The sequence below is a fragment of the Engystomops pustulosus genome, chromosome 3, assembly GCF_040894005.1.
Source record: "Engystomops pustulosus chromosome 3, aEngPut4.maternal, whole genome shotgun sequence".
Taxonomy (NCBI): Eukaryota; Metazoa; Chordata; class Amphibia; order Anura; family Leptodactylidae; genus Engystomops; species Engystomops pustulosus.
In genome coordinates this window covers 175,672,767-175,744,855 of record NC_092413.1, presented here as the reverse complement: position 1 = coordinate 175,744,855, position 72,089 = coordinate 175,672,767, and the positions used below count along the sequence as shown (strand labels likewise).

The following is a 72,089-nucleotide window of genomic DNA, read 5'->3' as shown; positions in this document are numbered from 1 at the left end:
GAGGGGTACCTGATCTTCTACTTCCTGTTTTAGAGTTCCCTGCCTCACTTTGATATGGTCTATTCTGCTGCTTTCTGGAGGCAGTGCCAGCTCTACTGCCATGCGAGGAATCACTATCTAATAAATTACATTCAGACAAAGAAGGTTCTCAGATACCCAGACAGGTATGCACAGGCTCTTAACTAGGGCTTCCCCAAGGTAGTGTTGGGCGCAAATTTTCCAGTATATTACATAACAACCCCTCATACAGCTTTGTATCCAAGGGTACAATATTTGTAAAAATACATTTTTGAATTGTCCCATGTACGATCAAACCCTGCAGAAAAAGCTTTCTCATAGTAAAAATCAATGTAAAAAAACTGGCTATGCTGAGGAATGATGGAAGAATATTTTTTATATTTTTAATTTGCTTTTTGACTGGGAAAGTTTATTAGTACTATTGATTTCCTGATATATTGTCACTGGAGTTTCTTTTTTATATATTTGCTTGCTCCAGGTGAGCACAGAGAATAAGACAGTAAAATGTTAACATATTGACTATGAAGGTCAGTAAAACCTTTACAACATGACCGTTTTTATGACTGGTGATATAAGGAGCTACTAAAATTAACTGGTGCCTAATACATTTCGATTTTAACCCTTTGAGACATTGATCTTAGCACTTATCTCAGGTTTCCATTGCAAGGGACACCAAGGTGATGAATAATTAATGTGTGGCCAGAATACAGGATAATATACAACGTTGGTTAAGCATTAACACTCCTACTAAAGAGCTGAACAATGATAAAGTGAATTCATGGGATTTGTTTGTTGTCCCTGTCGCCAGATAAAATCGGGATATTAACACCCCGCGTGGCGTGACTGCACTAAAAACTGTTGCTTCCCATTACTTTTGTGTTTTCATGCAGCAGGTATGAAATTTATTTTCTATATAAATTTCTCTCATTACCAACAATCTCCATTAGGGTCTAGTAGAGCATGAAATAGTCTTCGCAAGATCTAGAAATGTTCAATGTTAAAAGGCTCGGAAAACATTATTTGGGTTTCCAGCTTTTGAAATTATAGACGAAACGAAGCAGTAGATCACAGCCCGGAGAACGCAGTCTATAAACGGTTCCGGAGCTGAGCATTGCTCATCTGTGGCTGTTATTAAGCGCAATGTGCTATGCTCTTTGCCTAATGTATTCTTAAGACTGTACCGTGCTCATTGCACTGTAGAAAACTGCCCAGCGATGCTGAAGAACTGGAAGACAAAACCTGAAGTTTTTTTTAGCTAGCCTATTACATTTGTTTATGTGCTTGTTTTGTAGATCTGAGCTTGATGGAGTGCTTTTGCTTTGCAATGATATAGCTGACCTAATTTTGCTAACCCAGAACCTATTCCTGTTCATCAGCCATTTTTAAATAGTCCCTAAGGGAGCACTTGCTAATAGATTCAAAAAAGGCAATGTTGAGTAAACTCGATGCTGACAATAGCATAATGTACTGTTAGAGAGCATTTCAGTCTCTGTGAATCGTGGCTCAGCTGTCAATCTAAATGTCTTCCGACAAACCCACTGGAAGCCATGTAAGCAGAGTTGTTTGTCTCAGTGTTGGATGAATATAATGCGTGCAAACTCAGCAAGGCAAATCAGGTAGAATAATCAATGGGAAGTCAAAAAAGAAATATACATTCTTCTTTTTCTTCTTAGTATTTTTAGTTGGGAGCAAATTAAATTTGATACAATTATTGAATATCGGCCAAACTACTATTATATTAGTAAACTAGTAGGTTGGACGTGTTTTTAATGCATATATAATCCAAACAATGGTTTTAGTTCTTAGATAACTAAAATAAAAGGGATCACTTTTTGCTAATTGACTTCAGTTAATTAAAAATACTCAGTGTGGCACAAGGAGCCATTTTCTATTCCAGTAGCTGGTTGAGATCAAACATTTCATATGTTAATGTAACAAAAGAATTGTTAATAGTTTTTGTTGGGAATTATTCTGACTGCCGTTTTGGGCTAGGGAAGGAATTTGCCCCTACTTTGAGGCCAATTGGTAACAGCCTTGTAGGAGGTTTTTGCCTTGTTCTGGAAGACTCTAGGATTTTAAAGTGAGGTATTTACTCCATGTTATGTACATACTTCAAAAAAAGTGGATTTATTCAAACATTTTTATTAAGATTTTTTTTTGCACTGTATACATATAATATATACATGTACTGTATACTATATTTCTTCTTGTTTTTACATCCCTCCACACCTTAATAAAAATGTGAATCCCGGGCAACCACTTAAGCCCTTTATAGACAGTCAATGGATAATCTAATCTTTTTACAGAGCAAGTGAAATATTCTCTTGCTAAGGAAAGAGTTAATAATTAGCATCCTTATCTGTTGGAAGTGGATGAACATCAGAAGGCTTTCGGATACACTACTCACTGCAGGAGAAAGAAGTGCAGAAAAAGGCACTGTGAAGCTCAGTTTGTATATTACAAAGTTTGCTATTATCGCCTGCTCTATTCATTTATGAAATAAAACATTTGTTTCAAAGGTTTAGTTTATCTTTATACTTACATACACACAAATATTTATTTGTATATATATATTTACACATAAATGTATATTTAATTCCAAACATTTCTTAGTAAGATTAGGTAACAATAGAACTAAAAACATCTCCATTGTCAATTCTTTAAAGCACAAATCCTCAGGCCGGAGGCTAATCAATAAACAATACACGAGGCTGTCATCTTCTTGGCAGTGCCAGCATCACCTGACCTCCTCGTCCTTCACATCTACCTTCTGTCTTCCCTTTTGTAAATGACCGACCTTTTTTCATGGATTGTCAAGTTGGAGAAAGAGCCTGATATTTCCAACAACAACTGAATCGCCTTTATCGGCTGTTTTAACGTTATAATAAACCCATTTTATCACTTACTTTTGTTTCTGGTGTTTTCTATCAATAGGAATTAGAATTCCCCTCGGCTGAACTTTAAACATTACCTCGAAAAGTGCGTTTTTATGTTCTCATCTGAATTCAAACGGTGCCCTAGTTTCATTTATTTGGGCTGCCAATATTTGAGATTAGACTTCAAAGCTCTAACTCTGTTTTGTTAAGCAGTAAAAGAAAATCACACCAACAGCCCTCAGAATTGACTCAGCTTCCTACCCACTCATTCATTTTGTTTTGCCAATCAGACCGCCCTATTCTTTACTGGAGGAAGTTTTCTTGTGTTTTGGTTTTGGTCACCTGCCAGTATAAACCAGTACCAGGGCTTTCCCACTGTGCAGCAACATCCATCCATCAAAGCTTCAGATGTTTAATTTTACATTGGGCTCCCATTAAATATTCTGTTTTAGCACCAGACAATTGCTTGGCACGTTCTCTGTGATAAACAGGTTTCAGCATCGGGTATATTTACCAAGCTGTCAGCTTTCTGGATTCCCTTTAAGAAAATTGATATATTATTTTGTAAGGATCATTTAGGCAACATCATCATTATAGCAAAATACATAATACAATAGCTGGAGGCCTCTGGGAGCAATGTAACAAAATAAATGTGAATGTGATTGTCTATTGGCCACGAAAAGTGTGCATGAATTGTGTGTGTGGTTGTAGAATAGTCCCTGCTATGCTAGAAATCTGGATTTTGTTGACTATAAGCTGTAGATCCATCACATTCTTCTGAATTGCTTTCATCAATTATTGAGGGCCGCAGAATTTTCTACCTACGATATAAAGCTATTGTTTACATATTTACATTTACTTTCCTTTATATATTTTTCAAACTTCTTGGAATGCAATAAATCACAAATAAAATCTAACTCTGGAAACTGTTACCTTATGTTCATACTGTATGTGGAGAGATGGTTTTCATTATATAGTAGGTGGGATATTTTCTCTATCACAACCATAGGTCAATGTACATAAAAAATGAAAAGAATTTGACTTTTTCTTTTCATGTAGAATTTGGATTTATGGAAAACAGCTTTTTCCTTTTGTGCAGGTGCTACCCAAAAAATCATTTGCAGTTTATATACTGCACAATAATTTAGGGGTAAGTCTTCCAGGGTAAGTACAATTTCATTACATTACCTCCAAAAGTGTCATCTGAATGGAAAGTGCTAGTCACAGCAGCTTGTATTCTGTAAACAGCTTTCTCATAGGGGAGAAACTCATTTTCATGAAGCTCCTTCTGTGGAGGAGAAAAAGTATGTAAATTTTAATTAAAAAAAAGAATCTAAATCTTTTGAAGAATCTAAAATATAGAACATATTCTGGTTTGTTTATACCATTTTTTATACTTAAAGTGAACCTGTCAACAGGTAACAGGTTACAATAGCCTATGCTATGCTAATTTTAAAAACATCTTTGACATTATTCTGAATATGCCACTACTTTATAAAACTTTATTTCACAATACCTGGCTCCCTGCCCACAGCTTGGGATACATCCCCAGGAGGGGGAAGCTGCAACCTGTGTGGGCCTGTACCGGTCGCCCCTTCCCTACTCATGCAGCTCCCTTACCCCTCCCCACTTCCTGTCATGTGAATTGAGAAGCAGGGGAGAGAGGGGTATGGTGTGGGGTACAGCAAGAAAAGACTGAGACATAGGCACACACAGACTGGAGCACCTCCCCAGGAACTCACCACATGCTGCTGGTAGGGAGCCAGGTAGTCTAATATATTAAGCTAAGTGTATATATGTGTGTGTATGTATGTCCGCTAGGGGAATCTGCACCTTTGTGTTTATAATCACCAAATTTTGCACAGCCACTCCCTGTGACTCAGGGAACATCATAGATTTTGCTTCAAAATTTCCCCCTGTGCCTGCTGCTACTGTGGCAGTTAGAAGCTCAGCCATAATTGGTTGCTATTTTGCCACAGGACAGTAATATGAGCTCTGAGTTTTGATTGGACAGCTTCTGTGTTAGGTAAAATGGATAGGGATTGAGAGAGTGAAAGAGTTAGTGACAGAGAGACAGGCAGGGAGAGTGAGAGATAGGCAGAGAAAGTGAGAGACAGGCAGAGAGAGGGAGTGAGTGACAGAGAGAAAGGCAGAAAGATGAGATATAGAGAGAGAGAGAGACAGGCAGAGTGAGTAAAGGACAGAGAGACAGGCCAGAAGAGTGAGAAAAAGGCAGGGAAAGTGAGTGGAAGCAAAAGTGACAGGAAGGGAGAATGAGTAAGGGACATGCAGGGTGAGTGAGTGACAGAGAGACAGTCAGGGAGAATGAGAGACAGAGAGACAATGAGGGAGAACTAGTGAGAGAGAGTCAGGGAGAGTGACAGAGAGACAGTCAGGGAGAGAAAGAGACAGAGAGAGGCAGGGGAGTGAGAGACAGAAAAACAGGTAGGGTGCGTGTGAGACAGTCAGGGAGAGAAAGTGACAGAGAGACAGGCAGGAAGAGTGAGTGACTGAGAGACAGGCAGGGAGAGTGAGTGAAATACAGAAAGACAGGCAGTAAGAGTAAGTGAGAGACAGGGAGGGAGATTGAGTAAGAGACAGGTAAGGAGAGTGAGGGAGTGACAGTAAGGGAGAGTAAGTGAGTGTCAGAGAGACAGTCAGGGAGAGTGAGAGATGGAGAGACAGGTAGGGAGAGTGAATGAGATATATCTACAATAAAATAAAACACAGAATATTAAGGACTGGTACTGAACTCTATTGTCAAACTTTGGACTGCTACTGAACTCTATTGTAATGCACTTTTATTTGGTTTATCAGAATACATTTTTTGCCTATAGGGATATCTATTCGTATATTTTCAATGTATTTAGAATGTTCTGACTAGTTATAGCAGCTCCAAACCCCTCCTTGATGAGTAAGCCATCACAGGGCAAGTGAACTGGGGTCCTGCATCATAGCAAAAGTTGAAGGGGATATCCACAAACACAACACTGTCTCTTATCGCATCAGTAAGACATTCCTGACCATAAAATGGCCGCAGATCTTATCTATCTGTACATGAACAATCTCCCTGCCAGGACCTAAATCATATATTCATGAATAATACCCTAAGGTCTTAGCAGGGTGATTGTTCAGAAAAGATCACATGACCCTCCAATTGCGGCCATTTTATGGACAGAAATGTCTGGCTGATGAGGTAAAAGACAGGAGGCTTCACTTTATATATGAAGAAAGCAATGCTAAATATTTATTAGAGGTATATTGGTAAACTATTGCCCCCACACAAATTACAAAAAACATGAGGTTAAGTGGCCAACCCCTTTAATAGCAGCTGTCATTTTGATGATAGATTTACATACTTTTGGTCTCCACAGAATGAGCTTCATGAGTCACCTGGAATAGCAGGAGCCCCTGTGAGAAGTGTTACAGAATACAAGCTGCTGGATATAGCACTGTCTATTCTGATGATGCTTTCTTGGAGGTAATGTCACCACTGCTATCCTGCTCCTTTATTGAAATCACTCCATCTTATAAATGGAGCACTTCCAATGGAAACATATACTAGCTAATGACTAATAACGCAATTCCATATAAATGCTAAAGTGGTTCAAAAGCAGATCTTCCCCTTCACATATTCATTAAGACTATTGCATTTATTCAATTTATTATAGCCCCTTAGTACCCTTTTAAATGACATAATGAGCAACTAAAAAATGTTCTTTGCAATTAGCTTGTAATTACTTTCTTAATATACACAATAATTGTCCTATAAATTGGTTTGGGCTGCGGCCAGGCACATAAATAAAAACATGCATTTTCAGCCATAGATGTTGAATGAGAAAATTCCAGCCCTTAAGGTCAATGTTAAATGATTCGAAGGGATATTAATAACATTACATCTACATAGCATATCCAGTCCCTCCAGACAAGAACATAAAGTAAAAAGTTCAGTCTCCCCTGCTCTGTTGTGGAGTAAATAACGTTACCTTCATGCTCTATTAAACTGATGAGGTTCCATCCCACATACTTAGAATAATTAGCTCATAGGACTTGATAAGACACCCTCTTGCAATATAAAACCAAAATGCAGGATAAGGCATGTAAATGAATTATTGAGAGGTTTCTCAATCCACTTGGTTTTAGCAATTAAAAATACAGCACAATAAAATCCCCAATTCCCTGCTAGTTCATCAGTTTATCCACTGCCGTGTATAATTGTATAACCATTATTTTCATACTATACTTCTCATCCATCGTGCTCGCATTGCAGTGATGCTACTCTACATACGGATCATCATAACCAACCAAAGATTCTTACTTGAAGATCTCTGCTCTTAAAGGGGTTGGCCACAAAAAATCTGAAAGTTTACCAGATAAGAACAATCCTCTAATAGGGACATTCATATTGTACTTACCCTAGTAGGCTACCACCTTCTGTCCGGAGAAGACACAGGTCACATGACCCCCAGGCCGCTGCTTTGGGGACTTCCTGTATCCCCTTTATCATGAAGTATTTCTAGTGGGTCAAAGAATTGTGTACTCGTTACTGTATAGACCCCAATATGTGAGCACCACTCCCCCATGTACCTGCTTTGTGGTCAACCCCTTTAAGATTTAACTGATAAGTCAGTTATGGCAACTGTTATGGGCACAGAGGATGCATGTAGCTACAAATATCATAGTGCTCATGTCATGCAGTCCTCCAAAGAGTTGCTCTTTGACTAATAGATGGGGACTATATCAGGCCAGACACACGGAGAAGGGTAATGCTGTGTTTTAAGCTTCAGGGTTCCGATGAAACCAATGATACCTGGCTGTAATGCATTTCTACTCAGCTGAAAAACTATGTGCCTGGACAGAATAGAACTGGTCTCTTTGCATGAAAAAGAGAGGGATTATGGGCCACCATGTAATATGCTCTGCACCCCTTTAAGTTGAGCATGTGGAAAAGGGTTATCAAGCCATGACGACCCCTTTAAGGATGTGTTTACATTTGTAATCTTTTAGATAATTTAGCTGTAGTGATGTTTTATAGCACCGGACAGCTGCTACACTGCTGTTCAAACATTGTATTTTATGGCTCCATTGAAATTATAATAGAGCCTGTTTATGGTGTATAGGGTTTACTGCATATGCCTAATTTCCTGTGGACACTGGTTTTATCTCACATTTCTGTCATGTTCCATTGAATGATGTCTGTAAAGTATTTTTCATGTATCAGGCTGCATAGTATGGTGACAATTAGACTATTGCAAGTTAAGCTTTTTCTCCTCCAAAGAGAAATAAACTAGTGTACTACTTAATTTTAAAATCCGAAACTAGATCTCAACCCGTAATCACTGCTGTCAGCGATTGTGGGTGTTAACTGCCTAAATCCTCTTGGCAAAGTCTCCAACAGCATTTAAACTACAGCGGGCAGAGCTGAGTTCCACCATTATGGGAGGGTCATCGGGAGCGACAATCCTCCCCAAAAAGGTGGTGACCCGCTCTGCTGCACAGTTACAGTCATTTAAGGGACACCTGTCATCAGGTCTCTGTCACTTTTTCTGTCACCACTACCTGTTGGAGCAGCTCACAAGGATCCAATCATAGCCTTTATCTAGTCAATTCATACATTGATCACAGCTAAATCATCTTTTCTTTAATATGTAAATGAGGCTGGTCACATGGTCAGAGGCAGTGATGTCACCCCTGTCCCCCCTCCCCTCTCCTCCCCTTGTTCATGTGTGTAATGTATAGTAAAGCATTGCTAGTGTATCTGCTGAAATGCTGCATCCTCCCATACACATGTGTGAGACACAGACATCAGCTACACAAGTACCTGACATGTTCTGCTATGCACATGTGTGGGACACAGACATAAGCTACACAAGTACCTGAAATGTTCTCCTATACACATGTGTGAGACACAGACATAATCTACACAAGTACCTGACATGTTCTGCTATACACATGTGTGATACACAGACATAAGCTACACAAGTACCTGACATGTTCTGCTATACACATGGGTGATACACAGACATAAGGTACACAAGTACCTGACATGTTCTGCTATACACATGTGTGATACACAGACATAAGCTACACAAGTACCTGACATGTTCTGCTATAACATAGCGGCCTCAAGCTGTTGTATCTCTCCTATACACACACAGGCTGCAAGGGGCGCCAGCACCAGGAAGAACATGGAGGAGCCATTACACCCTTATACCTCACATCATTATACAGGCTGTCAGTCATGTGTATAGGAGTATCTCATACACACAGGCTGCAAGGGGCGCCAGCACCAGGAAGCACATAGAGGAGACATTACACCATTATACATCACATCATTATACAGGCTGTCAGTCATGTGTATAGGAGTATCTGATATACACACAGGCTGCAGGGGGTGCCAGCACCAGGAAGCACATGGAGGAGCCATTACACCATTATACCTCACATCATTATACAGGCTGTCAGTCATGTGTATAGGAGTATCTCATACACACAGGCTGCAGGGGGTGCCAGCACCAGGAAGCACATGGAGGAGCCATTACACCATTATACCCCATACCATTATACAGGCTGTCAGTCATGTGTATAGGAGTATCTGATATACACACAGGCTGCAGGTGGCGCCAGCACCAGGAAGCACATGGAGGAGCATTACACCATTATACATCACATCATTATACAGGCTGTCAGTCATGTGTATAGGATTATCTCATACACACAGGCTGCAGGGGGCACCAGCACCAGGAAGCACATGGAGGAGCCATTACACCATTATACCTCACACCAGTATACAGGCTGTCAGTCATGTGTATAGGATTATCTCATACACACAGGCTGCAGGCGGCGCCAGCACCAGGAAGCACATGGAGGAGCCATTACACCATTATACCCCATACCATTATACAGGCTGTCAGTCATGTGTATAGGAGTATCTGATATACACACAGGCTGCAGGTGGCGCCAGCACCAGGAAGCACATGGAGGAGCATTACACCATTATACATCACATCATTATACAGGCTGTCAGTCATGTGTATAGGATTATCTCATACACAAAGGCTGCAGGGGGCACCAGCACCAGGAAGCACATAGAGGAGCCATTACACCATTATACCTTACACCATTATACAGGCTGTCAGTCATGTGTATAGGATTATCTCATACACACAGGCTGCAGGCGGCGCCAGCACCAGGAAGCACATGGAGGAGCCATTACACCATTACAGCTCACATCATTATACAGGCTGTCAGTCATGTGTATAGGAGTATCTTATATATACACACAGGCTTCAGGGGGTGCCAGCACCAGGAAGCACATGCAGGAGCCATTACACCATTATACCTCACATCATTACACAGGCTGTCAGTCATGTGTATAGGAGTATCTCATACACACACAGGCTGCAGGGGGTGCCAGCACCAGGAAGCACACGGAGGAGCCATTACACCATTATACCCCATACAATTATACAGGCTGTCAGTCATGTGTATAGGAGTATCTGATATACACACAGGCTGCAGGCGGTGCCAGCACCAGGAAGCACATGGAGGAGCCAATACACCATTACAGCTCACATCATTATACAGGATGTCAGTCATGTGTATAGGAGTATCTCATACACACACAATGAAGGGATAGAGGTAATGCTTTGTAATGGCAGTTTATGAAAATATATTTAGTTTCGGGGGTTATTTTGCCTGACTGGTTCTCTTAAAATGCTTATTGCGATTATTGCGATTCATTCTGATGCTCAAATTGCATTAACATGGAATTTTGTGATCATCTACTTGAAGGGTTTTTTCATTCTCAGTAACTTCAAAAATTTCAAGGAAGATTTTAACACCAACTGGATATAGTATGCCAAAAAGAAATTAGGTCCAGCACTCGGGATTCAATTTCTGAAATGCATCGATCAGTTTATTGGGAGAGTTTTTATTAATAAATATTGGTAAAATGTTGCATTGAATCCCGAGTGCAGGACCTACTCTCTAACTGGATATAGGTAGCTCTTCACATTCTAAAAAAATCCTGTTCTCCATAGGGAAGATAAGGGGCTCCGCAATAAATATACATAATTTTCTCTCACTCTACAAAGACAAAACCTTACCTTACAGCCTTATCCTTGTCACTATTGTTTAGTGTTATTTCTCTCTCCAGGATTTATTACCCCCATTAAAATAATAAAAATGCATAAAATAGTAGAAAATGTGCCTCAAGTCCTCTACAGAAACAATAGTAACCTTTTCAGAAGTAGAAAGTACTAATTAGGAAGTACAATCCCAGGGAAATGAGGCGCACAGACCCATTACATGCTGAAGCGTCCCCACTCCCAGCACTCTATATAAATAGTGTATGATTGTTATTAATGTGTTCAGACAGATTCCCCTCAAGTATGTGAAACCATAAGCTTATTAATATGCTAAAATCTCTTCATTTTATTAAATACTTCCTGAAGTACAGTCTCGGCTCTCTCGATGAACTTGTTATCCTGGAGCCATTTTTTTTATAATGTTTCTAGGAAATTCTGTGCTAGGTTGAGTTTTTCTAATTAGTTTTAGGCATTGACTTAAAGAGCCCCTTAGGTATAGAGTCTTTACAGATAATCATGGCGGCAGGCTAGCCTTGGGGGGTTGCCTACAAGATTTTTATGGAGATATCAGCTAATTTCGGTGACTTGCAGGAGGCTGTAACTAGTCAGGTACATGCCAATTAACCCCTATGCAATGAAACCACTCTCTTCAGCAAAGGATAATGAAATGAGAGGTGCATGGATTGTTCACATCAATATATTACAGACTCTATGCTGAGATTACAATAAAAATGTACAGTGTGCTTCAGGTTTAAAATTTTTGAACTTTCTATAAAGAAGCCTCTAGAGAGAAATGGAAATATATTTCAGGCAGTGTGCACATTATAGAGTGCTAATGATGTGGACAATGCAGGAGATTTATAGGAGTGACGCACATTAGATCAGAGCAGAGTATGACTAGATCATTATCACTGTGTAAATCTGGAGCAGTTTAAGACTGTTGAGTTGTACTTCGAACCAACAATTATTTCGTTTAGTTACTGCCCAAATTTTGATGCACCTACTTGACCTTGTGCCACAAGGCCATTCCCACTTATTGTAGTAGTCGGAAAAGTGATCTTCAAAATCTCTATGTTTTACGGTTAAAGTCTCATTGCAACAAGGACTATCCTGAACCTGAAGGTGGTTACATGCTCAGTGAGTGAAGTATAGTTGTGCTCCTCTATGAGCCATTAATATAATTGGGGCTGTGGCTGTTGTCATATCCATATTGTATTTTTTCTAGTGAGCTTCTGCCTGCGGATCAACAGTATTAGAGATTTCTTTAAAATACAGACATTAACCTCTTTAGGACCACTCCATTTTCCTTTTTTTAACGCTTCCATTTTTAAATCCCTGTCTTTAAAAATCCATAACTTTTTTCTGTTTACGGAGCTGTAGGAGGGCTTGTTTTCTGTGTAAAATATTGTACTTACTAATGATAGCATTATTATATTCCATGCCTTGCACTGAAAAGCAGGGAAAAAAATTCAAATGCATTGAAATTGTAGGGAAAAAAAACGCATTTGTGCCATATTCTTGTGGACACGGTCTTTTCGGGTTGCACTGTACAATCACTAGGATACCTAGATATTTATACAGGTTTTACTAGGCTTTAATAGATTTTAAAAATGAAAACCTTTTGTGGCAAAAAAAATGTCTTCATTTTGTCTTATTCGGACGCTAATAACGTTTTCATACTTTGTCATACAGACCTTTATAATGTGTATTTTTTTTTTGCAGTACATGATGTCGTTCACATATTACCATTTTGGGGACTGTATGACCTTTTGATCACTTTTTTAAAAATTTTTTGCTGTTGCAAAATGGCAAAAAAGTGGAGTTTTGGACATTTGAGCACTATTTTTACAGACTTTGCCGTAATCTAATCTGTTCTGTGTGCTACAATCAGTTTTTTTCCTTTGATTTTCTCATATATTCCAAATTTTCTTAAATTCACTTGTACTGATTTATGAAACATATATTGAAAAGTTAATGAAAATTAAAATATAATTTCTAGATTTAAAGCTAACTTTGGGGTTTTAAATTGTTGTTTGAGAAATAGAAAATGATATTTTATTGTTACAAAAAGTGAGTCTACCACCTACCCATCTACCATCTACCCAAACATTATAATCTATTAGTAGCATATTGTTAAGAAATATATCATAATTTCAAATTTAACTTTATTGTTTCTGTCCATTATGCCATTTCCGAGATACTCCCATTGTAATCCGTATGCTAATGAGGCAGTTTAGTGCACCAAAATCGTAGATTTATCACCCACAGCACTGCTGTTACTGCCTGGAGCATCCCCTCTCTGTCAGATAATCAGGGGATTTCTCTTGCCAGAAGCATGAGGTGACATTGGAAGAAATGGGAAGTGATTTGAGAACTGCAGTGCTCTGAGTTTTGAGGGAACAATTGGGTAAACCAACTGCCTCATTGGCATTCAGAATAAAATGGGAAACTGTTGGAAACTGCATAATCGACATAAATAATATAGGTACATGTGATTGAAATCATTATGATTCTTTATTGTTAAAATCTGTCTTATCTTCATATTGTTTGGCAGCTGTTCTTCTACATTGGTGCCGGCTGCTTCTCTACAACCCGTTTGACAGAGTATTGACTAGTTTGGCTCAGCTGCAACTTCTAGTATCAGTGACAGTCATCATAGGTGTCATTTTGCATCTACTTGTTAAACCATTGTCCTGAGGAATGTTCCTCCTGCCTACGACACATCGCCCGAGGATAATGTAGAAAAAGGGGAAAGTTGTAACAAAACAATTTTCCTTCCCAGCAAAGAGTTTTTAACTACTTTCTACACTTCTTGTCTTAGGGATTCTATGCAAGTTATTTATAAAAAAATAAATGCAAACAACATATGTTTCACATTGTAGCCTCATTGCCTTTGTAATGGCTGTCTCACATTATCAGGCATGTCTTGCTGTGGGGAAGCCATTAGTATATCAACAAGACTGTTAAAGAAGAAGTCTAGACAGAATGTAGCCATCCTTATTCCTCTGGGTAAAACTCTTATCTTAAAATTTTAATTACATTGAACTGTTACATATTTGTACATTTCTAGCTCCTTCATGTAATGTAAGCCATCCTGTAATCGCTGGAAGACTGGCAATGTATATTGTTGCCTAGGAGAAGGATTTCCTGTCCCCTCAATAGATATGTGGAAGGATATGACAGTCAATTGAATTTTTACCTCGGATGAAGGAAAGCCTAGTTACAATTCTTGTTGCAGTTATTTAAAATGTTTAACATAAATCCTTCAAATCAAAAATCCAGCCTGGAATAATGTAGACAGCCTCATGGAGAGATCCCATTGACATAGTTATAAAAAGCCCAATTTAGAATGACTCATTTTCATTTACAATTCACTTTATAATAGGAAAGGATAAGTATGACTGCATATGTACCGGTAAACTGTATTCTCTTTTATATAAAGGGAAATTATTTTAATCCACAACTCATTTTACCTGCAAAAAAATGTTCTTATTTATGTCATCCGGTGGATAAATAAATGACTCAGTATTTCACACACCGTGGACAGCTATGGAGTACAAAGTCCTGAATCCTAAAAGCAATTATTTAAGGCTTTCCTCAATCTGAAGAATTATTTTTACGCTTCTGCTCTGGAGTAATAGTAAGCTAAGCCCATTAAGACAAGCCCAGATGAATATAAGGCCTTTTTCTTTAGCCTTAGCATGTGAAGCTTTTTAAGCAGATCAGGTAATATATACAAAATGGTTTATTCACTAATTTTGATTGATAGTCAATCCTTAAGTAGAGAGGGGCTAACACCCGGCCCCTGTGCTGATCATCTGTTCTGATGTGGTGAAAAACAGTGCACAGAGTTGGTTGACTCCGTCCTTTCTGATGTGGCTCGGTATTCTCATTTCAGGCCATTCTCTTCAGTAAGAGCCACACTAGAAGTTACTAGGCTTATCCAATACATGGAGCCAAACGGTTCCCGCTTCCATACCAAAACAATCATGCACTGATCACAAATTGATAGTCTATCTTGAGGATTAATCAAAATTTGGTAATATCCCCTTTATTACTGCTACAGGTCAATATTTCTGGCAACTAAAATGGGGCCAGTAACACTGACCAGACCTTCCAAAGGTCAGCATATTTAAAAAAAATTCTTTAAAGGGATTTAGCGTCTTATTGATATTTATAGCTTGCGATAGGTTACATCAGGGCCGGCACCAGTACTGGGCATACCCAGGCAAGTGCTGGGGCCCAGAGCTGCTGGGGGGGGGCACATAAGGCTGTACATAAGTAATCCATGGTGCTGAGGGTGATTGTATCTAATAAATCCATCGGAGGTGAGGGGGACTTTATATAAAATAATCATGAGGTGGCTGTTTAGTATGATAAACTAGGGAATATTTTAGGGAACCAGAGACTGTTGTTTCTGAAGTCACTGCAAAAGGGCCTTCTGAAACGTGGAGCTGATCCTGGGTTACATATAAGAGATTGGTGGGAATGCAATAAGTTAAATATATTTTCATTCAAGGGTTGTAACTGGACTTGGAACACTGCGGTGCACTGGTGTGTGAGATCTCTTCACTGAGGGCAGCATGTGAGGTGTTCAGTAAAAGAACTCATACACCAGTGCACCGGAGTCCTCAAAGTACAGCTACAGTCTCGGAATATAAATCCATTTTCAAAGTTCTGCTGCTACTTTCACAAACAAGTGTATGCTTACACAGATAATAATAAATAAATGATAATTTCTTTATTCATATAGCGCACACAGCGCTGCACAGAGCTTATAGATCTACACGGCCTGTACCTAACACTGTCTGCAGCATTATATGATTAAAATGGCTGTCTGATTTCAGGTGTGACCCAAGTACTTCCTTATTTTAACAAAATAAACATACGTTTTCATATTTATTGACATGCAGTTTGTAAACTGATGCTAGTTTCTGGATGCTGCTGTTTTTACGAGCAATTATGTTTCAGCAGAGTTTCATTCCTAGACTGTTTTTTGTCTAATGCAGTAAACTGATTGACCACATTGTAAGTCAATGAAATTTAGAAATCATTTTTTTCTTAAAAAAACCTTTTAAAAATATCTGTATGAAGTCAGTGGCATTTAAACGTATAGAGAAGCTCCCCACCAAAGTGTTCAGATGCTTTATCATGGGGCTTCACATTGCTTCTGCTGCGATGTGGTGAACTTATATCAATGTTATCATGTAATGGGAGTAGCATACGTTCAGCTGGAGAGGTGGAGGGGTAAGCGCTCCTCACGACTCCCCTCTCTATAGGGAGATGTACCACCAGGCTCAGAAGGGTGGTACATGTGTTGGCTCACTGTTACCTGTCTTTCACACTGTCTTCCTATGGTACATTCATGATGGTCAAGAGAAATAAGACCTGCCTATAACATAGCAAGAAGTGCATCCACAAGGATGAACCCCAACATGCGTTTCGGCACACTGCCTACTTGGCTATAATTTATGCAATGTGTGTTTAACCCCTTAAGGACGCAGCCTGTTTGCAGGTTAAGGCTCGCAACTTTTTTTTGAAATTTGACCAGTGTCTCTTCCTGTGGTAATAACTTTTGAACACTGTTACTTATCAAAGCGATTCTGAGATTGTTTTTTCCCCACATGTTGTACTTCATTTTAGTGGTAAATTTTGGCTGATAAGTTTTGCGTTTATTTACAAAAAAAAGAAAAAAATGATGAATTTTTAGAAAAATTTGCCATTTTCGAAATTCAAAATCACCGCGTTTTCAGGCAGATAGATTTACCACCTAAATAACTTGCAGAATAACATTTCCCATTTGTCTACTTTTCATTTTCATAATTTTTGAAATGTTTGGATAATTTATTTTGACGTCACGCGGCCTACAAATCGAATAGCGATTTTCCGTATTTTCGGAATTGACTATTTTGGGGATAAATACTGTTTGAAATAAAATTTTACATATTTAGCAACAAAACCCCCTATATAACCAACCCATTTTCAAATCTGCACCCCTCAAACTATCAGAAACAGCATATACAAAGATTGTTAACCCCTTGAGATCTTCATAGTAATTGAATCAAAATGGGGGTGAAATTTAGAATGGTCATATTGTTCCCTTATACGTTCATTTAGCCCTAAAATTTACACATTTCCAAAAGATAAAAAGAGAAAACTCACCATACAATTTGTTCTGCAATTTCTCCTGAGTACAAAGACCCCCCACATGTGGCCATTACTTGTGTTATGGGGGCACAGCGAGGCGCAGAAGGGAAGGAGCACCCTGCAGCTGCCAGGATTTTAGTTTTCTGGTTGCCCCCTTTTGAAGGCTATAAAATGTTCGCTTTTCCGTTATTGGGGCCATGTGACAGCATTTTTTTTGCGGGACGAGATGCTTTTTCCAGTGTTCCAGTGTTACCATTTTGGGGTTGGTATCACCTATTGTTGAAAATTTTGGAACTTTTTTTGAGGTCATGAGTAGAAAAGCATCAATTCTGTACTGGATTTTTTACTTTTTTTTTTTTCGTGTTCACCGTATAGCCTAATAATCCTGTTATCTTTATTCTATGGGTCGATACGATTACGGGGATACCAGACATGAATATTTTTTCTTATGTTTTACTAAATTTGCCAAATAATACCCTAATGTGGGGAAAAATCTATCATTTTTGCATTGCTGTCTTCCAAGTGGCATAACATTGTTACGTTTTTGGCTACAGAGCTGGTCGATGGCTTGTTTTTTGCGGGACATGTTGTTCTTTGCAACAATATCATTCTGGAGTACATATGTTTTGTTGATCACTTTTTATTGCATTTTTAGTGGGATATAATAGGTAAAAATCATAATTTTGGGTGAGTTTTTGACTTTTTTTTTTTACGGCGTTCATCATATGGGTTCAATAGTTATTTAGTTTTATTCTACGGATTGTTACGGATGCGGTGATACTATATATGTGGGGTTTGTGTTATGATTTAGACTTTTTTGAGCGTTATATGTCTCTTTATATGTTTTGGGGCTTATGGGCATTTTTAGTGATTTATAAAGTAATTTTTTATTGAAAAACATTATTTTGTACATTTTTTACATGATCCACCATGGGATATGAACAAGCAATCATCTGATTGCTTGTTCTTGATAATACTCTGCAATACTAATGTATTGCAGGGTATTATCAGTGCCAGCCTATGCAGATGCATAGGCTGACACTTTGCCTTTAAGATGACGTCACAGACGCCATCTTAAAGGTAAACCCTCCAGGCTTCTCTGGGGTCCCGATCGGACCCCAGAGGAGCCAAAACAGCGATCGCCCCCCCCGAAAACGGTGCGGGGGGGGCGATCGTGGGGTAAAGACCCCCAGAAGGCAAGTTAAATGCCGCGGTCGCGTTGACCGCGGCATTTAACGGGTTAAACACCCGCGATCGGAGCCCACTCCGACCGCGGGTGTTAGCCGGGGATGTCAGCGGTAAATTACCGCTGAAATCCCGCGGCTAACGATGCCGGTTCGGCTGCTATGCAGCGCTGAACCGGCATCGGCTCTGCGCCGTAGCTGTACTGCGCTGAGCGCTAATCGTCGGAAGCTGCGCAGTACAGCTACGGCGCGGAGCGCTAAGGGGTTAAACATGATATTGTTTAAATCCATGTACACGGTTCCATGGTGGTCTGCTGATGTTTGTTAATAGCACAATTCTGAATGGTTAATCTTACAGGGAGGCACGGTGGCTTAGTAGTTAGCATTTGAAGCCTTGCAGCGCTGGAGACCTGGGTCAACATCTGCAAAGAGTTTGTATGTTCTCTCCATGTTTGCGTTGGTTTCCACTGGGTCCTCCGGTTTCCTCCCACACTCCAAAAAACATACTAGTAGGTTGATTAGATTGTGAGCCCATGGGGACAGGAACCAATTTGGCAAGCTCTTTGCAGCGCTGCGTAATCTGTGTGCGCTATATAAATAAAGAATTATTATTACCGTATTACAGTATTTGCCAATTACTAGCTGCTGTCATAACATTGAGGCATATAGTATCATGTAATGGATACAAACAGAGGTAACTAGCCTAGGTAACTAGGCTCCTGTGTTGAATATCATTAATACTGATACAGATATGGGGTACCACAGGGCCATCAGCAAGGGGATTTGAAAGTTCAGAAAAACAACGCTTCTTATTTTAATATAACATAATGGTCTGTTTGTTTAGCATAACAGGATACATCCATTGCAAGAAGTGAATGTTTTATAGGATTATATGTGTCTTGTAGAATCTAGACTGTAACAATTGGATCAATATCTTCCTAATCTACACTTTATTTAATTTTCCGATTCAACCTGTGATATCCAGTCATTTAGACTCATTGACCGAACTATTTACTTAATCCAATGATATGGTGTAAATCATGTATACTGATGAATCCAAGTCTTTGTACAGTACCTTGCAGGACTCAAAGGGCAAATACAATGCAGATCTTAATGTGTGAACATCAATGTGAACAATCCAATTCTCCATAAAGGATAAAAATGAACTCCACAATGTGGTACATAATAAATTGTAATCTTCTCAGCACTGATGCCCCTGGCGTGTTTAATGACGTTACATTTTCATGTTACATGTGTTTTAGCCTTTGGGAAAAAAATACTTAGCGCCGACTATATAAATCAGTGAGTCAGATAATTTGCAAGCTTTCAGGTGTTAATTACAATTTTAATGGCCATGATCTGAATTAAGTAGATGGCTGAAAAATACAGGTCATGTACAGCAGCCGCTTTATTAGGCTGAAGGTGGATATGCATTGATAGTTTAGGTGTCCCTTTACAACTAGAATTGGCTCCAGCTAATTCATCTCCGTGATGCCGCATCCTCAGAGCCCAGGTAAATCACCTGCCTATTAAAAGCCATCAAGCTACAAAGGGAACATATTGTTAAATGCTGCAATATAGTAATTATCATGCTTATATACTCCGAGCTGCTTAGCAATTCTCTCATGCACACTCATACTGAACTAACTCAAATGGGACATGATAATGGCAATTAATAAGTCTGATCTGCAGCCTCCCAAACATCTTACTTATACATCCGCCTTTCTTATATAAGAAATACATTTTTTGGGGGGAGGGGACTACATATTTATCCATTCTGCCGAATTTATTAATGTGTCACTGCTCTGAAACCTAAATGCAGTGAACGTAGTGAATGGAATATTATAAAAATAGATGAATTCAACAAGATTGGCCTTACCAAAAATAATATCTTATAATATATACAGGACTCAATAATTTAAAAAGACTGTCTATAATATGGATTTTATATTTTAAAAAACCTGTCTATTAGAGATGAGCGGACATGGTGTTCCCAATTGTGTTTTGGGTTCAGACACATGACCCAGACTTATTGCCGAATTGCGACCGAACCGCCAATCTTGCAAATTGACATCCCTAAGAACTATCTTCACCAGTCATTTAGAAACCTATGGGGGTTTCCAGGAAAACTATGTGGTGGTCGGGGTATTGGTGGTATAAAGAATACATCAAGCTTACCTTTTCTCTCTTCCTCAGCTCCTGGATTCTCCTTGGATGGAGAAATTAAAGTTTTCTGTCTACAGGACATCCCGGGTTCAAGGAGGCCACTCATGGGCCAAAGTGGTTTTTCATGGCCTCCTGGAATTGGGTATCAAAGTACCAGTGACGTATGAGCTGGGGCAGGGTAAGTATCCCTTGTTTTTCATTTTGCCATCCTTGCCCCAGCCCCTACAATTTTTTTAGGATTCCTCAAAAAAGAAGCTGTATGTGAGACATAATAATCGTCACCACCCTTTTTATCAAATTTTGCTATAAAAGTAAAGAAACAACTTCCAAAGATGCCTTAGGGCTTGCATGCAGAATATCTGGCCTTCATGAAGCCAAAGACTTTAGCCTCTTCAGAACCCCATCACAATTGGTAGAAGGTCTGGAAAAGAAAAGTTTCTGGAGGCTGTGGGGGAGAAAATAAGAAGGCAGTAGGACAGTGGAAGAAAGACCAGTTAGGCCACAGGGAACAGGGTGATAGTTGATTTGTAAGGTGGTGACTGAGGTTCTCTCAAAGCATGGAGGAGAGAATAACTGGATGGAGGCTTTGTGAGGGAGTATGGGGTGGGCAAATAAAAAATCTTAAGAAATCTAGTATTGTGGTGTATCAGGTAATCATGTGGTATATCCTGGTACCTGTGTGTTCAACACTAGATCAAACACAGAACACAGAAGCAGACAGGTCCATTCCTTGTGACGTGCCAAGCCAGGCAGATCATATCCTATTCTCTTGAATGCTAGTACTAGCACTTAAGTTAGCTGACAACAGCCTATACGAGGAGTTGTGGTGGTCTAGACTCCAACCAATCTGGTGTGGACTTATGTGTTAGGGCTAGGTCATCTTTAACTATAACACAGGAATCCAGCTATAACTTCAGTAATGCAGCTTTCACTTAACTTTTCACTGTTTCCAATGTTACACTATAGATTTGCTTTATGACTATAGCACAGACACATTTCAATGAGACTTCGGAAAGTTCACAAGCGCACATGACCTCAGGATCTCGGCACCCAGAAAAGTACTCTTTTAATTCTAGGAGTTTGCCTCTTTTTCTTACTCATAATGGTAATGAAAAGAACATCCCAACTATTTCAGACCACAACATGTCTCTGAGCATTGAGTCAAGCCTTGGCAGATGGTTTGCTGTTGGAGAACGGATGCGCTTGAAAGTTCATAGTTACACAAAAAGAAAGAACATGTAAGTTAGTCAGTAGAATTGGGCAGATGGCATTTCTAAAGAAATTGATTGCATGCCAAGGCCAATTAACAGAGCAATCTCTTTACCAAAAAAGGCTGTGTACATTCATCATAACTGCAAATGCTAACAAGCAAATAAGACTGCCGAATCTGTGCCAAAAATTGTATTCCAGATACAAGCTCAATTCGGGAACTACTAAAATGCAAAAGAAAATGAAACGCGCAAATTATATTAATAAAGGGTCATAAGACGTAATTGGTTACAATTTAAGGAGCACACAGAACAAAAGATTCTTATCAGTTGATTATGTAATGCATTGTAAATCATTTGGACCCATAATTATACCTATTATGATATGGACACAAAATATTTCCCTTCAATAGAAAAGCCTGATAAAACATTTTATTCTCAGTGCTGAATCCACAACTAGGATCCCAGATCCCCTGATTGTGACTTTGCCGCTGAAGTATCCTACTGACAACAAGTTAGGGATATTTGGTTTGTTGGAGAAATTTCGGGATGAACTTAAAATGCATTCTTAGCTTTAAACTGCAACCTTCACCTCTCACCAACGCACTATTTTACACAAATAGCATGATCCAAAAGGCCATAACATGACTAATGCATATGTGCTTTTGTCATGTTTGTGGCATGTGTACATCAGCTAATATCATCATTATACCAACCTACCTGGCTCCTTGCCAAGGTCCCCCTGAAGTCCCGGGGCTGGGATTCAAATTCAAACCGTTGTTTGCTCTTCTTACTTTAGCGGTGCCCTCACACTGAAACCCCCCCTCCATGTGACATCACGGACGGGCGGCCACTAGGAACCATGGGAGGGATGCCCGATTCTTAGCTGCCACCCCTCTGTGACGTTGGCTCTCCCTCTGCCCTCTCCACAAATATAACAGGAGGAGGTAGTAGTGAAAATACCTCTATATCAGAACAAAAAAAAACCACTCCACCCCAATATCCCCTAAGCAGTTGAAATCTAGTGGGTTGAACAGTTGACACTATGCAGATCCTTAATATGTCATCCTGTACCCTAACAGTTGTGGAGAAACAAGTAAAGGTCCTTTGTCAGGCACCTGGGGAAGTGGACCCACTTGACCACCAAGGATGATGACGTAAGCCGACACAGGGGACCGGAGTCTAAGTGGTACCTGGTTTTCACCAGAGCCTGCCTCAAAGTGGGTTGGACTTGCTGCGGCATGGTAGCACCAGGTTGTTCCAGAGGCGCGACTTTGTCCGCGGTGGTGGTCAAGGAAAAGTACAGGATTATAAAGCAAATTCAAGGTGGAGACAGGCAGGAGGTCAGGACAGGCAGCACAGGAGTGTAGTCAGGGACGGAATCGAGAACACAATGAGAAATCACTACAAACGTAGAGGACACAGGAACAAGCTTTCTCAATGGCAACGAGGCACAAAGATCCGGCTGGGGTCATAGGAAGAGGATGGCTACATAACAGATCATCGGCTGGCAAGTACCAATTACCAGCACACTGGCACTTTAAATTTTACAGAGCCAGTGCATGCGCACCCTTTATCAGAAAAATCCATTGGCATAAATATCATGACTCTCAGGATAAACGCACGTGCAAGAGACATGAAAAAGAGCTATATGGTTTACCGGCTAGAAACGTGGTAAATCTCCTTGACACAAATATCAGGGATTGGACCATTCACAGATCTCAAATTAAAAAGTACAAAGCCGATAATCCTAATATCGAAATCTTTATCCAGTTGGTACTGAATGAGCTTGACATAACCTCACCAAGGAAGGATGTGAGGCTCTAAGGCTCTAACCTTTGGTTAAGAAGGGAATATATCGATCCTCGATTCAGACAAATACTGGATGATATGTGGCACCATCCTTTCCAACAGAACTACATACAGGAGAGTAGATTTTACCCTAACCGGACTCATTGAAACTGCTCCAGTTTTCAGTGTTTGAAGAACAAGCCAAAGACCTTCACACACGTTTTCAACAGGGGGAATAACCTGACCATTTCCTTAGAGATGCCTTCACAATGGCAACAACAAGGGAAAGACAAACACTAATATCCTGATAAAATATTGGGATATCCTTTTAAAGGTTAATGACTAACATATATACCTAGGCCCTAGACCACTCATTTACATACTGTGAAGCCATAAGTCTAAGGGATTGTTTTGTCAGAAGTCACTAAGTAAGACCCCCCCCCCCCCCGCGAAGGAGAACTGATTGAGGAGGAAACCAAAAGGGACCTTTAGATGCAGTTCATGTGCAACCAGTAATCAGGTTAGACCAACTAAGAACTTCATGGCAGCAGTCTCAAGGAAAACATACAAAATCCTGGATTTCATTAATTGCATAACCAAAGGGGTAATACACCTAGCAGAATGCAATTGTCCCTTGAACTATGTTGACAATACATAAATGGAATTTCATAGATGTATGAAAGATTACTACAGTGACATAAAACATGAAAATGAAACATCTATATTGAAACATGCCCACTTGGCACAAACAGAGATCAAAAAGCCATCTCTTTTGTGGGGATACAGGCCATTCCCTCTCTACTCTGTGGGGGTAATTGGGATCGGTCTCTCCTACAGGCAGAGTGCAGAGGATATATAGATTAAAATGTGTGGTATCAAGTGGTCTCAACGAAAACCTAAGTTTTGGATGCTTTCTTTGAAATAAAACATGAACCCCCTTTCCAATAGGGGTTCCCTGGGTTCTAGAAGCTAGTAAACCCAAGTTTACCTCTTCCCTACCATCAAATTGTGAATATCAGTCACCATTCTGAGGTTTTTAATCTGGCTATGATATAGGTTGCCAGCACTTGGTTCAGGTAATATCATGTGGGCTCAATAATAGATGTCATTATGTACCCACTCATTTGATGCTTGCAGTGGCTTTACCCTTTATCCTTTGCAATGCCCTTCTTTGATTGGATTATCAGAGGTTAATGTGTTAGCAGGGATTGTCATTAATTCCTAGGTGACAATGTGACAGTTCCATACACTGCCACGTAAGCCATGAGGTTTTTCCTCCTGCTGTCTTTAGGCAATCAGGGGTTAATGATGTCGGTTGGAGACATTTGGAGGTATGTCAGATTCAGAGGCGAAGTTTAAAAGGATGATCTGTATCAGCAGACAGTGCCATTGCCGTTTTAGCTAGCAAGCCGTTATACTGCCAGTCAATTACCTGACGATCTAGAATGGACTAATAACTGGAGAAACGTGTAGGATGACTGTAGGGCTATCTGTCACTCCAGGCAGGGTTAGAACAGGGTACAGAATAGGTGTTTATATGTGTGAGATGTAGGGTGATCTCACAAAAATTGTCAACTATTACATTATGTGTACAGGACTATAAATAAGAGGGCAAAATAATAGCTGCAACTATGCTAAGTAATATACGATATTGCCCTCCAAATAATTTTGTGTGGATAAGTGATTGATTTTCACTATCTACAATCCTATATGTGAAGCACACAGTGGGGCACATTTACTTACGCGGTCCCTGCGCGATCCCCAAGGTGCCTTGTCCGACGAGGTTGAAGTCTGCCGCGATTCAACAAGATCGTGCGCCCAAGATTCTGCATGTGTCGGTTCCCCGCTCAGGTCTGCCGGAGTTCACCTTCTTCTTCCCGATGTATGTGAGTGCATGGCTTGCAACACAATTTGAATTTTAAATCCCGCACTTAGTCCGAATCAGTTGGGTTGTCCGACGGCCACGGCCCCCGATTTGTGTTGCATGAAAGATTGCGCCAAAATGTGTGTGCGCCAAAAAAACCCGTTAAATGTGGCGCAAAATGGAAATAGTCAGGAAACCCGGCGGAAATGCAGTCACTCAGAGCAATTAATACTCACAGCAAATAACTTAAAGGACATCTACCATCGGGTTTAAGGATGATAAACCAAGCACACTAACAGGCTGGTGTGTGCCCCCTCTGGCAGAATGTGCTCTTCTTTTAGCTTCTTATGTCCTTGTTTTTTATTTGTTTTTTTTATTGTAAAATTTTGCAAATGAGCCCAAGGGCACTAGGCTCCAGCAACATATGCCAATGCTAATTATTCCGTGCATGAATGTAAGGAGGAGGACCTGCTGCTGGTACAGTGGAGTACTGTAGTGATATTGTGCTGAAAAGGATGGGAACCAGTGTCAGAGCAGTGTGATGTGGTGAGAAAAGTGCAATACTATACAGGCAGTCCCTGGGTTACCTGCAAGATAGGTTTTTTGGGTTTGTTCTTAAGTTGAATTTGTATGTAAGTCGGAACTGTATATTTTATAATTGTAACTACAGGCAACATTTTTTTCTCAGTGACAAAGGATTTTCAAAATGTTTTGATCCAAAGGATTTTGAAATAAGGATTATGAATAAAATTTTATTACAGACACTTTACAGTTGATCATTGCAGCCGGTGATTAAAGTAAAGTATTCAGAGAGCTTCACCAGAGGTTACATTGGGCAGAGAGGTCTGTCTGTAACTAGGGGTCGTCTGTTAGTTGGGTGTCCCTAAGTAGAGGACCCCCTGTACTCAAGTTTACTAGTTGTGTTTGAGCTGCTTTACTAACTAGGCTGCAATACTAGATTCTTTTTTAAGTGGTGATTTGGAAATCCCCTTGGACTTATGAAGAATCATATTTAAGTTTGCTACATGTAAAATATAAATTATTAAGCTCTAATAACATCCTAATAAATAATACCTTATAATACAAGCAGCCTAAACTGGAAAATTAAATGAATCTTCATAAAAAGAGAAACTGGAAAAAGTGTAAGTAAAAAATAGTGTCATGGATTAACTATATGATGTGAAATATGATGTGACCATAGTCTTCCGCTTACATTGAGTGCTCTTATGACATTTATCACTACATGTCTGAAATACATGAAGATCAGGTTACCGAAAGTAATTTACTTGTGATAACTTGTCTAGATAAAAGTAACAATTACAATACAGAAGTGGGGTGGAGAAATTAGATCACCCCAATAGAAAGACCTGAATCCCTATATAGACACTATCGGCTCGACCACATGTGAATTGTGTTAGAATAGAGCAGAGAAGGTGAGAGACTTCAAGAAGAACAGATTGTATTTATTGATAGCATAGATTATAATGTATAACGATTGCATGTTTCCAGTCTATAGACTTGATGGATGACTGTCACACAGCTCCGATTATCTCCAGGGTTGACAAAAGGATCAGATGTTAAAAATCTATTCAGTTCAAACTACACTCTCCTCATTGACAGTGCACAATGGATAACACACGCCAAGGACAAGAATCTAATGTCTCAGAATCAGCTTTAGGAACCCTTTAAGGGATATTTCTTTTGTTATTTTTGTTTTTGTGCATTTCCGTTTTTCACTCCCAGTCTTTAAAAATCCTTAACTTTTTAATTTTTTCATTAACAGAGCTGTATGGGGGCGTTTTTTCTGCCTAACAAATTGTACTTCCTAGTGATGGCACCTCCTATTCCATGCTGAGAAGCCGAAAAAAATCCAGATGCAATGAAATTGTAGAAAAAACACATTAGCAAATGTGCCAATTTCACTGTGCACTTCAAATTACACCTCTACTTTATTCCTTGGGCCTCAACGATCACAGGGATAACAAATTTATATAGGTGTAATTATATTTTAATTTCTACATTTTGCCCTATTCTGACACCAAGTTTCCCATACTACGGTGTTTGCGATGGAGCCATGTAAGATTTGTCATTTTTTGTAGGATGTGATGCCATTTTCATTGCTTCCATTTTAGGGACTGTATGACCTTTTGATCACTTTTTATACATTTTTTATGTGATGCAACATGGCATCTTCCATTATGGGAACCCCACAGAGAAGAACTGTTTTTATATTTTGGTAGATTTAAACTTTTGAGACACGGCAATACCTAACATGTTTATGATTTTATTTTTTTTTATATCAGTTATAGGGAAAGGGGGTAGCACGGTGGCTCAGTTACCACTATAGCCTTGGAGCGCTGGGGCCATGGGTTCAAGTCCCATCTAGTTCAACATCTGCAAAGAGCTTGTATGTTCTCTTCGTGTTTGCCGCTCCCCCAGTTTCCTCATGCACTTCAAAACACACTGGTAGGTTAGTTAGCTTTTGGTAGTGGTAGTTCCCAGGGAGGTTAACGGCGCCAATAACTCCGCTTTATAATAATGGATTTTTCGATTCCTTTATTGATAAGCTTATCAATAAAGGAATCGAAAGACCATTATTTTCACCGTATAGCCTAGTAATCATGTTATCGTATCTTATTCTATGGGTCGATACGCTTACGGGAATACCAGTATTTTTCTACCGTTTTACTACATTTGACAAATAAAACCCTAACCTAATCTATCTATCATTTTTGCATCGCCGTCTTCCAAGTGGCATAACATTTTTACTTTTTTGGCTATGGCTGATGGCTCGTTTTTTGCCGGACCTTATGTACTTTACTTTGCATCATTCTGGAGCACATGTTTTTTTCTTTATCACTTTTTATTGAATTTTTTGTAGGATGAACTGGGTAAAATCATTTTTATTGTGGGGTTTTAACATTTTTTTCTACATGGTTCACCAAGCGGGTTCAATAATGTTCCTTTTTAAATCTATGGGTCGTTACAGATGCAGTGATGCTATATATGTGGAGTTTGTGTTATGATAAAGTTTTTTGTGTCTCTTTATATGTTTATGGGCATTTTTATTAATATTTAACAACAATTTTATTTTACTTTATATGTTCTACCATGGGACATGCACAAGCAATTATCTGATTGCTTGTTCATGATAATACACTGCAATACTGATGTATTGCAGGGTATTAGCTGTGTCAGCCTATGCACATGCATGGGCTCACACAGTGCCTTTAAGATGACGTCATAGACGGGATCTTACAGGCACTGCCTGCGGACAGCCCTGGGATCTTGAACGGACCTCAGGCTGCCATGACAGCGATCACCGCCCCCCGAAGACAGGCAAGTTAAACACTCATGGTCTGAGCTCACTCCACTTAGTTACAGCTGACAACCAGCCTATTCCGATGCCGGCCCAGCTCCTATCTCGAGCTGATCTGGCATCAGCTCTGTGTCCGATATATTGGATTCTGGGCACCAAGTTACAGCGATCAGTGTCCGATATATTGGACGCAGAGCGTCAAGGGGTTAAACGAAATCTATCATCAAAAACCAGGGACTGAAAGAATGAGCACTGTTGAGGATACATCTCAAGAACTCTTGGTGCAGATTGTTGAGGTCCAGCCTAAGTCATATAGTGTCACCTTTGTATAGTATAGTGATACATATCATCTGTATTGTTATGCTTTGTATATAATGGCATCACATGTTTTGTCTTCCCTTATAAAAATAAGAAAATCAATAAAACATATTTTTGAAATTAAAATAAAAAATCTTAATGTGAGGAAAAATCTGATACTGCCACTGATACCGTATAACAAAGAGCAGACTACCTGGTGCTATTTGAATAAAAGTAATGAAGGAAATTATTGCTTTTCACTTTTATTCCTCTCGCTGTAGGTTTATATTACTGCCCCAAATTGCTTGCAGAATCCCTTTTATTAGAATATTTGACTGTCATCTAAGGCGTGCACATCACATTTAGCCGAGTGTCGAGCAGTTCCAAACCTGCTTTGACTAGTAATCAGACTTGGCAGTGTTTTCTCTTCTGTGGTTTAGCAATCACACAAAATGCTCGAGCCCGTTCATCAGAAAAGGAGCACATTTAATTTTCAATCAGCCCGAGTGATAAAACAAGGTTTCCCAGACTCGCTCATATTGCTTGGTAAAGAGAGCTGTGCACATTTACAGTGCGAGGAATTCCAGAGCACTGACTAAGGGGTGGGGGGAAGGGGGCAATAAGAAGGAATGCAGCCGCACTATCCAAAAGATTAATAGCTGAAAAAACTAGGATGCTCTAGCAACCAACCAGGACACTCAGTAAGTAGGTAACTCCTTGGCAGTCTGCAGGAATCATATGTCTCAGAGGCGCTACAGGGTTTTGGAAGGTTTTACTTCCTTGTGGGAACCTGTTCATATTTTCGAGATACAGAAACCAGACCCTTCAATATGTACTTTTTACAAACCTCATGATTTGTTGGAGTCGAGCAGAAAACATGTTCTTGTAATATAGTTTTTGTGTATTTATTAGAGGACCTTTCACTAGCTCCACTGCAGGTTGTGGCGGCGTTGGAATCTTTGTTTTAACCCTTAACGACCCGTGACGTAATAGCAGGTCACGGGTTGGCTGTGGTTGCATGGATAGGGGTCACGGTCTGAGCCCTCTCCATAGCCGGTAAGTCTTTGCTGCTTATCGCCGCATCAATCCCGCACATCGCTGTCGGTAGCTTCAAAAAGATCACGGCGCATGGGCGCCCCTATTTTGTTGGAGATGACGTCATTGGGGAGCAGCAATCGTTTTTCCATGACAGCCTCGGGTCTTCCTAAAGACATTAGGTATTGCCACATCCAAAAATGCCCAATCTATCCAAATATAAAAACGTTTTTTTCACTGCGTTTAACCCTGTAACGGAAAATGGCACTTTTTTTGACTGTTTGAAAAATATAAAAAAAACAATAAAAAGTGATCAGAAGATCGTACAGCCCTAAAAATGCTAGAATTGAAAACTTCATCAAAAGTCGCAAAAAGATGACACCACCCACGGAGCGTACACCAAAATACACCAGTAGATGGCAAAATCTAAAAAAAAATTTGAACAGGTTTTAATTTTTGTAAATGTATGAAAACATTAAAAAAACCTATACAAATTTGGTATCCCCATAATCGCAAAGGCCCAAAGAATAAAGTAGACAGGTCATTTGGGGCACACGGAGAAAGCCGTAAAATCTAAGCCCACAAGAAAACAGCGCAAATGCGTTTTTTCACCAATTTCACTGCATTTGGAATTATTTTCTTGCTTCCCAGTACATGGCATGGAAGAATAAATACCATCACAATAGAGTGCAAATTGTTATGCAGAAAACAGGCCGTCATAGAGCTCTTTAAGTGCAAAAAAAAAAAAAGTTATAGATTTTTGAAAGTGGGGAGTAAAAAATGGAAATGAAAAAACTAAAAAGTGCCAGGTCCTTAAAGGGTTAACCCCCACCATCTTGATTTCTGTTAGCTTTGGCACCTAATATGCGAATTAGGCTCTGTTACGGCCAAACGGGTGGTGCCTGACTATCTGCTTGAGCACAGGACAGTAGCCTAGTTAGTACATCAGGATCCATAATGGACGGTACTGATTGCATCTGGTACAGATTAAAAACTAAAAAAATTGTTTGCCGAAATGTGGCCCAAAGAAGATATAGGGGGCTTTATCATGGCTTGAAAAGCTGAAAGCAGAAGTACAAGCTGTGACTTAGTAGCAATTCCCGATGTAGAGCTGGGAATTGTTACTTCTCCGCCCTCTACGCCGGTTGGACTGGGAGGGGGGGGTACGAGGCCATGCAGTGGGCCAGTGTAGAGTCCTGCTGCCCCACACATAGGCTATAGCACAATTCTACACATGGTCAGACCTGGCATAGAAGTGCCCTGGAGGTGCAAGGCACCACCAAGGTTCTAGAATTACAATGCAAATCAGTTATGCTCCTTATTTCAGGTCCTGCACCTTTATTATTCTATGAATTAGCCTTGACTTTAATCTCTGTCCCCATGACAAGCAAACATTTTTAAAATCCAACGGGCACATGGACAAAACAAACATAACACATACAAAATATTTGACCTGCATATAAATTCAACTTAAAACTATAGAACCTTTCATATATTATATGGAAATGTAGATGGCAGGGCTCAAATAACTCATAAATGGCCATACTGTACATACACTGTATTAGGTCTTGCCATAGTGAAGTCAGGGCTTATCTGGCAGAGCACATACATAAATCACAGACATAAAAAACTGTAGTAATAAGCATGGCCTCTTTTCCATGTCGGGAAGACACACAGCAGATACTTTATTTTTATGACATTTCCTTCCTTTATGCAGGACTCAATTGTCTGGAACAGAAGGATAAAAAAACGAACATTAAAGCATGGGAAATAATAAAACATGCTGCATTTTACCTCTTCAATGCATTAAAGGTAATGAGTAAACGCTGCATAATATAGCTTGACTTGTACGGCGTGAAGTTAAAAGCATTACAGTGTGAAGCCTTAAAGGGGCAGCACAGAAAATTACCAGTGGATGGACAGAGGTAAGTTATGAATTTTCATCGCACCCTTGGGTTGTAATAATTTCCTAAACTCATTTGTGAGAGAAATTATATGTTATGTTGTAATAAACAGATATTACCCAAACAGCAGTGATAGAGTGCCCAAAATGGGACCCAAAACACACTAGCTTTTTCCAAAGTGCCAACACGGCAATTTAGGCAGTAATAAACTTATTGTTACCAGAATTTTTTAGCTCAAATCCAATCCTGTCCACACCTTTTCAATCTTCAGACAGGACCAAGCAGCACAGGATGGGTCACTTAAAATATCAGGGCACGACTTCAACTGCCTGAGACTACAAGAAGATGCCATGTCTGGCAAACTCTGTGCCTGTGAGACCCGTGTACACATCTCATCATAAATGGTTCTGTTACTCACATACATTCATGTAAAGGGTGGAGGTGCTTACTAAGATATTAAAGGGAACCTGTCACCAGGAGACCCATTTTTAGCACTCCCCCAGTCCTCATAGAGCATAGTACATACACTGCCAAAATGTTTTTGTATTAAAAATTGGTTTTACAGAAAAAAAAGATATGTTATATTGTACCTGTCATTAGCATCTGTGTGACTAGGCAGTTGCCAAATGGGAGGGTCTGGAAAGGAGCAGTCCCCCCCACCCTTGGGGAACAGCTCCTCCATGTGACCTTTTCAAATGTATGAAAACACCCATCACTTGGCTTAGCGACACCCCCTGCTCCTCTACAGCCAATCCCGAGTGTGGGGAGTTATTCATATATTTGAAAAGGTCACGTGTTCCCAAGGGGGGGGGGACTGCTCCTTTCCAGACCCTCCCATTAGGCAACTGCCTAGTCACACAGCAGATGCTAATGAAAGGTACAATATAACATCTTTTTTTTCTGTAATACCAATTTTTTTTTTATACAAAAACACTTTGGCAGCGTATGTACGAGGCTCTGTGGGGACTGGGGAAGTGCTAAAAATGGGTCTCCTGGTGACAGGTTGCTTTTAAAGGGATCATGTCACCATTATATGTAGGGTATGTAACAGTTTTTATTGTATAGAGCAGGGGTCAGGAGCCTTTTTGGCTGAGAGAGCCACAAATGCTACATATTTTTAAATGTAATTCTGTGAGAGACATACAATATGTTTAAAACTAAATACAAGCAAATGTTTGCAAGTACAAGTAATGAAATCAAAGAAAAATTATTTTTGTTAAAAAAAACTCACAGATGTACCCTGAGGGAGCTACGGCTTTAGGCAAGTCGAACCCAAAAAACTGCAAATATACTGTATTTTTTGGACTGTAAGGTTACATTCACACTACAGTATGGGGGGCGTATATACGGCCGACGTATATGCGGCCGATATACGTCCCCCATACACTTCTATGGGCTCACGGTGTCCTATGGGAGCGTTAAGGTGCTGCACACGTGCGGCACCGTACCGCTCCATAGCCCGGGAAAAGATAGGACATGTCCTATCTTTTCCCGTATTACGGCGCCTCGGCCATATATCGCTATACATTACACACAGACATGAGCAGGGGGAGGAGAGGGGAGGGGTAACGTCACTGCCTATGACCATGTGACCAGCCTCATTTACATAATAAAGAAAAGATGATTTTATAATGATTAATGTATGAAATAACTAGATAAAGGCTGGGATGGGATCCTTGTGAGCTGCTCCAACAGGTAGTAGTGACAGGACTAGTGACACAGGCCTGATGACAGGTGTCCTTTAAGTCAATACTTCACAGGTAGATTGCCACATTGCACATACACAATATTGCTAGAAGAGAAAAAAAAAAACACAGAAGGTAAAAAAGTTCTGAAAACTGGGATGACATTTTACCAAATATTATCCACTGAGGGCATACAATGGCCAATGATGGCATCTTCAACCAGTCAATTTGTGCCGCAAATTTTCATTCAAGATACAATCCTCTGTAATACATGGGGTAAAATCTGCAGCAAATGGTGCAATGAAATCAGCGGTGATTTTTTTTTAGCAGTGTAGATTTCCAGAAGATGTACTACAGAATTTTGTTAGAAAAACATATAAAGGATGACCAACACATTTTTGTGATTATGTATTTGTTCTGGAGCAGTGATGAAAAGGGCAAGATGTACAGTGATATCATTAGGCGTGGAAAATAAGTGCACGTCAAATAAAAATGAGTATGCTACGACAAATGCCGATGAGATTACATGATGTAAAAGGATCAGATCTTTAATAAAAGTGCATGATTACAATATTAAGAAAAACCTTTGAGATACAATCCCCTGTATGGTCAGGCTTATCGGAATATACCATCAATATCAAGCACAATAAATCAGGGACACATAGATCCAGACGCTGGGACTGGTATCATCTTATATTTGTTATCCATGGCCTCCTTCCTTCTAAAATCAACTTTAAGTTATGCTAACCAGCCTACAGAGCTCCTGAGGGTTTTACCAGAAGCCCTCCATGTTGCAGCTTTATAGGCTGTTACACAGTCCCCTCTTCTGCTGCCTCAGCATTTCCCGCCTCTCTCTGCCTGATGTAATCTCACACTAGCAGAAGAAGCTACAACACACAGTGGGAGGGGGAAGTGGATACATGGTTCTACACACAAACAGTCTGGGCAGTACAGAGGGGTTCTGGTAACATCCAGGTCCCTTATTAGCATAATCATAAAAGTTTATTTTATAAGGAAAGAGACCATGGATAACAAATAAGAAGATTACCACAGTCATAGTGGCTTGATCTATGAATAAGTGTCTGCGGTTTATCATAATGGATTTTGATGATAGATTTACTTAAAAATGTATTAATTGACTCCCCCTTTAAGAACATCTTATGGGTATTGTGTTTCAGCAGGCATCTGCTTAGGAGTTCCCCGAGAGAAGACCAGTGCACACCATATGCCAGTTATACTCCTGGACAGACTAGTCAAGAGGCACCAGGAGGATCAAGTAGACAATTCACCAGACAACTGCATGGCGTCTCCGGGTCTATTAGGCTGTAATAACACATGGTATGTAAGTGTGAATGATGACCTGTTCAGATCAGTAGGTGCAATGGCAAACAACACCAGGAGCATGGATCACTTTAAAGCAAATTTAATAGATGCAATGATTAAAAAAATAAATGTTGCAAAGCAGGTAAAACACAGTGAACAGATTACATGTTTAATGGAGTGGTAGATTATCTGTAATGGATGGAGACTGATGCAAAACCATTAGACAAACAGAAATCACCATTAGATCTTTCACAATTAATCTGTCTAGTCATGAACCGCTATACATGAAGTCCCATATCCGTCACACAACCATCTGCAATACTTGTGTCTCTGGAAGCAAAAAAAAGTTACTGATATTTCCAAACAGATAGTAGGGCACAGTAACTCCACTAACTGCAGATTGGATAAATCTTTCTTCCTAAACATGCACCGTATCGCTATAAAAGAAGTGTTCTGCATACTCAGGGGGGGGGGGGGGGGGGGAGCATAACTCAATCCTTTCCATAGCTGTGCTTTCGGAGACTAAGTGACGAGACTTAAATTGTTTGAGACTTAAATTGTCAATAAACGAAAATAAAACCTTCGAAATATACGAGGAATGCATTTTTTCCCCACTTAGTTGGCTCTTCACATTTCTCTCCAGCGTAAATAAGTTTTACACTTACATCTCTGCTCAATTTCATATTTGTAGCAAGACAGACAGAAGCTTACTGATGGATTGCATCAGTGCAAAGGGGAGGAGTGAACAGGAGCTCCTCCCACCAGCTTCAAGAGAACAAAAAACAAAAAAACAAAAAGTGTGGGAAAAAAAGTTTTTACAAGCTAGCCACAGGACAAGTAACCTGGATTCCTGCTTACACAAGTATAGCAGTACCATGGAGTCCAGCATGAATGGAGCAGTACACCATTTAATGTCTGCACTAGATGACATGGGATCCATATTCTCAGATAGGGCCAGACTGCTGGAGACACAAGTATTCATACATCTATTTTGTGGATTGTGGACCAACCTGTTGAAAAGGTTAGTCCATGCTAAGGAAGAACAACCATGTAAGTTTAGATCTAATCTCACAGAAAAATTGATATTCTACCATATTTGACCCACTTGTGAAGGGTAAAAACATTTTACCAAGTTTGCAAGGTTTTCCCTATTAATCACAAGTCCTGACCCCCATCAATCCAATGAATCGGAATCCTCTCTCACTAATTTTTGGAGCAGCACGTTGAACAAGTCCCGACACTATATTCAATAGTACAGTGTATCTCTGTAAAATCAAAGACAGTGCAGAGCAATGTGGTCGGCAACTTCCCGAACTAATATATGGGTCAGCAGATCGCCTACTTTGCCTCATTCTCCATATTGCTGGTGGTCCCGTTCTCGTGGAGATCTCTGCAGTCAGACCCTCATCGATCAGCCAGTAAGCCCCTAGCCACAAGGTAAGTTGCAAACTTTGTAAACCCCTTTAGTATCATTTTTTTATTACAACTGCAAGCAGATATAGTAATGTACCGTATGTAAAAGAGGAAACAAATGTTAAAAGAGAAGGAACAGGTCAACTCAAGAGATACCCAAGAATGACTAAATTTTAATGTAGAAGAGGTAACATTTACAGCATAAATCAAAGCCATTACAAAATTATATTAGAAATAAAAAAAAAAGACAGAAAATATGGGAGTCCTGCCCTTTAAATTAAAAGAAAAAATACAGTACTCTTCCCATGAACCATTTCATCTGGAAACAGGACGCAACATAGACAAGATCCCAAACAGAAATTAAGAGCCAGAAATCGGCGTATTAGACATACAAATATGAAATGACGTAAGAAAAGAAGCCTTTAAAACAGGCCAGCGGTCTTAACTTGAACTTTCCAAGTAAAGGCATCAGCTTCACAAAAATTGTGATACCAATGTATTATGTCATGTCAACTACGTTTTGACACATGAATAATCAAATAAGCTACCAAAGTCTATTATCCCCAGTGACCTGGAGATGGGCATCTGATCTTCCTCTCAGGTAATCGGAGAGAGAAATCAATAGTAGTTCCACAAGTTTTAATTAGATGAGAACATGTACTGGCATGATTGTAAGGGATTGTATACCGCACTGTGCCGCACTAGGTCAACTCCACCGCGCTCATTCAGCCTCCATTTAGACGTTGGCTCCTCTGAATATACAATAGTAATTGAAACCTGTACGTGCTCTAACTAATTAAACCTTCCACTGACTAAAAAAGGAAAAAAAATAAAAAAAAAAAAATAAAAAGTAAGGGCTACCTCACATTATTACTTAGTTGTGCAAGGTATTCTCTTAATTCCTTGGCAGCTTTGAATCTGCCATATCTTTTCTTTGGGTTTGCACATTCGTCCAACAGTGTCCCAAGGCGGCCATCTTTGGCAACTTCTGCTGGAGGGTCGTGAAGAAGGCCACCCGAAGTTCCACGCCACGTAGCATGACTAGAAAGGAGGTTCTGGCATATGGCATAGTAGTTATGGTCCACAGTAGTACGAGAGCAAAGAATATCTTTCGAGAAAGAAAGGCATGCTTCTTTGTCACAGTCATCAAACTTGCTTTCATACCACACGTCCCAGTTTTCGGGTTTATCTGAAAATACAGAAGAAAAAAAGAATGAAGATTTAGAGCAATGTACTTCAGAAAAAAAAACAAACAAAAAACAAAGTGGCATCCAAATAATCAGATGCAACCATCACGGCTTCACTGTGCATCCTATTATACAGAATTCTGCTTATTTCACTTCAAATTGCTTCACTGTAGGAAAATAAAAAAGAAACTTCATTACAAAATTCAATCCACTTTTGTTTTCCAAATTAATAAGTAAATATACAATTCAAAAAGAGGACTTATTAAGCAATAACAAGGTTTCAACCCCAACACGACCAAAAGAGAAAAAAAAAAATTAGTAGACTGTAGAAACATGTAATGAAAATAATATATAAAATAATAAACTGATATGAGATTAGTGCTTAAAGGGGTTTACACAGTAAATATAATTTTAACCCCCTTACACTGATCATCACTGAATGATAGGAGCTAAAACAGCACTAAAATTAAAAAGTAAATTTATTGTGTGTGTGCGTGTTATGAACCACATAACCTGTGTCGGACCTATTCGGGCAGCGCGTCTTATACCAACCCGGGTTTTTCTAAACTCCATATCTATACGATTCCCTATCCGGCACAATCCTGTACTGGACTCCGGGAAGACGCAGCATACCCTACCAACCACTATTGAAGAATAGACGGAACAATGAATATCTGCTCGAAACACATAAGACACAAGGTGTCTTCAGGTGAGCAGATATCTTTGTCATCTCATCACTTTCATAAGTTACCTATTGCACTAGTGGCGCCGCCTGTGTCTTTTTCTATTTCTATTGTGCTTAGGTTATCAGGGTAAAGGTTTATCTACACTTTAGATTTAGCTTCTGAACATTCTATTAGAGAGGAGATCCATGAGATGCCTATTACACATGACATTCTCCCCTCTGCTATCACAGACTTTACATACTGTCAGCCCTGCTATATACCTCCCTCCCCTCTGGATAATCTTATCTGCCTGTAGCTTTACTCTCCTCCCAATGTGATGTGTTTTACGAAAGGAAGTCAGAGTCTGTGTGAGCTCCTCATGGAATGCAAGGATGGGTGCTAGAGGAAGAGAGGAGCTCACTCAAGTATCAGACAGGAGAACAATATGTCCTCCCGACCCTAAACTCAGAAGATCCAGGGTCAAGTGCAGTGGCAATCAAAAAATTGTGCACACCAGGACTGATAGAGACAGGTTGGAATTATATCTGTGAAATGGTGTATTTTTGTTAATAACAATGAATTAGAGAATATGTTCTTTTGTTATCCTGTGTACATTTAAGAAATGTGTATTCCTGGACAACCTCTTTAAAAGGAGTATTCCCAATAAGATAATTTATTTATGGCATGGTAGGTGTTAATAATAAGAGCACTTATACTAGTTAAACCACAGCGCAGTCAGTTACTGCCAGCCTCTATGTATATAAAGGATAGTGTGCCTGCTACAGTAAGGGTTTCAGGCTGCAGCAGGTAAGCAGAAGGATGGGATTTGCAGCATTGTGTCTAATCTGGCTACATATTACCATTGTCACCCAGTACTTTACCAGTAGCAATCTAAAAAGTTGCATTAAAACACATCTTTCTGAGGTTTTTATTTTACACCATCTCTCATTTATTTATACATAAATTATTATGATGTTCTAACTCAAGTTCTCATTAACCGTAGACTGGTTGTTATACTGCTAACATGAAGACATTATGATGGTAATATGGAGAAACACATATTACACCCATCCAGGAGTAGGTAACCTCCAACATACATGGAGGGTGTTTCAGCCTTATTACTGTAAATTTATCAACATTATAATATGCAAAACAAGGGGGAAGGGAACAGTTTTCAACAAAATTGTACTGAATACTAATGGTTAACTGAGGCTATGGGGGACATGCATCATCACTTTTTGCACCTTTTTAGATTTTTGTTGCTCCTATGTCAGGGTCTTAAGAAGTTCACTGGTGTGTATGTGAGTTGCAGTGTTTCTAATCTACCTTTGCAAGACTGATTTTTTTTCTTCACTCCCTATTTTGAACAAAATTAGACTTTTAAGGCACTAATTGAAGTACAACTGACACATACTTCCATACACATGCCCAAAAAGTCGCAAAACTCACACCAAAAAAAAAAAAAAAACCCCAAAACACGTCTTTATGCATCTCAGACAGAGATACATAAGAACACACATATTTGCTAAGAGCAGAAAATTTTGAAAAGAGGCAGCAGAAATACAAAGATACGTGTGCCCTTATGAATTTGTTCATAGAAGCAGCATGGCCTCCATCAGACCCTCCTTCATAGATTTTCATAGATGACCTCAGTCTGACTTAAAATAATTTTAAGGCTAGAGCAGAGGTCACACTTACATTTTGTCAGAGGGGTACTAATACTTCTTCTCATTGTTTTTGTGGAGTATTTTTAGCTGTGGAGGAATATGAAATTTTCAATAATACAATTCTATAACTCCTTGTCGTTTATAGTTCTAACCCCTTCGCGGTGCACATTTTTTTTCATTTATTGCGCTCCACTTTCAAAAATCCATAACTTTCATTTTCTGTGTACAGAGCTGTGTGAGGGCTTATTTTCTGTAACCAGAAAAAGAGACAAAGGGGAGTGTGTATAGGCCAAAAATATCTATATACAAATCTTTATTTATGTCACAAATGATAAACACTACAAAACATGCATATATATTGTTAAAAACACCTAAAACGTACAAATGTACATGCAGTTTGACCCATGCAAATTACCACAATAGGTCTATGCATAACACATGACCCTATAAAGGCAATATATCAATAGCCTGTTTCTGTCCTGTGAAAAAGGTATCTGTAAGAGGGAGCTTTTGTGGCACAGTGAAAAGTCAAAATAGGCTGTTAGTAATTCCCTTAAACACCATGCAAAATGATATAACAGGGACCAGAACAAGAACGGCACACTCTAGAGTAAACAACGATAAGTGGGAAGTATGAGGTTACCCATCCAAATGATAGACCAGGAATACAGCGTGTGCAGAGGGTCATGTGGGCAAAGAGTCCCCACGCGTTTCGTCGCTACATGCGACTTCCTCAGGGGTCCATATTATGTTGGCGGTCAATGGTCCGCCATATATACATAAGTGCCCCTCCCCAGGGTGAAAAATAGCCACTCACATGCCTTACATTAATGTTGCAGCTGAGTGCTGTCGGAGTCCGCGGCATCGCGGCAGCCATCCGCTGGTCATGTGACCCGGTGGCAGTCTCGCGATCACTAAGTCACGTGTCAAGTCATGTGACAAGTCGCGCGAGACTTGTAAGCCGCCGACATAGCGCATGCGTACACCTGACTATTACCTTGTGTTGCCGGCAACATTGTTTCAATATGCGCAAGCGCCGGCACATTATCACTTAATCGTGAGAATGGTCCGCAGTATGGTACGCTAATTGCCTAGAGGCAAAGTATTGAATCTAAAGTGGAAAAACTTATTTTTTGTATAACACGGAGCATGGAGTAGGATTAGATGCCAATTTAAAAAATAGTTCGAGAAAAATAACTCTTTAGCATACAATGGCTTTTAAGTTAATAGAAAATGACAAAAGGTAGATCATGGCTAACACCCTGGGGAGGAAGATTAAAAACAAATGCATGTTATGCAGAATAAAGAAAAATTTCATGATTTCATAATTAGTATCTACAATACAGATCACAAATATAATAAATAACTTCATTTAGTTGTGTGCCATCCATGTTAACATCAGACCAGCAGTAGTCCGTTTGATTGAGATAAGGCTCCCAAAAGTGCCAAAGTACTTTGGTATGGGGAACTCAATATTGGACTCATTGGATTGAGAAGATCGAATATAATGGAACCCTATTGCAAAGGATGTTAATCTGCCATTACAAGATAATGTAGCATAAATTGAACGAACTCCTTGGGAAAACGTCCACCTCTTGGACACAATCTATTTCTAGGCACTTTTGGGAGCCTTATCTCAATCAAACGGACTACTGCTGGTCTGATGTTAACATGGATGGCACACAACTAAATGAAGTTATTTATTATATTTGTGATCTGTATTGTAGATACTAATTATGAAATCATGAAATTTTTCTTTATTCTGCATAACATGCATTTGTTTTTAATCTTCCTCCCCAGGGTGTTAGCCATGATCTACCTTTTGTCATTTTCTATTAACTTAAAAGCCATTGTATGCTAAAGAGTTATTTTTCTCGAACTATTTTTTAAATTGGCATCTAATCCTACTCCATGCTCCGTGTTATACAAAAAATAAGTTTTTCCACTTTAGATTCAATACTTTGCCTCTAGGCAATTAGCGTACCATACTGCGGACCATTCTCACGATTAAGTGATAATGTGCCGGCGCTTGCGCATATTGAAACAATGTTGCCGGCAACACAAGGTAATAGTCAGGTGTACGCATGCGCTATGTCGGCGGCTTACAAGTCTCACATGACTTGACACGTGACTTAGTGATCGCGAGACTGCCACCGGGTCACATGACCAGCGGATGGCTGCCGCGATGCCGCGGACTCCGACAGCACTCAGCTGCAACATTAATGTAAGGCATGTGAGTGGCTATTTTTCACCCTGGGGAGGGGCACTTATGTATATATGGCGGACCATTGACCGCCAACATAATATGGACCCCTGAGGAAGTCGCATGTAGCGACGAAACGCGTGGGGACTCTTTGCCCACATGACCCTCTGCACACGCTGTATTCCTGGTCTATCATTTGGATGGGTAACCTCATACTTCCCACTTATCGTTGTTTACTCTAGAGTGTGCCGTTCTTGTTCTGGTCCATGTTATATCATTTTGCATGGTGTTTAAGGGAATTACTAACAGCCTATTTTGACTTTTCACTGTGCCACAAAAGCTCCCTCTTACAGATACCTTTTTCACAGGACAGAAACAGGCTATTGATATATTGCCTTTATAGGGTCATGTGTTATGCATAGACCTATTGTGGTCATTTGCATGGGTCAAACTGCATGTACATTTGTACGTTTTAGGTGTTTTTAACAATATATATGCATGTTTTGTAGTGTTTATCATTTGTGACATAAATAAAGATTTGTATATAGATATTTTTGGCCTATACACACTCCCCTTTGTCTCTTTTTTCTGGTTACATATTGCCAATCAGAGTGTGATGGCCTCTTGAGGCATACTCTAAGTATACATTTGCTGTGCAGGTTTTCACTTTTTGAGGCTTATTTTCTGTGTAACAAATTTTAGTTCTTAGTGACGTTATTTATTATTCCATGCCCTGTACTGGGAAGCTGGCAAAAATTTCAAATGTGGCGAAACTGGCAAAAAAATGCATTTGGGTCAATTTCTTGTGGGCTCAGTTTTTACGACTCTCACTGTGCGCTCCAAAAGATAATTCTTCGGTTCGGTACGATCACGATGATACCAAATTTATTTTATTGCATTGCGTTTATTTTATTGGTTCTATTTAGGTTTTATTGCGTTTTAATAAATTTAAAAAAAATTAGTTTAGCCATCTACTGACGCCAAAAACTTTCATACTTTGCTGTACAGAGCTGTGTAAAATTATTTTTAATTATTATTGGTAAAATGAACCCACATCTTCATTGCTACCATTTTGAAGACAGACAATTGGATACATTTTTATAAAATTTTTTATGTGATGTAAAATGGTGTAAAAGGGGCATTTCAGAAATTTGTGGACTATTTTCCGTTATGGGGTTCACCGCCGAAAAAAACTATTTTTATATTTTGATAGATCAGGCCTTTTGGGATGCGATGATACCCAACGTGTTTGCATTTTACTTTTTATTGAGTTATATCTCAGTTCTAGGGAAAACGGCGTGTTTTTATTTATTTATTTTTCTTTAAATTCTTACTTTTTTTTAGACCCTCTAGGGTACTTTAACCCTAGATGCTTGTTTCTACCATATACTGTAATATTACGGCATTTTTACACATTGTTTACAATGAGCCACTTTTAAGGGCTAATCCTCACGTCCTGCAATATTTTACCAACTTTTAATTCCCTAATATAGCCAGAGATGAGGCTACACGGCGCAGCTATTCCACCCCCAGTAATTAGGCTCAGATGCAAATCATTAGTTGAACCTGCAACTGGACCTACCTCAATAGGCAAATAAGAGATGGTAAGTTTCCTTTAATAGATTTGTAAAAATCAAAACCTTTTGTACATTAAGAAAACACATTTCTGTTCATTTTGCGTTTCAAAGTGGCGTTTCAGACATGTGGATGCTATTATCCGATGAGGTGATTGAAAGCTACAACAACATCCAATATGGAGGCACCGCTGGCATTTAAATGATTTACACACTTAATTAAAATGTTTGTAGTATATAAAAATTGGATCAAGTGCTACAAAAGTCTTGAGCCCGATTTCCGAGAGGGCAGTGCAGCTTGATGCACTCCAGGGATTTAGGCGTCAAATCAAATGTTTTATTCCTCATGTCAAATATGACTGCTCAGCTGCACATGACTTTGGAGGTGTCATTTAAATTTTTTATATGTAAATGGACAAGATTTCACTTTAAGAATTGCAAGTATTCTAGAAATGTCATACCCTACAAGAGGGGGCAAAATGTACTGCATTTTTCAGACTATAAGGTGCACCGGATTATAAGGCGCACAATCAATAAATGCCCGCTAAAACGTCTAGGTTTACATATAAGGTGCACCTGGTTATAAGGCGCACCTGGTTATAAGGTGCACCTGGTTATAAGGCGCACCTGGTTATAAGGCGCACCTGGTTATAAGGATGAATGACCAGCAGGTGGCAGACCTGTGCACAGTTCAAAGCGTGTAAGTACGGTTAATATATAAAGGCGCACTGGACTATAATGTGCACCTTTGATTTCTGAGAAAATCAAAGGATTTTTTGTGCGCCCTATTATACATATTCCAGGAGAGATCTATAAAGTCAGATTACACCCTATTTTTGCTCTTTTAAGCAGCTAGATACACTTGAAAACCTCATGCAGGGGTGTGACATGGTATAGCGGGCATAATTCCACTGCGGCTATACATCTCACAAAATGTAATTACACCCAATATAAAAGCCGCACGCGTTACACTGATTAACTCCATCACAAATTAAATTAAAGCAGAGCGTTTTGGAATACTCCCCAGACTTCTTTCCAATATCCACAGCAAATATATTTCTCCTGCTCATTCAGTTTTCTTAGAAATATAAACGCAAAAAAAATTTGCAAAACAGAAGCCGAAATCACAGAACACAGTGAAGCAGCATTAGATCATCCCCGCAACATGGGGGAGAAAACAGAAGATTCATGTGAGACACTTCACCGATCAATCATGCTTGTCGTATAGAGGAACAGGTGCTGAACTTCCACAACAAGATAAATATGGGCACGGTGCTGAAGCAAGCTGACAAGCTACTATCTGCCTGGCTGTCCTGATACTTGGTTCTGCGCCCATTCGCCTGTTTATTTATACGCGCCAATACCTCATAGCCACGGCAGAGAAATAACAGCCCAATGACATGTTATCGCTCACCTCTGATCAACCACAAGAGGAGGAGAGGATGGTGGGTTTAATTGTAGCACATAGAATGAGAAGTATGTGTTATTTATGTAGCACATTTTACCATAGACCTATTGTATCTGAATAATTTTATGAGAACACGAAAGACAGAAACACACAAATAACCAAGCACTTCCCTCTTTCCATAAATTCCAATGCTTCCTTTGTTTTGTTCCATTTTGTCTCACTTCTACTCTGCAAGTCCCAGGATGTAAGGACAACTGGCTCCAGCATTTAATAACACCTGTATATACTCCACCACCACTGTGAATGGACAGTGGCCACTCAGCCCTCCAGTGAGCGTTCTGGAACCGGTCACCAGGGACCTCATTTTCACTAAAGACGGGTTGCAAAAGCCGATTACAGCTGCGGTGCAAATATACCTTACTGCTTTCTCTAGCATTTGCATTACAATATAACTGTGTGTTATAACTTACCTTGCACACCCTGACATAATCCTCTGTGTAGTCAAAGGGGTTGGGCTTTGGTTTGGATGCATTTCAAAAAAACAACATGTGAAATGTCTGTGCTGCAGACTCCTCAGCTCTCAGCATCCATCTTTGTGCTTCTGTACAGCTCCTCCCTCACCTACTGGTGCCAGCTCACCAGGCTGTGACCTCTGTGCTCCTGTACAGCTCCTCCCTCATGCTCCTTCACAAAGAGCACAGGAGTCCGCAGCAGCAGCCCACACCCTGGGACTACACAGAGGATTCTGTCAGGGTACAAGGCAATTATATTGTACTGCAAATGCTTAGAGAAAAAAGAAAGCCATATTTGCAGTGCAGCTATAATGGCATTCTGTAACTTGTCTTTAGTGAAAATGAGGTCCCTGGTGACAGGTTTCCTTTAAAGGAAATCTTTCAGCAGCTTTGACCATACAAAGCTGCAGACAGTGTAGGCAGCCCTGGAGATCTGTATAATCATACCTTTTGTGCATGTGGTTAGTAGTGATAGGACTGTAAAAAGTTTAGTTATAATCCAGCTGTGCACCTCTAGGGCTCTGGGCGAGTCTTTCAGCCTGAAGAGCTTTCTGCCATCTGCACGGTGCTGCTCCATAACTCCTTCCCTCTGTTTGAAGTAGTATCAGGATTTTGGTTGGATACTTACAGCAGTCACTCAGAGCAGAGTTAAGGGCTGTGTAGCAGTTCATTACGAAGAGCAGAAAACTCTTCAGGTTCATTGACCTGCCCAGAAGCTGCAAAACTGAATTAAAAAAAAAAGTTTGCGTTTCACAATCCTGTTGCTACACATGTGAAAGATGTGATCTCCAGGGACTATACCTAGTACACTCTGCAGTTTAAATTAGTTTTTCCTTTGTTCATATTAAACATCTACCGTACAAGTCCGTGGGGTTGTGGGCACATAGCTTCCTATGAAAAAAATTCAGTTCGGCACCCAAAACATGTAAAATTACAATTTTTATTATTGCATAAAGAATGAAATAAAAATCGTAATTTTACACATTTTGGGTGGCGAACTGAATTTTTTTTCACAAGGAGCTATATGCTCACAACCCCTGGATCTACTAGACCCACTAAACCTTTAGGACAGTGGGACTACCAAGGGCTCCCCGTGGATCACCATCAAAAAGCTGAAACAGTTGGTTGTGACTACTACACATCCTCGACAGGTGAACAAATCACTGCAAAGAATAATCTAATAACCTGCAAATACTAAACTATTTGAGCTTTCCTTAATATTTCCCTGTACAAGTCCCAGAAACATGGGCCTGTTCCCCTGCTACTTCTGCCTGCAGCAAAGCCTACACAGCCCTATCCCACCTCACCACCGCTTGGCTCACTAGTCATGTCCATCTCATTCAGTTCACCAGTGAGGGTTCTTTAGTCACATCTGACATCGATATAGTCCAAGCACTTTAGAAATGGCATTTAATATACGTTATACAGACATACAGAAGAAGGAGAAAAACTAACGAACTTACTTTGTTTAATTAACTTTTTATCTGCGACCAAGACATTTTCTGCATCAACAATGATTACTTTTCCATCTCGAGGTCCAACAGCAAAGTTGTCAAAGCTGACATCTAAGAGGTAAAGTGCAAATTCAAAGTCATTGTTTGTGAGCTGCTCAGCAATCTCCATTAGCTGCCATGCAAGGTCCACACGCTTTTCCCATGGTGCATTATAGAAGCTCCAGAGCTCTTCACCTACGTAGTTCACAGCCACCATCCTGCCGCACGCTCCCAGGTATTTAGCAAAAGGCCAGCCTTCATCCGATGGGAAACACTGCGGGAGAAAGAAGTTGGAAAAGTTAGATGATACAACTACTGGGCTACATTATATGTGGGGTGCTAGCTGTATAAACACCACAATCCTATAATGATAAATATTCACAGCAGACGGACCACTTATGCCCGTGCACACAAGCTTCAGCTAGGAAAACACTAGGCAACAGACTCGATATAGGTTTATAGATAAATGTTAAAATCCATTTTAATGTTCTAGGACACAAGCGAGTTGAGGCCCAATTCCAGAACACACACAACCGGTTAATCAGATCTGGCGCACACATGCTCCGAGCAATCATTAGTCAGTATTCCCAATAGCGTCTCCAAACGTATGAAACTTTGGAATGCCGTTACCCATTGATAAAAAGTGAAAAGTTAAGAGTTAAAATATCAGTGCAAAATAACAGCACAAAGGGAGTAATTACAGCACTACCTTATAAATCGGAAAAGAGGGTATACAGGGCACGGCTTAGAGGTTAGGACCCAGAATTATCAGAAAACTCTACTAGTTTTCCATGGAAACCAATCAGAGCTCAGCTTTTATTTAATAAATTTTTTATAGATATTATGGGGGGGTTGATTGGTGAAAATGTTTCTAATATACTTCATTAAGAAACACTGCATAGTTTGTAAAGAAAGACTGCAACTTTTCCCTTAAAACACCTTTACTTCTCCTATGTCAGGGATGTCTGTCTACAAGATCAACCATAACACTCTCCCCCCTCTGGTATTACACACAGTCCTGAGCAGATTTAACCCTTTCTGCTCTCTCTCTGGGCGTAGTATTATGTTTGCAGTATTTTCCAACAACTGAAAGTGAAGAGGTTAATACTCACTGCCCACAGCTGTGTAAACAAACACAGGGAGATGAGATGTGATCTCAGTCTCAATAGACAGGCTGTAATACACAACATTGCAGCCGCTTTACAAACTGAGACGTATATTACAAATATGTTCACAAAAACCCCCACACACAAACAATATAGGGACAACTTCTACACAACCTGATAGCAATAAACTAAAATGGTTTGGAGCTGTACATGCTAGTGAAAGCAAATCTGCTCTGGGCTTTAAAGGGATCAGATGTGACTTAATTTGCCAAAAAAATTTAAATGTCAATACTGTACTAAAATATAAAAATGCATAATAAATTAAAAATGCACCCCTTATAAGCCAGCTTCACTTTGATCATTATCAAAGATGAGTGGACCCAAAGTTTCCGTCCGGGTTCAGCTAGTCCTTGCTAATCAATGTCATGGCTAGGCAATAGGGAGTAGGGGAACCAATTTGCTGAATTGACTGTTCAGCCGCAATTCTGGTGGTATATCTCGCGGGCCAAACCCAGACAAACATTGATAATGATTAGAAACGGATCATACAAAAACTGATCATCATATGAAGCAGCCTAGGTAGCCTTCATTTAGGAGCCGTTGGTCATTAAGAAGTGAAAGTATGGCCCCAGAAAAAAATAAAATAAAATTTTAACTGAAGTGAAATGTATGTATTGAGATAAGTTGGAGACGGGACTGTAGGTAACACACCATAAAGAGAATACTGCAGTAGTAATAGCAAAGAGCCACTGAAAAGATAAAAGGAAGCAATAAAAGCAACATAAAGGATGTTAGAAAGCAGCAGGCGGGCAAAAAGCTAGTGAAAAAGTCAGGTCTGTGGCTCTGTGATGTGCCCCCTCCTGACCTACACGTTACAATGACCCACAAAGCAACAATTCTCAGAAGCAGGAAAAACTGGAGCATATGGAGAGATCACCTTATGGGAGAAAATTAACTCTATAAGTGCATGTAAATATAAAAAAAGATACAAATTTACATGCAGCAAAATAAAGTCACCCGAGGGAATGGACGATCTCCTGAAGCAATGACGTACACCACTACACGCAGCACAATGATGCAACCGGCTGTGAGATCAGATGCTCAGCTTAGGGAGGTTGTATTTACAAACGTAGTAATAGTCACATGGGATTTTAATGCAGCGCTACTCGAGAGATACAAAAGACGTCACAATTCCTGTAAAAGACAACTTTCGTGTGCAGCTCCCTTTCAAGTGCTCGTCTCCAGACAATGTATTAATATTTCATCCTCGCACTTCTCCCGCTCTCATAGCTTCTTTTACTGGGGCTCCACTCAGAAAGCAGACTTGTAAGAACATGCAGTCAAGACGTCTTTACTCCTACTTTTCATCTTGATCTCATTCCTCAGCGCACAACCCTATATGCCTACAATCCTCAGCAATATTGATGTTATGAAGGAATAAAGCTGTAATAAAAACTTCAAAAGAAGTTTGATTTTTCTTTTTTTCCCTTTTTTGAGGGTCTAATTTATAATTCAGCCTTGATCACAATAATCTTCAAATAAGTACTAAACTCTTTAGAAATATTATTATAGAAGCTATTAAAACAAGTATTTACCAAACTATTATGCTAAATATTACCACCCCTCTCTGGTTAGGATGGTGAAAGTAGGAGGGGTACAAAATGTACAAGGTGCACCAGGTCATGGTACATATAATTCCTTTGTAATACTCTAAAACCACACAGAATACATACAGAACTGCAGGGAAGCCAGCAATCCAGGGAAACACAATTCAGCTCCATAACAGGAGCGGCTCCAACAAGGACTTGTCTATTATCAGAGTTTAGAATCCATTTAAAGATTTCAGCTTTCAAAAACTGATAAAAACTGACCAGAATACTGCAGTGTGAAAATAGCAGATGACAAGATTATGGAGCCTAGTGGTAACTGAACATATCCAATAATTCACATGGCACCTTTTTTCCTTCCTGTGTCTGCATGCTACCCTCTCCCATGAAAGTCTACCGCTTACTGCACACATGTAATACAAGCAGTCCCTGTCTTCGGCTACCTGCATATGGCATGTACAGGTATACAGGACACAAAAATGATGGTCCTGTGGACCATTGTTTGCATCCCATGTGTCATCCGCGGGTCAGTGACAATTGAAAAGGACTCAGCCAGTTGGCTGTAGAAGCGAATGTGAACATGTGCTAGCTGAAGAAGATACAATAGCACATATCCTCATTTCCTAGTCGTGTAGCTAGACTAAAAGAACATCTACCGCCAGGATGAAGGATTGTAAACCAAGCACACTGACATACTGGTGTGTGCCACTTCTAATAGAAAGCTAAAAGAAGAGCAGATCCTATGTCGTGTTTTTTTTTCCCAAAACAAGGAAGCTTAAAGAAGAGTGGATCCTGCCAGTGGGGGCACACCGACATCCCCTTACAGATGACCCCTAGTTACAAATGGCCCCCACGGCACACTGACCTCTGGTGAAGCTCCCTGGATGATGGTAATTTTCTAAACTTTAGTCCCAGGTCGCAATGGTCAGGAGTGAGGTGCTGCAGCAGCGCTTTATTGTTCATCCTTTGTTCCCTCGACAACACAAAATTCTTAAAAATCCATATTGTCACAGGGAAAAAAAAAAAACCTTACAAAATATACCTGTTCCTTCTTATAACAAAGCTACAGAACCTATCCTGTACGTGTCTGAAGGACAACCTGTCATCGGAAAATTAAGAGGATACTTAATGAGTCTACAGTACAAAGTTTCCTTACAAATCTGAAATTCATAGAAACCAACCTCAAAGCATTTTCTGCCTTTCTATTGTTATAACAGCAGCGCAAGATCCATCATATGACAGGCACAGACCCTACAGACTATAGAGGAGTTCACAGGGTTTCCATTATGATGTTGATTATACCAATATGAATATTTTCTGGGTGGTTTGGTTTCTTCCCGCACTCCAAAATCACACTGGTATCAGAGTTTGGCTATGTGCACATGACTGAAACCATGCACCATGCATTGCATATCCATATTTAAGCTTCCCCTCCCCTCTCCGCAATGAATCTTCCTATAGAATAACAGCAAGCAGAGATCTAGAAAACTGTTAGGAATTGATAAAGTGTATATTAAAAAATTGTATAACTTTTCAGTACACAAACCATACCAACCAGTTGCTTAAAGTGGATAACCACTTTAATATTAGCCAACTGTATAAAAAAAAATAAACACTACAGGCAGTCCCGGGGTTACGTACAAGAAAGGGTCCATAAGTGGAATTTGTATGTAAGTCGAAACTGTATATTTTAGAATTGTAGTTCTAGACCAAATTTTTTTAGCCCCAGTGTCAATTGGAGTTTCAAAATTTTTTGCTGTAATAAGACCAAGGATTATCAATAAATCTTCATTACAGACACCTTACAGCTGATCATTGCAACCTGGGACTATAGTAAAGCATCCAGAGAGCGTCACCAGAAGTCATAGGGGGCAGAGGGGTCCGTCTGTAACTATGGGTTGTCTGTAAGTTCGGTGTCCTTAAGTAGGGGACTGCCTGTACTAGGATAAGATGTTTACATCACAAAAGAGATGCAAGGTATACAGGAGATGGCAATGTATATTAGTTTCTACTAATATTTGAGGGTTTTAATACAATCCTGGTTAACCAGATATTACACATATAATTACAGTAGATTAAACGGTACAGTTTGCAGATCAGATATTAAAATATGGGAGAGGGGGGGGGGGGGACTAAGGACTGCCAGTATTAAATAGCTGAAAGTTTACAGAGCAGGCCATTAGGGGATGAAGTGTGGCACGGGGACTGCCAAAAGACAAATGGAATTTCCCAACTATCAAGTAGACTTTTAGCTAGATTGTTCTAACGTAAAAATGGAAACTGTTCAAGAGTTTCTAGACTGTAGGGAGTGACGCAGCAACAGATCCATCCGCCTGACTGCCAGAAGTCATCTGCAAACCTGCTAATCCATTATGCTGAACCCAGTATCAGGAAAAGCTGGGTTTATGTGAAGTCAGGACATGGCCTCTGTTATATTACCTAGAAGATTACACGGGTGCGACTGCGTCAATATCTTCTATACATCAAGAACGCTTTATTAAATGTACCGGCAACAAGGCTGGAAAGGCATCGGCAGAAACAAAGCTCCAATGTCGCTCAATTTCATGGTTGTCACATCCTCAGGGCAAAAAGGAGGAGAAAAGACAATCTACCCACTAATACAACCAGGATCGTCCAGGACTGACTGGTTAACAAGATGCCTTCTATTAAACTTGGGGTGCAGGTTAACCCTATTCCAAAACTTGCAAGGAATAAGCTCAGCACAAGAAAAAGAAAAAAGCAGCGGCTGCAGCCAATAGATTATATACTGAGCTTCCCCAAATATAAGTCAGTGTCTATTATTAATTTCCTCCTAAAGAGGCACTAGGTCCATTTCTATTAAAATCACCAACCCCGATCTCTCATGTTCAGCACTTTCCTTTAATGACCCCTTCTAGTCCAGGTAACCGCTACAGTCATTGGTTGTACCCCATGAATTAGTCACCCACGTCACAACCTCCTGCAGTATCTATAAGATCTACTACTTGTAATGTATGGCGTGGGGGGAGCTGTAGCAATGACGGCCACCATGTCTTATTTTTAGGGGAGGCCTTATATTTCTAAGCTTGGAAAAAAAAAAAGTTGCACTAGGTCTTATTTTACAGTCAGTTACTTAGATGGACGACCGGGCACGCGAGTGGTGCAGCGATATGCAAATGTTACAGCAGGAGTGGTGGGGCAGAACCATCTGGTTGCTGTAAAGATTTTAGGACATATTTCGATGCATCAGGTGCGTGGAGCTCAGCCATTGCATTCCAGCTCCACAGTAAAATCCAGAATGTCTTTATTGAAAATCCTTTAAAATCATTGTAAGGAGTGGTAAAGCATTTCTGTGTTCACTCGAAAATGCATCTACCACTCTTTACAAGGATTTACAATAAAGCCATTCTGGATGTTACTATGGTGCTGGGATGTAACGTTTTGTTTCCTTCATATGACTTATCTGCAGATTATCCCAATGCATCTGTAATACATGTGTCCTCAGAGCTCATAGATCAGGTGAACAGTACAGCAGGCACATGCCGGGGCGAGGGGGGGGCGCTACTCACCCCAGCCCCTCTCCATAGAAAAACATAGCGCACGACAGCGGATTCCAGGGAAAGATGGGACATGACCCATTTTTCTCTCGGCTACGGAACCGTACGGCGTGCCTATTGCTGTATATACGACCCCCTATGGCTGTCTGAATGCAGCTTTACTGTAACTTTGTGGGCCCCCATTTGCCTCTCTAACATTTATTTGTATGCAAACCAAAAGTTATAACCGCTTTGGTTAAGAGTACCTGAGCCTCAAAATTGAATTAAGATACTTTATAGAATAATCCATAAACACAATGGGATCCTAATCTGCTGAAAAATTGACAAACGACTGCAGAAAATGAATCTAACCAAAAGCCTGAAGATGTGCACTTCTGCCGGTGATCTCACTCTGCGTGGAATCATAGCTCATTGAGACGCAAAGGGTTAATAAAGTGGGACATTTTATTAATGTAAATAAGGCCAGCGTATGCTGATATATGGTAGCCATGAAACATCCCACACTTCTGTCAACACAGCAGATGTGACCCAATAAACCTGTCTGGGCGGCTCTCCCCCTATTCACAGCGCAGACACTTCACTTAAATTATTAGGTGTTTGTTCTCAGACACACTGACAGTTTTCTCCCAAGCAGTCTCACACCTCAAAGCTCTGCTAAGAAGGAGCCTTCAATCCTATATGCGGCCCCTCTGTAGTCTGCAAACGGCTGTCCTCTACAATTGACAGGTTACAGGGTACTTTAGGGGTTACATACACAGCGATCAATATGCAAAGGTCTCCGAAACATGACTGTGCATTCAGAACATGAGATGTTCCCCTTCAATATTTAGCTTTAATTATTGTAGAAAACTCCAGCAGAAGTGGGATCTGGACCCAAGTTTAAAAACTACTTGATGCAGTCCCTAGTCTCAGGCCAGGGGTCACACAACAGTAAGCAAACAAGGATTCCTCCAGCTCACCTCCATCTGCGGATACCTTTGGCTCTAGCACGGATCCAACTTGGCTGCAGCAAGTGTGATGATACACAAAATAACTTCACGGATCCAGCTTTTAGTAAAGGATAAAACCGCCTTTATTCCTCATTGCGTGACATCCAACAGCAATAAACAGGTACCTGATATCCTGTCTACCTGTTTATTGCTGTTGGATGCCATGTAATGAGTAGTAAAGGCAGTTTTCTCCTTTACTAAAAGCTGGTTCAGTGAAGTTTTTTGTGTGTATGGTCACACCAGTATACTGCTCAGTATCTATAAGCCAAAAACAGGAGTGGACCCTACACTGGAAAGTTTAGTACAGATCCTGTGTTTCAGATCCATGTTTGGGTTTGTCTTATGAATACTGAAAAAACTGCCCCAAGTATATGCAGAAGCCTTCATAGTTTCATCTGTAAAAAATATAAAACACAGATGGAAATCTGTATTTGGTGTTGCTTACTGTAGTTGTGGAAGAGAAATTAGTCATTTATCCCATATAGCGCAGGGGAGGGGCATCCTCTTATTACCATTATTACAGTACACACCACACCCCATATAGGTGTATTTTTACCTCCTGACATGATCCTAATTTACCCCCATGGAAGAAGCAGAAAACCTCTTACAGCTGTGTTTAGCTAGAGCTTATGTGAAACAAAGGCAGACAATGTAAATGCAATCTGCATCTCCTCCACTGCCAGGGTAATGAATCAGAGTGAATTCATCCGTCACAGATCATGCAGAACCTTTACTTCTGATAAGAGGTCTCTCCAGCACGGGGGAGCAGAATACTACCCCGCTATTACCTACCACATATTATATTAAACATGATCATATTACTTTCTAGTAAAGCTTTATTTTACTTTAATCTTCGTTGTTTATTTCAAGAGAACCAGCCACCATCCTGAAATGTGGAGTACATCAGATCAAACCATGGGGGGGACACGTCCTGCAAAATGCATCAAAATGTACTTTCCCTATGAGACTGGGTTATAAAAGCCTCATTTTTAGACATTTAAGACGCATAGAACAAAAAGGGAGCGGCTGAGCAAGAATAGAAATCTCTTTAGTCCTACCAAAATTTGGCAAATTTTGCAAAAAGTTTGGTAAGAATCATTCAGCATCAGAAACAGATCTGGTGCAATAAGAGGCTGCAACCTTAAAGGAAATCTACCATCAAAATCCATCTTGATAAATCAGGGACACTTACTCGTAGATCAAGGCAGTAATCTTATCGTTATCCATGGCCTCCTTCCTTTAAATTCTACTTCAACAATTATGCTCTGGCTTCACACTGCGGGGGAATTCTCCTGCATAGTAGAACAGCATGTGAAGTTACATCACACTGGGGGGCTCTGGTAACACCCCCAAGAACCTTTCTGGCTTATCACCATACTTTTCAAAGTTGATTTTAGATAAGGGTAGGCCATAGATAAATATAATATACCGCAGTTATGGTGCCTGGAAATATGGGCAAGTGCCCCCTGGTTTATCACACCTAGTTTTGATGTGTGATTTGTATAAATTTTGGTTGCTATCCCCTATCCACAAGATGATCTGTGAGGAATTGCATATACTCCAAAGAATCTGGAGAATGAAACCCCCAGCAATCCAGAGAACAAGGAGTCCCGTTCTCACTAAAGGTGGAATGGCAGGTTTGAGCAACTGTCCTCAAAGGGCATCTATCACCAGGCTCCGGGCTCTGTAGGTGCTAAAGAAGCCTGGACCCCCACAGGTTCATTTGCATAGTCTTTCATCCTAGTGGTGAAAACAGGGCCCCCACAATTCTGTTTGCTGGAGTTTGTTCTGGTGTTGGTGGGTTCCAAGCAGTTAGCACATCACCAATCAGCTTATTATCCTATTATTAGTTAGGGGAAAACTTGATACACTCCCTTTAAAAGCTTAAAAGGGGTTGGCCATTATGACTTTAAATTTAAATCAAATGGGCACAATTAGAATAAAGATCCCCCCCACCGTGCCAGTACCAGGTGATAAATCACTACTCCTATTCTCCCTCTTGCATCCCCTGGCTTCCAGGGTGTCTCAGAGCGGTGCCTCCACTCACTGAGCACAGACACAGCTGTGAACATTTATAGCAGGAGACAGGTTACGTCGCAGGAGCGTATACAGGACAGGATGAACGTCACACGTCTCTCCCGTGAGGAAACCAGGCAGGACAGACTGCACAAGGGGAGAAGAGAACAGGCTCAGGAGGATCCGGCCAACGCTGGAGAAATCCTTATGAAGATAAGCGACAATCTTCGTTAGCATGCCCCAAAGCAGCAGAAGTGAAAGTGTCCGGCACCTTTAAACGCAACAATGGATGTAAACGGATGCCAGAGAATGAATACATCTAAATATGGCCGAATGCAGGCACCCAAGGTGTGCATCCTACTCTATGCCTCAGTGCTCACATCCTGTGTACTGAAAGTGGCTATCCTAATCTAAAGGTCCGGGAAGTATGAAGACTTTCCCTCGGCAGGCATGTGGAGACTTAGCCATCGATGTTCCACCAAGGGATTCTGACAAACATGCCAATACGTTCTCCATAAAACATCACCTCTACCCAGCAAGGCTGTCCACTGAACATCAAATATGTTTTCCAGGATGGTATAAAGGAAAATGCATATTTCCCAAAATCCTGATCTAAAAGAATAGAATATGATGTGATCCATGTTTTCACATGGCCTGACCCTGACCGACTTTAAAGCGTAACTGTAAAGTTTCTGACCAAAATTGTTTTAGCACAGCTGGAGAGAGACTGACAACAAATCTAACTATACCCATATCAAGCTGCTGGCTTCTTCCCATCCTGAGATATCTAGCATTCCTTATTAAAAATCATATTCAGCCATTCCTGAAGTGGGTGGGATTTCCTGGTTGTGCCATCAGCTAAGGGCATTCATATGAATGAAGACAGCATGTTTCTAATTGGCATGTTTCAGCATGGTCCTCTTTTCTTGCACTATTCTACTTCTCCTCCCAACAAGCCTCCTTTCCTATATGGTTTTCCACGGTTACCAGAAAGCATGAAAAATTGAGAGCAGTCGGGGGGGGGGGGGGGGGGGGCAAGGTAAAACCTGTGGTAGCAGCAAACCACCTGCAGAGAGCCGAGCCAATTAGAGAATTGCTGTTTTTTTCTTAGTGCAGAGTTAGGATTCGGTCACACATACCGCTAGCGTTGTTTTTATGGTTTCGACCCAATCTCATATATGTTATTATGGAAATACAAGTGATCGGTAACCAGAACCTGGTATCTTGCATTGTTTTAATGCAAGATACTGGGTTCTGGTTACCGATATCATGCGTTTCCCCTAGTTTTTCATACTTTACAGTTCTTTAATGCATGCGTGTGCAGCAAAAGTCTCTGGGTAAGGGACAGCTTCATGGCCATGATGGGCTAGACTTGTAATGCAGACTAATGCATTGCCGTCAGTGGGGCCATACACAGACCTGGAACATGTCCTGCTCTATACTGTGTGTCAGGGTCATTGTGGTTAGCTGATAGTTTTGTGGCCATCATGTAGCAAAAGTGCCTAGTCAATGACCCTTGAACACAATGTGCTCATTTTACTCCTTATTAGGATACTTTGTTTTCTCAATAATAGATATTACAATTTAGGAGAGAAAACTAACAAAATGAAGACAAAGAAAATACCAGCCAAACTAGCTATTAAATCTGTAAGAGAATGACATCTTCATCGGCAACACCGGGGCTTCAATGTAAATGGGGCTCTAGAAATAAGTTATGGATTAAGTGACAGCTGTACAGTGTATTACAGAAGTTAGCTGGTAAACCAAAGGCAGGACACCATGCTTTAATTATTCCAGTCTGTCAGATATACAGAGGATAATCTCTTCTCAGAACGGGAAGATCTCAGACAGCAGATGTCAAAGATTTGTACATTAGCCATAAAAGCTGAATCAATCATTTCCCGATGCTGCAGGATTGTCAAGTGCGAGCAATTATAGGCAATAAACTCGCTAAATTATGCAGATTGCACACATTCAAAAAGCCTCATATACAAGACAATCATTTTATCTGATATGGATTTTATTTATTTGCAGAAAATGTAAAAAAAAAAAAAAATGATAAGGGAGAAAACACTTGTTGAAAAAAAAAAAAAGTTTCTTTGTAATTGATATTCTGCACCTGCTAGGAGAACTGAACTTTTATTTTTGCCTTCCCTTGAATTTTGGAGATTTTGATCTAGTTTCAAACACAACCCTCTCTGCTACATATCATTCATGGGGCAATGTACAAAGACTTCCTCCATGTAATTGTATGGCCTGAAGCAGGTCACATGCTTGTGACATCACACAAGGTCCTGGAGTTTATTTTTCAAATGTTGCCAGCAACCAGAACCGATATTCTGCTGCACCTGACAGCTACAGCTCGGGAGCGTTCACATCTCCTAGTGCCCTTTTCAATAATTTCAACCCACCCGCTTCTCTCCAGCTACAGATTCCCATACTAATACTATTTTAAAAAATCACAATTAAACCTACATGAGAAAAAAAAAAATTCATTTTGCCATCTTCTCACACCAATAACTTTTTCATAGTTCAATGTAAAGAGCTGTGTAAGGTGTCATTGTGACATACACATACATTACAAGTTATCAAAGAACTTATAATTAAAACTTATTCTTAAAAAGCATTGCCCTTATCCCTAAAATGTTCCTTTACATGGCTGCAATGTTAAAAAAAAAATCAATTTATAGGTGAACCTGAAAGCACTCTATTCACAGCAAGAAGACATACACTTCCTGGATAATAGGAATATTTCCCATCTTGTGTATTTAATACATATAAAAATTATACAGAAATAAATACACAATAGATCTGAGTACGGGTCTTGGGCAAGGAACCTGTATCTATATCTAGAACGGGGTCAAAAGACCCTTGATTTCTGGATAGGGAGGGGAGAACAAATTATTTTTCTTTAATAGACTATTACAAAGTTTACCTTAATTACAGGCAGACCCGAGTTACATAATAGATAGGTTCAACAGGTTTGTTCTTGACTTGATTGTTGAATTTGTATGCAAGTCGATACTGTATTTTCTCATTGTAGATCCAGACAATTTTTTTTTTTTTTTTGCCCCATTGACAATTGGAGTTTCAAAGGTTTTTGCTGCAATTGGACTAAGGATTATCAATAAAGCTTCATTACAGACACCTTACAGCTGATCATTGCAGCCTGGGTCTATAGTAGAGAGCTTTAGCAGAGGTCACAGTAGGGAGAGGGGTCTGTCTTTAACTAGGGGAAGTCAGGTGTCCCCAAGTAGAAAATTCTGCTAACAAATCAGAAATGATCAAAAATCTATAAATATAAGAAAGACCAAAATACTTTCTGTGCAGTAAACTATTCTCCTGAGCTAGAAAGTCAGGAGACCCCAAAGCACCAGGACAGATTACATCAAATTACGCCCATCATTGATTGGTACAATTTTGTAAGCACTGCTACTTTACAATAATCCCTGCTACAAATAGACAAGATAAACTCTGCAATCGCCTCAGTACGGCCGGTAATCCCACACTGCATAGACTCGCTGGATTGTTCTGATCACTTTCTTCTAAGCCTCAACAATCCTGCACATTAATAGAATCTATAGGGAGCTACACGGCAATATGTAACGTTATATAATTATCACATGGAGAAAGCTCTCACAGAAAACAAGTGACACCTTGCTGTGAGTCTAGACCAGCAAGTAACCTCCATCTCATCATCTTACTGCAGGTAACTCCAAATGAGAGGCTGACGTGTTCAGTCCTATACAAAACCCATTAAAGGGGTTGTCCTATCGATCCCTGAAATAATTTACCTCCTTATCTCTTCTTCTGGATCCCTTCTCCCATGTGGCAGCTGATACCATAGCACCTTCTCACTTTCTGAAATTTCACTGCACTTTCCTGACAAGCAGGGCAGAAAGCCACTTCTATTGGGTGTGAAGGAAGCAAGTTATTACCCAGGAGCCCCTTGCCCACAAACCTGGTTAAAAAAAAAACAAAAAAAAAACGCACAACTTCTCAGTGAAAATCGTTTGATCAGATTTTGGTCAACGACTGATCAGAGTGTGTTTAGTTTTTTTCATAGTTCAGTCCGAGTGCCATGGAACAAATTAAAAAGGGAAGATTTAACAAAAGTGTCCGAGGTAAAACTGTTCTAGCAGTCCTTGTAAACCAGAAGTCAGCTTTAATTTTATAAAGAGCAGTGGGAAAATGAAAGCTAACCTCGGATTGGTTGTCATGGCCTGCTCTCAGACACTTCTGATAACTCTCCCCCAATGTGTTTTTTTTTATAACACAAAATCATCCTTCACCCGTGTCATTCTTTCTGCTCTCAGCTACTTCCTTGAAACATGCAGAAAAAAAAATTGACCGCACTTGGATGATCAGTTTTGTCTTCATTTACCCATAGACTTGAATGTGTGTTTTTTTTCCACGGACTCACATCGAAGTAGGACATGCTCTACTTTTGCTGCATCGCAGAGCAGAAGGACACGGAGGGAAAAAACCTTGTGTGTAAAGACATATTGAAGAGTTATGTTTTAGAGTTTAGCACAAGTCCAATGAAGGACTTGCAGGTAAAAAATGTGGGCAGAGGTCCTCACGGAGAGCAGCGCATGCTCTGCTGAGGAATATGCAGATAAGTTTAACCCCTTAAGGACGCAGGGTTTTTCGGCTGATTTCTTGCTCTCCAACTTCAAAAATCCATAACTTTTTCATTTTTACGTGTACAGACCTGTGTGAGGGCTTATTTTGTGCGTAACAAATTTTACTTTCCCGTGATGTTATTTATCTTAACATGCCGTGTACTGCGAAGCTGAAAAAAAATTCCAAATGTGGAAAAATTGAAAAAAAAACGCACGACTTTCACTCTTCGCTCCAAATAACATGCCTACTTTATTCTTTGGTTCGGTGCGATCGCGGTGATACCAAATTTATATAGGTTTTATTGTGTTTTAAAAATGAAACGAATGTGTACAAAAAAGAAAAAAAATTTTGCCATCTTCTGACGCTAATAACTTTTTCATACTTTGGCGCGCGGAGATGTGTGAGGGGTCATTTTTTGCGAAATGAGGCGACGTTTTCATTGCTACCATTTTGAGGTCTGTGCGACATTTTGATAATTTTTTATGTTATGTAAAAAGGTGTAAAAGTCGCATTTCGGACATTTGGGCGCCATTTCCCGCCTCGGAGGTCACCGCCGGAGGTAACCGTTTTTATATTTTGATAAATCGGGCATTTTGGGACGCGGCAATACCTAATATGTCTGATTTTTACTGTTTGTTATGTTTTATATCCGTTCTAGGGAAAGGGGGGTGATTTGAACTTTTAATATTTTATTAATTTATAAAACTTTTTTTTTCACTATTTTTTAGACCATCTAGGGTACATTAACCCTAGATGGTCAGATCGCTCCTACCATATACTGTAATACTTCTGTATTGCAATATATGGCATTTTTGCAGGTCATACATTACAATGAGCCACTGGTTCATTGTAACGAACCTGCATAAGCCATGTAGCCTCGTGTCAAAAGAAGACCCGAGGCTACCATGGCAACCGATCGCCGCCCCCCGATGACGTTCGGGGGCGTGGCGATCGGAAAAAAGATGGCGGCGCCCGCGCGCCGCCGTCTTTTAAACGCCGGCGGCGACTTTGCCGGCGGCGTTTAGAGGGTTAATAGCCGCGATCGGCAAGCACCGACCGCGGTTATTAGCGGTGGGGGTTTTGTGCAAAATGCAAAAACCCCCACCTCTGTATGAAGAGGACTCAGCCCGTGAGCCCTCTTCATACATCCCTTATACCTCTGTGCCGTAGAGCTACGGCGCAGAGCGTTAAGGGGTTAAGGAATGGGAGACTATGCTGTTTACTGTGGCTGGGAATGCAAATCCACCCGCAGCTCAGTAGATGGATGCACTCACAGGAATATATGTTTTTGTATCCCTATTTACATCTGCAGATAGTCACCTTGTGATTTACAAAAAATACTTTGTGCACAGTCGTGGATCAACATAAAATAATCGCAGCCTGTGATAGGAGACTATGGATCTCTTCCTGTAACACATCCATCAAGGTAAAAAGCTCTGCACAGCCAAGCGCACAAATGGAGCCGGCACCACTGGGAATATGTGGCCCCTCTTACTGAGGCTGAGGGCTCTGCGCTGTGCCCCGCTGTCTGGGATACAGCCTGTAGGGAATTCACAAAAGCTGCAGATTTAGGAGGTTTGAACCAATCAATCACAAGTCTCAAATGCAGTTTTACTGTAGAAAACAAGAAAAGCTACAAAACCATCTTCTCACATTAGCATCTTTATGTATCTCCTAGCAGCCAATCCTGTCGTCTGACAGGTCCAAAATGCTAAAGAAATGGATGCATGCGGACATTCATACGCAATGAGAAGCTGCCTCGGAAAACATTCCCAGTACAGGCAGTCCCCGGGTTACGTACAAGATAGGTTCTGTAGGTTTGTTCTTAAGTTGAATTTGTATGCATGTCAGAACTGTATATTTTATAACCAACTCCAGACAAATTTTTTTTGGTTTCTGTGGCAATTGGATTTTAAAAATGTTAGGTTGTCATAAGAACCAGGATTAATAATAAAGCTTCACTGCAGACACCTGGGATAACTTATAATTGTTTATTGTAGCCCAAGGCTAAAGTACAATAAATGACCAATTACCAGAGGTCCGTTTGTAACTAGGGGGTTGTTTGTAAGTTGAGTGTTCTTAAGTAGGGGAACGTCTGTATTAAAGGAAACCTACCATCAAAATCGAGGCATGGATAAACCAGAGGCACTTAATCATAGCTCCAGGCACTTTAACTGTGGTTTACCACTTCCTTTTAAAATCAACTTTTAAAATTATGCTAATTGGCTAAGTGGGTATCAAGGCCTGTCTGTGCTGCTGATTCACAGGCTGTTTCACAGTTCTTGAGCACTTCCCACACCCCACTGTGTGCCGAAACGTCCTCTACTGTGGTGAGATAACACACAAGCTGCTTCCTGAGCCGAGGGGAAGGTAGGACAGTGTAACAGTCTGTAAAGCTGCAGCAAAGAAGGAATTAAGGAGCCTGGATCTATGAGCAAGTTCCCCTGGTTTATGCTGGAGTTTGATTGTAGATTTCCTTTAAATGCTTGTAATAAAATAAAACATTGGTGCAATCCCCCCCCCCCATATCTAGAAAATCATTAAAACTGCCGGCATGCTGGGGAATATATGGACCAGGTGAGTCAGATGTACCCCAAAAGCATTTGGAAACTTGAAAGTGTCCTAGTTTCCCACGTATATATATAATAAAAAGTGTCAAACTCTCAGGCTAGCTGCACACAAAATATGCTAAAAATGCCAGGTAATACATTACTAGTGTAGCTAAGAAAACTTTCAGAGCGCACATTTCTGCGGGGAAATGTACATGCAGTGAAGAGATTTCCATCAGCAACTAGTCAATTCTGCATTTAACTTGATTCCATTCTCCATTACATCAGGATTTCAGATGAAAAAACTGCACCAACTTGTGTGAATGTAGCGTCCAGCTCCAGGATAACTGAACATTAAGTATTCTCTGCCGCAAGGCGAATCCACATTGTAATCCGGTAGCAGTGTAGTATAGAGGATCGATGACAATCCCATACACATTACAAAAAATAAAAAAAATCAGGAGCAGAGACTCCTTTCTGCTACAGATTTTCCAGTCAAAGCACATAAAATATCTGCGACTTTCTGCTGCCAATCGTGGTACAATGCTCCAGTATCTGCATTACAAGGGGCCACTTGTGGCTGGTTCCTGTCACTTGGGGAATGGCAGTGGGATGATTGCTGGGGTAAATCCCGCAGCCATTCTGCTAATGTGGCTTCCGTATATACAGATCTGCAACGTGTGCGTCTGGCATGGAATACGTTCAGGTTTTCTGTACAGATTTGAAGCATCAGAATAGCCATACAATTTTAACTATGCTCCTCCACTTGCCTTGAAAAATGTAACCTGAATTTTGTATTTTAAGGGTATCTGCAGTGTAATATACTACACAGTTCAGCAATGAGATTCCATGTTAAAAGTTGTATTTGGATATCAGTGTTGACTAAACCAGACAGAAGAATCCAAAAAGTTTCACATTGACAATATTCAAAAATGTTTAAACTGATTGCAGCCTATGCAGACAGATCCAATGGATTTGTACAATGTCCCAATCCTGTTCACACGGTCAAGAACCAGCTGTGCACATATCAGGACACTTGTGCTAAAGCAGCCATTAAAGAGTAATAAGCAAAGCCACAACAGATTTAATAAGCATTACGTCTGCTTCAGACCGTGGGGGGATATATTAATAAATGCCCACATGAACGCGGTATATACGCCACCCGAGACGGCTGGAAGAGACAGTCACTGAGAGGAGGACGCTGCACAGTTATCAGGAGTCTGCAAAAACTAGCAAATTAAGAAAAATAAAGCGACCCAGCACTGCCATCTACTGAAATGGCACCTAACCAGGGAGTTTACACCTTCACTAGGGATAAGAGAGGACGCAGAATACTGCGAACAAATCACAGAATACCTACTGCCAATAAGTAACAAAATAGCGCTATACAAGCGCCATGACTGCATTGTGTACATCAAAGGTAACCATCACAAAAAGGAAGCCAGTCTCCTACATGGAGCATTGCATATCACTGTATATACTGCAGTAAGTGCGGCTCGCAGTGTAATGGTTACTCAGCTATTGATCCGCTGTCTACACGGCCGCGCTGTAGTTACAGCTCAGCAGAGTAATGCACAGAGACAGGACATTTTACATGCTGAAACTAGATCTCTCATTCACAGACAGAGGAAGCAGCCATCCTGTCATCACATTACCCCATACCATAACACTGGAGGCCATTAACAGGCCTGGGGTCAGGCACACACAGGAAGACAACACGACCATTCAAGCGCACCACAGACAACCCATGTGTGTCACATAGAGCCCAGCGTGCGACCAAGGAGCGTCCTGCCGGAGGAAGAGGCACAAGTGAGGGGAGCGATAATAAACCTGTATATAGCGCCATCATATTCAGTAACGATTTACATAAACCAATCGGTAGATACAGGATGAGCAGCCACTCGGTGGTAACCCCACAACATATAAAACATCACTTATAGGAAACACTGTGCTACATGTCTATGGCACGTGGAACATCCTCTACAAACCAAGGAAATCTTCGCACTAATTTTGTAATAGTCGGATAATCAACATAAGAAATAAAAGGCTGACCCTCAAACGTCTGCTGTGGACATAGGATCCTTTAGCTCCAATATCAAGCAATGTAGATAACCCATGGCTTTTCCCACACTGAATAGGTGCATCAATGCTGTAGCCAGAAAAGTAGCGACTCCGTGCTAATACTTTCTGCTGTGACTGAATGGGGTATAAAACACCCCCTTTTATTATTCAGTGAAAGCGGATAAGAACCTGCATTACAATCCATGTCAATGTGTGAACATAAATACGACTACTTCTATATCTCCAGAGATTAGTGATCAGTTCTGACCCTGGAGATAAAGAGGAACCAAGTCCAGGTGACTAATCATAAAACAAAGCGGAGAAATCCCCTAAGAACAGAACAAACAAGTATCACAGTGTAACCTGTCCCAACAAGTCCATAACTGCAGTCTACCACCACATAGCCAACATTGGGCAGCTACCCTTACAATTCACACAGAATCTCTCCTCTCGGGGTACAACCAACACAAGTATCCACAACTGCTTAGTGTCACACCAAAAAACACAGAATAGTCACTGGCATGAGAGACTGGCACCAACCTGCTGGAATTAAGGGTAAGGAGCGGGCACAGAGAAACGCAAAATATTTATGACCACAAAAAACTAAAAGTATGAAGGGGTCACTCAGACTGGGCACACAAGGATCTGTTTATCCTGGCACGATGGGTAAGAGGATTTATTATAAACGGGCATATTTCTAGACACAGTTTGATACAGGTCTTGATTCCTAGTAGTGTAATAGGACATGTGCTTCTGTCACAAAACAGGAAAAACGCAAGTGTGACCAGACCCCAAGAGGCTAGTGGAGGCCCACGCTGTTCAGGGAGGGCCACTAATGCTCAAATACACACGTAGAAAAGATGCCCACAGATATAAGACAGCTGTCACCTAAATCACCAGCTCCATACACAGATGCAGGGAGCCACAGCCTTACACCTACGGATGCATCATTACCTACACAGATCTCTTACTGGCTGCACTAGTTGTCAGCTAAAAATCATTACTACAGGATTAACCACACTACCAAACCATGAGCAGTGCCGGCAGCTACCAACAGTGCCCGATGCGCCCCCCACTTGGCAGCTAATCCCAGATGCTACAAACTGAGTGGTGGGTGCAGTGCATCACTAGACTCATCACACAAGTAATAATCACGTACAACAGGACTTTGAGACAACTCACAATATTACATGCATCCACTATAGCAGCTCTGTGTGTGCTGGGACTTATAGTGCCCCGTTAGCTAGACACAGGTCAGGATCAGGCAGGACACTACAGGTCATGTCCTAGGAGGCAGGAGGACACATGCTGGGACATGTTACACCACCAGGAAGCTGACACACTGACTGATCTATAGATGCACCGCGTCCCTTTATGATAGGGGAGACATAACATAGACCTGGGGTCAGTAGTTTCATTGTAACTGAGAAGACAGGTGAAGACTCGATGGGACTTGTAGTCCTACTCTATCTGAGATTATCACATGCAGGGTCAAGAGGGAAAGAACATGCTGGCACTTGTAGTTCATAGACTGATAAGCACAGAGGACACTGGAGCTAGTAACTGTAGGACAGAGGAGAAAGTTCCTGCGGCTATACTAAGGCTATCCGGGGGCCAAGATAGCAGAACCACAGGGTAGACAGAAGATAAGATGTGACACTGGGATCTGTAGTCACACCGTCCTATGATAGAGAGGGGGTAGCTGTATAAAGAGGGGACCTGTAGTCCTATAACAGGAACTGGGAGCAAATGAGCCCAAGTTATAGCCCAATGACAAGGGATGTGGGGAAACCTGGACCTGTAGCCCTATGACAACCTGGGGAGCACATGAGACAAGGTGGGGATGGGTAAAACAAGAGTCATGCTGGGACCTGTAGTTCTAGGATGGGAAGCACAGCAGACATGCTGGGAGCAGTAGTCCTATGACAAGTAGGGAAGCACAGGAGTCATGCTGGTACTTGTAGTCCTATGCCAGGGAGGGGAGGACAGGGGCCATGCTGGTACTTGTAGTCCTATGACAGGGAGGACAGGAGCGATGCTGGGAGCTGTAGTCCTATGACAGGGAGGGGAGGACAGGAGCCATGCTGGTACTTGTAGTCCTATGACAGGGAGGACAGGAGCGATGCTGGGAGCTGTAGTCCTATGACGGAGTGGAGGACAGGAGGCATGCTGGTAACTGTAGTGCTATGACAGGGAGGGGAGGACAGGAGCCATGCTGGTACTTGTAGTCCTATGACAGGGAGGGGAGGACAGGAGCCATGCTGGTACTTGTAGTCCTATGACAGGGAGGGGAGGACAGGAGCCATGCTGGTACTTGTAGTCCTATGACAGGGAGGGGAGGACAGGAGCCATGCTGGTACTTGTAGTCCTATGACAGGGAGGGGAGGACAGGAGCCATGCTGGTACTTGTAGTCCTATGACAGGGAGGGGAGGACAGGAGCCATGCTGGTACTTGTAGTCCTATGACAGGGAGGGGAGGACAGGGGCCATGCTGGGAGCAGTAGTCCTATGACAGGGAGGGAAGGACAGGAGTCATGCTGGTACTTGTAGTCCTATGACAGGGAGGGGAGGACAGGGGCCATGCTGGTACTTGTAGTCCTATGACAGGGAGGGGAGGACAGGGGCCATGCTGGGAGCAGTAGTCCTATGACAAGTAGGGAAGCACAGGAGTCATGCTGGTACTTGTAGTCCTATGACAGGGAGGGGAGGACAGGAGTCATGCTGGTACTTGTAGTCCTATGACAGGGAGGGGAGGACAGGAGCCATGCTGGTACTTGTAGTCCTATGACAGGGAGGGGAGGACAGGAGCCATGCTGGTACTTGTAGTCCTATGACAGGGAGGGGAGGACAGGAGCCATGCTGGTACTTGTAGTCCTATGACAGGGAGTGGGGGACAGGAGCCATGCTGGTACTTGTAGTCCTATGACAGGGAGTGGGGGACAGGAGCCATGCTGGTACTTGTAGTCCTATGACAGGGAGTGGAGGACAGGAGCCATGCTGGTACTTGTAGTCCTATGACAGGGAGTGGAGGACAGGAGCCATGCTGGTACTTGTAGTCCTATGACAAGTAGGGGAGCACAGGAGTCATGCTGGGAGCTGTAGTCTTATGACAGGGAGGGAAGGACAGGAGTCATGTTGGGAGCAGTAGTCCTATGACAGGGAGGGAAGGACAGGAGTCATGCTGGTACTTGTAGTGCTATGACAGGGAGTGGAGGACAGGAAGCATGCTGGTACTTGTAGTGCTATGACAGGGAGGGGAGGACAGGAGTCATGCTGGTACTTGTAGTCCTATGACAGGGAGGGGAGGACAGGAGTCATGCTGGTACTTGTAGTGCTATGACAGGGAGGGGAGGACAGGAGCCATGCTGGTACTTGTAGTGCTATGACAGGGAGGGACGGACAAGAGCCTGGTACTTGTACTCCTATGACAGGGAGTTTAGGACACGTAGCAGCCCCCGGTAGGTGGTCCCAGGTAGGACGGCAGTAACTTACCTGCAGCACCAGGGGCTCGGGGTTGAAGGCCAGGGTGAGCAGCAGCTGCATTCTCTCCGTGTCCTTGAGGTTCTTGAGCAGGAAGCTGCCGGAGTCCTTGGTCTCGGCGTAGCGGCGCACCAGGCGGTCGAGCAGGCGCTGCGAGGGGCAGTGCACCAGGTCGGACCAGCCCTCCACCACGTCCGGGGTGAGCAGCCGGACGTCCCCGTTGAGCCGGGCGAAGTCGGTCTTGTACATGGCCTGGATGAGGTCGCAGCGGGGCCGGCCGGTCGCCCTCTTGCAGATCTTCTGGTCGAGCTCGGCCAGTTCCTGGTTGGAGCCCAGGCGCTTGAGCACGACGCGGCGGCTGCCCTCCCGGGGCTCCCCGTACTGCGCGAAGTGCACGTTCTTCACGTTGAAGAAGTCGAGCAGGCGCAGCCGCCCCCAGCCCTCGAAGCTCAGCTGCCCGTTCATGAACTTGCGGCACCAGCTGGTCCCGAAGCACGCCGGGCACTTGTTCAGGCTCAGGAAGCGGCGCTCGGTCAGCTCGTTGCGCTGGAAGGAGGCGAGCAGCGAGTGCGTGTTGAGCAGCATGACCACCAGCAGGCTGGCCGCGAACAGCAGCTTCACGTAGCGGTACAGGCGCCCGAACTTGAGCGAAACAAGGCGCAACATGGTCCCGCGCTCACTTCAGCCTCCCTCCCGGGGAAGGAGGGGAGCGGCGGCGGCTTCGCCCTCCCGCGGCCGCTGTCTGAGCACCGGTGGGGCCAGCTCGTAGCCGAGGCCGCTAGCGTGGAGGCTCGGGTCGGTGCACTTCCCCCCGGAGCCGCGTTCTCCTCGCTCCCCGCGAACAGGCAGCTCTGAACTTACTGACAAGAGGCGGCTCGCCACATCCCGAGCCAACAGACGCGAGCGGGGGGCGTGGCCGAGCTCCGTGTAACTCCGGGAGGGGAGGGAGGAGGAGGAGACACTTTTGTTTGGTCATGTGACACCACTGCTGGGCGGTGAGTGTGTGGAACGACTTGACGTGAGCGCTCTCTGCCGCCATCTTGGGACGGGCAAAGTTTACAATTTGAGCGGAACTTCCTTCTGGCTGCATAGTAAATAAGAGGGGGGCGAGAGGAGGCGGGCGGTGACGCGATCTGCTCTGGGGGCGGGGCGAACGGGCCACCAATCACAGTGGAGTTTTAATCTGGCGGAATGTCGCTCCTTCTGGTGTTGTGTTTTACCATAGGTGCTGTGTTGTACCGATCCTCATACTTCTGGTGCTGTGTTGTACCGATCCTTATACTTCTGGTGCTGTGTTGTACCATTTCCGATACTTCTGGTGCTGTGTTGTACCGATCCTTATACTTCTGGTGCTGTGTTGTACCGATCCTTATACTTCTGGTGCTGTGTTGTACCGATCCTCATACTTCTGGTGCTGTGTTGTACCGGTCCTCATACTTCTGGTGCTGTGTTGTACCGGTCCTCATACTTCTGGTGCTGTGTTGTACCGATCCTTATACTTCTGGTGCTGTGTTGTACCAATCCTTATACTTCTGGTGCTGTGTTGTACCATTCCCGATACTTTTGGCGCTGTGTTATACCATTCCTGATACTTCTGGCGTTGTGTTATACCGGTTCCTGATACTTCTGTTGCCATGTTGTACTGATCCTTATACTTCTGATGCTGTGTTGTACTGATCCTTATACTTCTGGTGCTGTGTTGTACCAATCCTTATACTTCTGGTGCTGTGTTGTACCGGTCCTCATACTTCTGGTGCTGTGTTATACCGGTTCCTGATACTTCTGGCGCTGTGTTGTATCGGTCCTTATACTTCTGGTGCTGTGTTGTACCAATCCTTATATTTCTGGTGCTGTGTTATACCATTCCTTATACTTCTGGTGCTGTGTTGTACCAATCCTTATACTTCTGGTGCTGTGTTATACCGGTTCCTGATACTTCTGGCGCTGTGTTGTATCGGTCCTTATACTTCTGGTGCTGTGTTGTACTGATCCTTATACTTCTGGCGCTGTGTTGTACCGATCCTTATACTTCTGGCGCTGTGTTGTACCAATCCTTATACTTCTGGTGCTGTGTTGTACCAATCCTTATACTTCTGGTGCTGTGTTGTACCAATCCTTATACTTCTGGTGCTGTGTTGTACCAATCCTTATACTTCTGGTGCTGTGTTGTACCGCTCCTTATACTTCTGTTGCTGTGTTGTACCGCTCCTTATACTTCTGTTGCTGTGTTGTACCGCTCCTTATACTTCTGTTGCTGTGTTGTACCGCTCCTTATACTTCTGTTGCTGTGTTGTACCGCTCCTTATACTTCTGATGCCGTGTTGTATTGGTTCCTGATACTTCTGGCGCTGTGTTGTACCATTCCTGATACTTCTGGCGCTGTGTTGTACCATTCCTGATACTTCTGGTGCTGTGTTGTACCATTCCTGATACTTCTGGTGCTGTGTTGTACCATTCCTGATACTTCTGGTGCTGTGTTGTACCATTCCTGATACTTCTGGTGCTGTGTTGTACCATTCCTGATACTTCTGGTGCTGTGTTGTACCATTCCTGATACTTCTGGTGCTGTGTTGTACCATTCCTGATACTTCTGGTGCTGTGTTGTAACATTCCTGATACTTTTGGTGCTGTGTTGTAACATTCCTGATACTTCTGGCGTTGTGTTATACCGGTTCCTGATACTTCTGTTGCCATGTTGTACTGATCCTTATACTTCTGGTGCTGTGTTGTACCAATCCTTATACTTCTGGTGCTGTGTTGTACCAATCCTTATACTTTTGGTGCTGTGTTGTACCGGTCCTCATACTTCTGGTGCTGTGTTATACTGGTTCCTGATACTTCTGGCGCTGTGTTGTATCGGTCCTTATACTTCTGGTGCTGTGTTGTACCAATCCTTATACTTCTGGTGCTGTGTTATACCATTCCTTATACTTCTGGTGCTGTGTTGTACCGGTTCCTGATACTTCTGGTGCTGTGTTGTACCGGTTCCTGATACTTCTGGGGTCATGTTGAACCTTTCTTGACCTTTCTTGGATTTGGGCAAGAAATAGATTATGGGACTGGCAGAAGTTTCTACAGTAAAAAATTAAT

General features: G+C 41.3%; 1 protein-coding gene across 2 annotated transcripts; it reads right to left on the bottom strand.

Moving 5' to 3' along the window:
- Positions 1 to 36,473: 36,473 nt before the first annotated feature.
- On the bottom strand, positions 36,474 to 69,947 carry DIPK2A (divergent protein kinase domain 2A). 2 transcript variants are annotated; one of them, XM_072143080.1, is made up of 3 exons: positions 69,861 to 69,947; positions 47,000 to 47,303; positions 36,474 to 37,509 (listed from the first exon to the last, which is right to left on the bottom strand). In XM_072143080.1, exons 2-3 carry the CDS (start codon positions 47,244 to 47,246, stop codon positions 37,178 to 37,180), a joined length of 579 nt encoding a protein of 192 aa, XP_071999181.1. In that variant the 5' UTR covers positions 47,247 to 47,303; positions 69,861 to 69,947; the 3' UTR covers positions 36,474 to 37,177. The 2 variants fall into 2 exon arrangements, with proteins under 2 accessions (XP_071999181.1, XP_071999180.1); XM_072143079.1 differs by lacking the exon at positions 69,861 to 69,947 and adding an exon at positions 69,012 to 69,854.
- Positions 69,948 to 72,089: the final 2,142 nt, after the last annotated feature.

Coding starts and splice junctions, on each gene's coding strand:
- DIPK2A (XM_072143079.1), bottom strand. CDS start 69,665: ATGTTGCGCCTTGTTTCGCTCAAGTTCGGGCGCCTGTACCGCTACGTG. Junction 47,304..69,011: donor CCGAGCCCCTGGTGCTGCAG/GTAAGTTACTGC, acceptor TTTCTCCCGCAG/TGTTTCCCATCGGATGAAGG. Junction 37,510..46,999: donor TAAAAAGTTAATTAAACAAA/GTAAGTTCGTTA, acceptor CTGTATTTTCAG/ATAAACCCGAAAACTGGGAC.